Source organism: Hibiscus syriacus, unplaced genomic scaffold (genome assembly GCF_006381635.1).
Source record: "Hibiscus syriacus cultivar Baekdansim isolate YM2019G1 unplaced genomic scaffold, ASM638163v2 tig00112347_pilon, whole genome shotgun sequence".
In the NCBI taxonomy this organism is placed as follows: Eukaryota; Viridiplantae; Streptophyta; class Magnoliopsida; order Malvales; family Malvaceae; genus Hibiscus; species Hibiscus syriacus.
The window spans coordinates 333,970-406,058 of NW_024063308.1; the positions used below are offsets into that span (position 1 = coordinate 333,970).

General features: G+C 34.7%; 4 protein-coding genes, 1 long non-coding RNA gene and 2 pseudogenes across 5 annotated transcripts; 2 read left to right on the forward strand and 5 right to left on the reverse strand.

The window, feature by feature from the left end:
- Positions 1-5,234: 5,234 nt before the first annotated feature.
- LOC120178371 (rRNA-processing protein EFG1-like) lies at positions 5,235-12,652 on the reverse strand. The gene is made up of 10 exons (XM_039184227.1): positions 12,630-12,652; positions 11,526-11,532; positions 7,471-7,695; positions 7,229-7,358; positions 6,997-7,124; positions 6,678-6,816; positions 6,357-6,471; positions 5,971-6,034; positions 5,601-5,873; positions 5,235-5,365 (listed from the first exon to the last, which is right to left on the reverse strand). The coding sequence occupies exons 3-10, from the start codon at positions 7,618-7,620 to the stop codon at positions 5,360-5,362; spliced, it is 1,005 nt and encodes a 334-aa protein (XP_039040158.1). The 5' UTR covers positions 7,621-7,695; positions 11,526-11,532; positions 12,630-12,652; the 3' UTR covers positions 5,235-5,359.
- Positions 12,653-19,360: 6,708 nt separating this feature from the next.
- Positions 19,361-20,236, forward strand: LOC120178372 (hydroxyethylthiazole kinase-like). Its single transcript, XM_039184228.1, is given in 2 exon segments — positions 19,361-19,439; positions 19,442-20,236. Coding segments are annotated over 2 exon segments (828 nt in total). The 5' UTR covers positions 19,361-19,375; the 3' UTR covers positions 20,206-20,236.
- A 184-nt stretch (positions 20,237-20,420) lies between these two features.
- LOC120178373 (dirigent protein 18-like) lies at positions 20,421-21,156 on the reverse strand. Its single transcript, XM_039184229.1, has one exon. It carries the CDS (start codon positions 21,129-21,131, stop codon positions 20,421-20,423), a length of 711 nt encoding a protein of 236 aa, XP_039040160.1. The 5' UTR covers positions 21,132-21,156.
- Positions 21,157-21,890: 734 nt separating this feature from the next.
- Positions 21,891-24,050, reverse strand: LOC120178374 (GATA transcription factor 1-like). The gene is made up of 2 exons (XM_039184230.1): positions 23,794-24,050; positions 21,891-22,534 (listed from the first exon to the last, which is right to left on the reverse strand). Exons 1-2 carry the CDS (start codon positions 23,917-23,919, stop codon positions 22,019-22,021), a joined length of 642 nt encoding a protein of 213 aa, XP_039040161.1. The 5' UTR covers positions 23,920-24,050; the 3' UTR covers positions 21,891-22,018.
- Positions 24,051-42,442: 18,392 nt separating this feature from the next.
- Positions 42,443-58,206, reverse strand: LOC120178369. Its single transcript, XR_005521507.1, has 3 exons — positions 58,086-58,206; positions 54,460-54,469; positions 42,443-42,453 (listed from the first exon to the last, which is right to left on the reverse strand). It is a non-coding gene; the product is annotated as an uncharacterized LOC120178369 (long non-coding RNA).
- Positions 45,243-49,941, forward strand: LOC120178368 (annotated as a pseudogene).
- LOC120178367 lies at positions 54,476-54,878 on the reverse strand (annotated as a pseudogene).
- Positions 58,207-72,089: the final 13,883 nt, after the last annotated feature.

Consider the following 72,089-nt stretch of genomic DNA (forward strand, 5'->3'; position numbering starts at 1 on the left):
CTTCTTGTTGAGATGAGCCTCCAAGAATGCCCAAATATTCATATTGTTGTGAGCCTTCAAATGCCCCAATATTCTATTTCTGGTTGAAATGGGTCCTCAAGATGTCCCATATGAAACATTTCTGTCTGAAATGGGCTTTCGAGATGCCCCAATATTCTGCTTCTGATTGACTCTCAATGTCTGTTTGACTTGAATATCATGATCCCCACGAGGTCTAATTTTGACAATACACTGTTGTACTTGTGGCTTTATTCATGCCCCAAATCTGTTTATCTTGAATACTCTCATTCTGGTGTTACTGAATAGCAATGTTGTCAAGTAACTGGAGAAATTCTCTTTATGTTGTCATAAACTTAAGAAGTACTCAATCATTCTAACAGAAACGTCTGAGATATGTGTCTTCTGAATGAGGTGACCATTTTTTGTATCTGGAGGGATTTAGTCGGACAGAGCAGTAAAAATAGCTTGGTAATCCGTTCCAAGCTGACACAGTGGCTTATCATCTTTCAGTGAAAGTCATATATGAAATATACTTTTATGTAGGAGAGAAACCAATTTATGCAAACAGTAATCTGATGCAATGACAAGACTACATATACAATGGTACAAGCTCATCAAAAAATCCGCACCCATGCAACATGTTGATTCTGATAACAACTCGTCTGCTTATGAAGCAATCTTTCAGGATGATTTCACAGATATTGATAGTTCTTCTGATATCGAGGAAATCATGAATTCTGATTCTGATGAGGAGAGTAAACTATTATACTTGACAAAAATGGGATTCTCAGAGGCTGAGGCTTCAATAACCATGGAGAGACGTGGTTCAGATTCATCAATTGCAGAATTGACAGATTTTATATGTGCTGATCAAATGGCTAAGGTTACTGATGCACTTCTTATGGTAGAAGATAGGAAACCATTATGCAATGATCCCAATTACAAGCAAAGGCGAAACTTGGGCTATGATTTTTGAAAAGGGAGAAGCAGAGGAAGCTTCTTAATGAAGACGATCATATAGTTCATTTTTCAATTCCAATGATTGGTTCTGGGGTTCCTACCAAACCAGATCAGATAACTCAAAGAACACTTCCAGAAGATGCTATTGGGTCTCCTTATTTCTACCATGAGCAAATTCATCTTTTAAATCCAATGATTGATTTTGGAGTTCATACCAAATCAGATCAGATAACTCAAAGAACACTTCCAGAAGATGCTATGAGCACATAGCACTTGCTCCAGTTAATGTTTGGACTAGAATATCATAGTACTTATTCGATGTAGAGCCAGAATTTGTAGATTCGAAGCATTTTCATGCTACTACACTGAAAAGGGCTATATTCATAATTCTGCTAATTGAGAACAGATTTTCTTTTATTATGCTTCCTCCATATGCTGATGCTTTTCCATTGACAAAGAAATGATGGCTTTCCTGGGATCCAAGAACAAAGTTGAACTGTTTATAAACATGTACAGGAAGTGCCAAATTGACAGAAAGGATCTGTAAGGCTCTTAAAGCTTATGACAATGACTTTCGAGTGTCCAGAAGTATGTTCTTGATGAGTGCTAAAACTGGAATCTGGTATGGGTTGGAAGGAATAAAATTGTTCCACTTGAACCTGATGAGGTGGAAATGCTTCTAGGTTTCCCTAAAAACCATACACAAGGAGAAAAATCTGCTAGAGACATGTTTCCCGGTGGTATCAATGTCCTGTCTCTTTTCTCTGGAATCAGTGATGCAGAGTCCGTCTTTTACTATCTTGGCATATCTTTGAAAATAGATGTGCAAGAACTGAATCATGATTGATTGGAGCAATTGATGAGTAGATTTGGTGGATTCAACCTTGTTGTCGATGGCATCCCATGTAACAACATTACTGAAAGAAATAAACATCATCAGGATGAACTAGAAGATTTTTGTTGGTGCATTTCCTTGCAATGACTGCCACATTGACTGTCTCTTCTGCTGCTCCAAAATACACACTGTCATATCCCACTCTTCCCTAACCATGGAAAGATTTAATTGATGGTAAAACTGGTTATCTAAACTTTTGGAATCCTGTACGGCATACAAATGTAGAATTTGTTCCAACGTCTTATTCTGTGCCATAAGTCCTTAAATTCAAATTCAGCAATCTTCTGAAGAACAATGAATATCATCTTGACAAGAAAGTGATCGGCATAGAAGAAGCAATAATGATGTATCAAGACTTGAGCCAACATCACGGTATAACCAGAGTACAGGTAGTGACTTGTTCATGGTTCTATGATGTAATTTTCTAGAGAACATGAATTGATGGTTGGGGAAAATAATCTTTTTGGTGATTCTTATCGCCCTCAGCATGAGATAAACGATAATGTTTTTTTGATGAACTACTAATAATGTCTTAGGAGAGTATCACAAGTTCAATTCTCCAGACTTTCTGGCTTCTTGGACCACTTGCCTTCAAAAAATGTGAAGTGCTTCATTATTCTGGCCTCGTTCATTCTTTTTCTACAACAGAGGTAGAATAAGCAACAGTTGCTTCAAGGATCTTCCTCATTTGAGGCTGTCTTGTTTGAAAATGTTTTTTTTCATTTCTTTATTGAAGAATGAAAGACTTTTACAAAGTATTGCCCTTCTTAGGTTCACAATAGAATCAGATCATAAACAATGAGTTTAATAAATATCAAATAAATCAACTACATTTTTAAATCATTCAAAAATCATAGTCCTATGGCAAGTGTCAAAATTATTAACTGATTTGAGGTGTGGGTGGATTTTGGTAAAGTAGGTTCTTTCAAGTTGGTTCAGTATGTCGTTTTGGCTTACACTAACTTGAAGAAATGGTTGTTATGCTCATCTTGTAGAGATGCTTCTTGTTTCCCTACTCTCAGGAACGTCTTTGGGATGTGCGGTGCTTTATTAAGAGCTTAAGATTGTCTCTTATGTCGTTGTTGCACCATTCAATATTCGAGCCGCCTTTTCAGGTTTTCAACTCGAATCCTCCTTTGGTTCTAAGATGTTATTTAAAAATTTACATCTTGAACCCCCCTTTTTATCATTTTTCATATCATGCATTAAAGATTTTAAAAACCAATTTTTGCAAATAAAAATCAATCTTGAGAGGCGGAATGAATTCTGAAGATATTCTCTTTTACTTAGAAATCCATGTATGATTAAAATGGACTTTTCAGGTACGTAACGTAGGCCATGGCTTATGGTTACGAAAGAAAGGGACAAAAAGGCCCAAATAAGTGTTTAAGGGTAATCAAACCAAGGATCAATTCATTCTGATGCCATCAATCTTGCCTTGCTTAACTTGGATCTACTTTGTTGGAGATTTTTCAATCATCTGGATCCCTCTAGACTGCCAAATTTTGGATTCATTTCCATTTTCTCATATCTTCAGCATTTCTTGCTCTTCTTGTTTGTACTTGATCAACCTTGTAACTTGAGGCTCAATAATTCACCCATCTTGATTCAATTTTTTGTTTTTTGTTTTTTTTTATTTATTTCCCTTTTTTTTCTTTTTCCCTTTTTTTTCTTTTTTCCTTTCTTTGCTGGATTTTTCTTTTTTCTTTCTTTGCTGGATGAGTATAATACTTCAATTGTTTTGAGCACCTCCTTTTCCTTTTACATTTTGGAGGTTTTCCATTATTCTTGATTGGATTGATCTTCAAGCACTCTGTATTTGACATACTTTGTAGTTCAAAACTTTCATGACTTCATGGAAACTTGTCTTTGTAATAAAAATGTATTGACAATCTTTATTCTTGTGAGCAAATATCCTTCTCCTTGCCCCCTAAACTTGTTTGTACTCTGGAACTGAAGCGTCGGCAAGGTGGCTGGAGGCAGTGGTGGCGCCGCGTGGATGTTCTTGAAGCTTGGAGGTGGCGGCCGGGATATAAACCTAGGGTTGTGAAACCCTAGGACTTCTGGGATCTGGGCCACCGGGTTTGGTTACTGTTGGGCCAGAGTTGTAATCAGGCCCCGATCTTGGGCCTTTGTATATATATATATATATATATTTATTTATTTAATAATAATAATATATAATAATAATAATATATAATAATAATAATAATAATAATAATAAAAATAGTATGAAAAAAAATTAGTGTTTACACGTACTTTTATCCTTTGAAGTCTTGGATATAGAACGCACACCTAAAAAAGATTCGCATCGCATGTTGTTAATTTACACGCATGTTTTGAAGTATCTTCCCACATCATTCATGCACCTGCTATACTAATTTTTTATCTAATCCATCTGCTTTTTGAAAAATAATAAATTGGTCCATTTAATCCCATATTTTATGAAGATTTAGATGTTGGTGGTAGGGGTGTTTAAATTAAACTGTAACCGTTAATCAGTATAATCATTACATTTTACAAGTTAATTAATTGAACCGTTAAAATTAAACGGTTTCAATTAATCGAATCACTTAAAGTATCAATTAACGATTACAATTATGATTACGGATTTTAATAAATTATTGACTATTAGTTAACCGTTAATAAATTATAATAAATTATATTTTTAGAGAATATAATTATAAATAAAATCATAACAATTCCTATTTTTTAGTTATCATGTCTATATTATATTGGAACACATTAAATCAAACATAAATAAATTAAATACATGACTTTAAATTGCAAAATATAAATATGTACATAAGTTTTTAAACTATAAAAAATGAATATACCTCCTAATATATATATTTCTATAAAAATAAAATGCACCTACAAATAAATAAGATTTCTTCATATATATATCATAGTAAATTTTATTAAACTTTGAAATTTTCATGTTGTGTTTGAAAGGTGGTTAACCTACAACCAAACCGTTAATAACGATTAATCGTTAGGGGTTTACCATTTCTTAATAATTAGGTTATAGTTAACAAAATTTAGTGACTGTTATAACAGTTAACAGACCGTTTAGACTAAACAGTACGGTTAACCGGTCATTAGCACTCCTAAGAAGAACAATTATTTGTGAACAATAAGTTTTTCTGTCTCATTCTACCCAACCTCTGCAACTGCTTTGTTTAAGAAAAACAACAGAAATAACAGAAACTCAAGTGAAGAATCTCACTCGGACTTTAAACCTTTCCCTTCATTCTTTTATACCATTATTACTAATGTAAGCCACCCTTTAGCATAATTTAGTTTTCATTTTTAATATGGATTATGGAATCAAAGTATTTAAAGCATTGACAACTTACAATTAAATCCATAAAAAAAGACAATAATTAAAACTATTTTTCAAGCAGTGCCAATAACATAATACTTACAAAAATTACTGGGATCTCATGATAGATCTGTGTCTAATACCAATTGGTTATCATGGATACCATAGCCGAGTTTACTTCATCCCTGAAAATACAAAAGAGGAGAGAATTTGTTACAAATAAACTACACCATCAGTCATCAATCTATTCTCTTTCCTATTTTAGTAATCGAACTATTTTTTTTATAAAAATATCACTAACGTTATCATTTTATTTTGACCACCTACCATTAAAATATTTATTTAACGGCGATGCTAACACACTTTTATTTTAAATAATGGATGAAATGTGAAATTAGAGCTTAGTCGCAGTCAACAAACCTGCTGCTTTCTCTTTTTTGGTCTCCTCTTTCTTCGTGGTTTACGAGCATCAGAATTGGAACTTAAATTACTATTGTTTCCTGTCTTTGAATTTGAGGATTCCCCAGCCTTAAAGGAAGAACCACTTCGGCTATTTGATGTGTTGCTAGATGCGGACATTTCAGCTCTTTGCATGGGTGAAAATCCAAACCTTGATTTTGCAGCTACTGAATTTGAAAAAGAATTCGATGATGGCCTTGGAGGTGGCATTAAAGCTCTGGCAGAAACCTGTCTCTGTTACAAGTTGAAGCAACAACAGAATGGTGGAAATGTCAAAACAGTTAAAATTAACTATATTCTAAAAAGGGAACTGTATAATTCTATACTGAACCTGGTTCCTTTCATCGCTAGACATGCCAGATGCTGCTTTTCCGGAAGCACTAGAAGCCTGTTCCCTGCATATAAAATGCCTAGATGTATGACTGCACTTTCATCATAGCTGAAGGAGTGTGATAAAGATTTGTGGCCATAAAAGGAAAAAGTTAAATACAAATAGTGCATCTGCTAACAAAAGAATCAATAGAGATAATGACTCCTTATTCGTGTGAAAAGTTCTTAATGGCAGCTTCAGTCCATTTGCATCTCTAACTCGTCCTGGTTCTAAATGTCGACTGCCGAAATCAAAGATGGGGAAGAACATGCCATCAACTATATATAGATAACAATTCCAATCAATACAAGATCAATTGAGCAGTTTAACTCGGATATAATTTGCACCTGGTACTTTTATCCGTCCACTCATCATCTGCGTCAACTTCATCACTTGAAGATCCATTTAAGAAGAAATCATCATCACTCAAATCCATCAGCCCATCATCCTCACTCCCTGTCTCTGTTAATCAAAGTCCAACCAGAAGATATCATTGTTTTGAACATAAAAATATATTGTTAATAAGAATTAGCAGGTAAAGTAACAAGTAGTAAGAAAACATGTTACATCAATAACATGCAAGTTCCAGTGAAATTCACAATGAAATCAAGCTATATAAGTTGCTTCATATAGATTATATTGCTAGATTCAGTGAATAAAAAATGCACCTTCCATATCTTTCCCACTGGCAGCAGCAGCAATTGAGTTGGCTTTTATCTGCGTTCGCAATCTATTTCTCCTTTCAACTATGTCAGAATCATCGCATCCCATAAATAAAGATATGTATTTCTCGGTCTTGGGGAAAAACTGGATTTGCAAATAAAAAAAATAGAACTTCAGATTTGCACAGTTTAGGAAAAACATGCTGAATTCAAGTCCAAATAGTCAGTTAAATAGCATTGCCAAATCATAATCACGAACAAAACATCAAATTTTCATTCAAAAAACTGCAAACTTACAAAGAACCAAAGCTGTTACGAAGCTTACCCTAACATATTCAAGATCCTCTTTCAGTTTAGATAGCAGGTCAGCAATCACCGTGTCTTGTGCCTGACCGGAAGAAGATCGTTGCAGCTTCTCCAATCGTCGAATCCTCCTTTCTATCTTTCTTCTCTCTTCAATGGCAATTAAGATGTTTTCATATAAAAGATTCATTCCCTAAAAGTACTAATTACTATAATAATGTAAGAAAAAATAATAGTAATTCTTTTGTTTTTACCAAAAAACTTAATCTTTCTGTCCCTCAAGAATATATTCCGTTCCACAGCGAGTCGGGTATGGATTTCTTGTTGTTTCTTAAACCCTTCTAACTTATTTTCTTGAGCTTCTCTAACCTCAGGAGGAAGATCCTTAAATTACATATAGAAAAAGAAGGAACAAAATGGCGATTCAGAGAATTTATAACACAAATTAAAACCGTAAAATGATTTTTTTAATTAAAAGGCGAGAATGAAGCAATACCTTTCGCAGCATACGTTCAATGGAGCGTATCTGGTTCTTGAGAGAAACGGCTTTTGGCTTCGGTTTCTTGTCTACGCTAGGTCCCTTTGATCGCCGACCGACGCGATTCCCTTCCGCCACGCGCCGTTTACCATAGCCACCGTGGGCCATGTCGTTTCTATCTTTTTTGGCGCTGCTCTTGCTCCTTCAGAGATATTCTTTAGCCTTTGTTGTGGAGGTTTATCAGTAAAAAAAATTGAAGGGTTTTCTTAGGTTTCTGAATGCCTCATGGATCAAATTGACTCAACCTTTCTTTTTAGGCTTAATATTAAAAAAAAAACTCCAAATTATACATATTTTATTATTTAGGGTAAACTATGCCAATGGTCATTGATGTTTGGATACATTTTTGTTTTCACCACTCATGTTTTAAAAGTTATAAATAGGTCACTAATGTTATCGTTTGTGACAAAATGGTCACTGGCCGTTAACAGTCGTTAAGAGGCGTGACGAAAAATACAACTGGACCGTTATCTGCTGAGTTGGATCATTGACTGCCATTTTGACTAGCTCTTCTTCTTCTTCAACCCATTCCCCATCTTCTTTTACTTCACTTTTCTTCTTCTTTCTTGCTTCATTATCATCATCACCATTTCTCTACTTATTGGAGCTCTTTTCATCTCTTTAATCAAGTACAAAGAAGTACCAAATTATAAGGCCAGTCTTTTCCCAGATGTATTACTATAGACCTAAAATTTTTACATAATTTTCCATCTTGTCTTCTTCCCTGTAAATAAGCTTAAAACCCAAGACTTTTTTAAATATTATATTGGGAGTTAATTTTTTTCCCTTTTTTAAAACTATATTTCTTCTCCATTTTTCTATCTCCATTTCCCCTACAACTAGTTTCTTTTATATTCCCGTTGAATTTGTTCATTTAGTTAAACCTCTAAACCATCAAGTTTTCCCTCAAAATATTCATAACTTAATCTTCCAAATCTTTTTCTTTTTAACTGTCAATGATACTCTCCTCAACGATTACAAGTCTAAAAATGGAGAAGCGATTACAAGTATAAAAATGTGAATGAATGCAGAAGCCAGACAAGAGCCAAACGTGATGGAAAACCAGTGCTCCTGTTTTCCGATCTAGTGGTCCCTTTCACTCTCCGCAAACAACCGTTGATTCTGGACATGCACAGGTCCTAAAGTATTCCCACTCAAAATACTAAAATAATCAATATCGCTCTTCTAAACCGACAACTATACCGCAAATTATTATGCACCAGAAAAACCTAAACTTGGTTTTCACTTTATCTTGCTTTGCAACCCCACCAATGATCATGACTTTTCCAATAATAGTTGCCACTCGAAAACCAGACCATTGTTAATCAAAACCCACTTTCTATTTACAAAGCCTTTATTAAGACCTCCAAAACCTTAAAACCCACCAATTAATTCATTTTCAATAGTTTCTGATCATCTATCTCATTTTTGTATAGTTCCCAACTCTAAAATTTTACTGCATGGAATCCGATAATAAAATCGGTTCGACAGCTCATCCCGGTTCCTTACACCCCCTGTCAGCGGAGATGCCTCGAAACCCAAGGTGACAAAGAATTATGCTGCATGCTTGTCATGTTGTTAGGCTGCATTGTTGGCACAGACCTTGTAAATTTATCGACTGTAACTGAGGGTTCATTTGATTATCAAGAGACTGTGTCTGATTAATTTGTGTTTGTGCTTGTTACATGGAATGCATATGAGGTGGAGGAAACTGTCCTTGCAGTAGCATAGAGGCAGGCTTCCTTGGCCTATTGGAATTCACAAAATTTATTATCTGTTTCTCATATGAACTCAACTTCTCCTTGAAAGGGAGTGTTATATTCTCTTTGGGAATAAATAAGAAAGCTAAAATGCGCTCCAACATGGTCTTGAATAGTTTCAACTTGTCAAGCTGCTCAGACTTTGGCTGCTGTGGATTAGAATCATGTTGGAAAATAGAACACAGAATTGTCTTAAGCAACCCAAGTAAAATTGCAAACCACTATTCCACCAGATAAGCATAAGTGAGACCACTAAACACCGTCTAAAAGAATAGGATTCAAGAAGCAACACAAAAGTGGGGTGGGATCAAAAGCTTTAACATAAATTAGTGTCTTGCTCTCTAAATTTTGTTAATAAATACAACAGCAGAGTATGATACAGAAGGGTTTTGTAACACCCCCAACCCGTACCCGACCCGGATACGAGTCCGAGGTATCACATTGACTTTTCAAACTTTGACTCTTTACAAAATTCAAAGAAAATTTAAAACTTTAATTAAAGTAAAAGTAATTTATTTACATAACTTGATCACAATAACTAAAATTAATCAGAGCATATTAACTCAATCCTTTAGTACATGCCAATTATATTGAAAATAACCAAAATCATTTAAATCATCTATTTTCTGATCTGAAATTTGTAAGGGAGATGCTAACATGTCTTGATCTCTTAGCTTTTCTTCTAGCTTTCCGGAACCTACGTGTGAAACACTCACACGCTAAGTCGATGACTTAGTGAGGCAAATAAAACTTATAATGCACTTAATAACATTTAACAATGCATGCTTGTTTCATTCTATCATGCTATACTAAATCACCTTATTTCATCATAGCATACAAAATCATATCAGATTACTTAACAAAATATACCTACATACACATAAAGCATCATTAACAGTTTATCTTTTAATCACATACTTTTATACTTAAACCCCTTAATTAAACAATATACACACACACAACATCATATCATTTCTACAACATTTATCATATCACAAACATATATTTGTTATTATCTCATGATTAGCCCATGGACATATGTGAGAACTATAGAGGTTGTGCACTAATGCTGTCACCACAGCTCGTATAATTGCACCGAAGTGCCGCGTTGAATTTGCACCGTAGTGCCATATAAGATTGTCCATAAGGACCACATATAAATTCCTTAAGAACCATATACATATACCAAGGATCAAGTAAGTGTCTCAAAATACCTCATACATGCTCCAAAGAATACATATATGTCCCGAAAGACCACGTAGAAAATTCCTTAAGAATCATATACATATACTAAGGACCAAATACGTGTCTCAAAGACCTCATAGATGTTCATATGATACCTATATGTCCCGAAGGACTGCGTAGACCTTCGACTCTTGGCATGCCAACTATACCCCAAAGTTCTCAAGACACATAACATGGGCACTATCTTTTATATCCTTGCACATATTCATGTAAACATATCACATATTCATATAAGCTCGTAGCTTCATTCACACATACATGTAATCACGTAGTTCATGTCAATTCTCATATGATTTCATATTCATATACTCACGTAATTCACTTACACATAACACATTTTCATGTAATTCACAGATATCCCTCAGCTTATATCTCTTGATCATTTAATCACAAATTCTTATCACATATCTCATAGTCATGTTTTCATATATTCATTTCATCACACAGGCTCATAGTTTCTGGTCATATCATTCACATTCTCTGACTTATCTCTTATGATCTGATAATAACTACACTTATTTCATATAACTTATTACCGCATAATTCACATATAAACACCTAGATCACTTTCACATAGCTTATATAAGTTTTCTGAATCCTTTCATATTACCTGATAACATATATCATATATGTATATAATAACTTATCTCATTTCGTCTACTTTATGCTTTATTTCTTTGTATTCCCTTAGATTATATAACTTATATCGTATTTCTAAACATATATATTACACTTAATAGCATTTTATTTATATACTACTTTAATCCATTTAATTAATTCAATTTTATATATTCCTTATAACCTTTTCATATAACTCCATAGGTCTTTAGCATATAATTTATCCTATATATATACATATCATTTCTTTATATTCAAGTTCCCTAATTGATATATTATTCACATTCCATTTTATAGTTCAATCTTATTTAGTTTCCTCAATTCTCATTAAATCAAATAACTCTATTTTACTAATTCTCATAACCATGTATTTGCATAATCTTATATTTCATTATCATATCACTTATATTTATTCTCCTATGATTCTTCATAAACCTCTATTTCCATTTCCCTACATCTCTTGACTTATCTTTTATATTCATATAATTTCATAACTTATTTTATATTCTCTCATTAACACTTAATAGTGTTTGTACATAAACCACATTGCACATACAAAACATATCAATTCATATAATCAAGCATACATACACTCATATTCAACTCATGCCTTTAATCATGAATTCATATGTAACGCTTCAGGAAATAGACTCATCGCAAGTCTTCTTCCCATCACACATCATATACTATTGAATATGCACTCACCTGGCCTCACTAGTCAATTCCAATCTCTTATCTTTCCCTATGATCGATCTTACTTGACAATGATTCTGGAACTCTTTTAGGCTCTGAATCTACATAATTATACATTTTAAGGCAATTATTAGATACCTACACCTTGTAATTTGATACTAGAAACTTAACCGAACTCATTAAACCAATAATCACTTTTTCTTTTAAGGAGAATCGGTTCCCTACTGTGGGGGAATCGATTCCCCAAAGACATTCTAGAATTTCTGGTTCGGTTGAGGGGGTATCGATTCCTCTTTGAATGGTACCGATTCCCCCTTGAATGGGTACCGATTCCCCTAACCCAGAAATCATGTTTTGAGCTCGAAAATCACTTCATTTTCAGCTCCACACTTCCTATTTCACTTCCTTTAATATTCTTAACTCAAATGTACCTACTTAAACAAATTTATACCCATTAATTTCATCTTAAACCTCAAAATTCTATTCTCCATATAGAAATCAATAATCATACCAAATTTTCCATGTTACTCAAACTTAATTATAACACTTCTAGCTTCTTATTCTCATAGATGACAAGTCAAATTCATCCTCTAAATTCATATAAACCTTCTTATTCAAAATTTCACTTAAAAACTCCAATTCTTCAATCTCCTCTAACTCATTTATCTTTTGATTTTAAGATAACTTAAGCTTTCCTTAAGCTTAGTTATCATCTAATGATCAAAACTAACTCATAAAATCAACAATTAATTGATTAACCAGAGAACTCACCTTTGCCTTGGAGCCTTCACGGGAGGAGAGGAAGAAGAAGAAAGAAGAAAGAGTTCCCAGATAACTCTTTCCCCCACCCCCACGTGATTCATATTTATTAAGGGGAAAAATATTTTTCTTGTCAAATAACCATTTTGCCCTAAATTCCTTTAATAATTACTAACAACTTTAAGGAAATATCTACACATAAATCATTAAACTATTCAACTATCCTACTTTTATCCCCAAATTCTGAAATTTTACAATTTAATCACCAACCCGGTATTGAGGATGTTAGGTTTTATCACTCTTGAGATGTTAAAGAATGCAGAAGGGTTTTATCACTCTTGGTAGCAACGTGTGTGATAAGAGGAAAAGAAGAAAAGTGGAGAAAAAGAAGATGAGGAATGGGTTGAAGAAGAAGAAGAGTCGGCCAAAATGGCGGTCAACGATCCAACTTAGCAGATAACGGTCCAACTGTATTTTTCGTCACGCCTCTTAACGGTTGTTAACGGTTAGTGACCATTTTGTCACAAACGATAACGTTAGTGACCTATTTGTAACTTTTGAAAAATTAGTGGTGAAAACAAAAACTTACCCAAACATCAATGACCATTGGCGTAGTTTACCCTAATATTTAAGTGTCTAAAATTTTTCTTCACTCAATTTAAATGTCTAACATTATAAATATTACCATTTAAAGTGTCTTGATTGTAACGGGCATTAAAAATTTAATTAAGTGACATGTATCACATTCATATAATTTTAAGAATTTAATTTTAAAAAATAAAATTAATATTTTTATTAAAAAAATTCTTAAAAAATTTCAGGCTTAATAAACTTTTAAGTGCCTAAATTATAAATTATACCTCAAATTGACTTTTAGTGCCTAAAGAATTTGTTACTAAAAATAGGTGTATAACGTTTTCTCTGTTACACTTTTAAATGTCTATCATTATATTTTTATATTTTTAATTTTTAATAAAAGGAAAAAAATTAAAAATGGTGTCGACCTGGTAATTTTGGGGAAAAATAAAATCCCTAAAAATCCTAAATCACTAACCCTAACCTCCTTTACCGACCACGACCACCGTCGATGACGCCACGCTTGACATCTCCCTAGTCATAAGTCGCCTCCCTTGCTGTCGTGCGCGTTGTTGGATCACCTAGATGTCACGAATTTGGAGTGCGTGTCGTTGGATCGAGTATTTTTCTTTTCCTTCGTCGAACACACGACGTTTATGGTCAGGTTTGTCTTGTCGTTGAGTGTAGCTTCGACTTTCAATCGATTGGAGTGGTGGGATTTCGACCAACCGACGACAATAAGGTTTGATCGGTTGTTAGCATTAACGGTGGTCGATTCACGATGTTGGTGGTGGATGACAGGATTTAAAAAATAAAATCTTTAAAATTATCAAAATACGACACATGGATTTAACAAGTTTTTTTTAACGGTCGTTATGGTCATGTACTTAAAATGATATTGTTTGTAAAGTTATGCATCTAGATCGACCAAAAATAGTTTAGGCACCTCAATGAGAAACACAATATAGTTAACACTTATTTTGATATTAACTCCAAATATTTTATAAAATTATATGAAAAATTATAGATTAAACTACGTGAATAGTCACTTAAGTAAGAATAAATTTCTTTTTCTATTATTGAAGTTTTAAAGTAATGAAACAATTACTAATACTATCGACTTGTAGCAAATTAGTCATTCGATTGTAAATGACTCTTATTTCAATAGATAATGAAAGATTGATGTGATATATTAAAATTTTAAAGAATAAAATAATTTTTTATTATTAAAATCGTTTGATTTGTACTAATACAAGATTGTTTTTTTTTATAAAAGTTGGAGGTCTCATTAAAAACTCCCTTCGTATTCTTCCACATACTTAGAAGTATGTTGAAGAACATTGGAAGGAAGAAAAGAGTGCCTCGTAATTTATTAATTAGAACATCAAGTACATGTAAAAACATCGAATACCCTCATATGGGAATATACACCATTACAAAAAAACTATATCACCTAAAAATATCCGATCGTCAAGCAAAAAGCCCCAAAGATAATAACATGATTTCTAAAATACACCTCAAGTTGCAAAAGAACATAACAAAATAAAAACCAACACTTGCAACCAAAAAAACTAAAAGAAACGCCTCTGAATACAACTGTCGAACAGTTACGATCCAATTTAAGGAACAAGTTCTAATGAAATATCGCAATCTTCAGGGACCCACGAATTTGGTTTGAATGAATGATCAACTTCATGCACCACGATTTTGAATAAAATAGCACCGACCTTCCACTCCATCAACTCATCAATTCTAACTTGAGCATTTGTGAGTATTTGAATTTTAGCCCGATCAAAGGACGATGGAAACTCACAGCTGTTGTCAATAGCTAATAATTTGCCCCACTTAGCTGCAATGTTTTTGAAAGTATCCCAATTCCAAGCGTGAAAAGGAACACCTTCGCAAACTAACCACACACAACGACACTCCACCACCAGACTCTTTGACCAAGTTTCAACTCTGGAAAACCATTTTGCAAGAGTCTTTAATTTATCATTCTCTACGCTTCTCAATGAATCAGAGTCTTCAAAAACCATTATAACTACATTTCCAGCAGCTATCATTAGCGTGAAACCAGCTAGTCCTTTGGATTGCATTTGGTTTGCAAGATCAGCGATTTTGATAAAGTTATTGCACCACCCCACAAGACAGTTACTCAACACGTGAAGTTTATCTTCGTCCACAACACCCTCAACTTCACAATGTTTATTCCTCGAAACATCTTTTATCCCAGACTTACGTTGAACAACTGTCAAGGACTTTTCCAATAAGACTGTCGAGATTTATATTTAGCCAAAGAGACTCTAATTTTGCTGCCGTAAATATGAGCACCATTCATTTTTTATATCACTTTCCTTGCTTCTTCAATTGTTGCAAAGCGAATGAACCCAAAACGAACCTCTTTCGAATTTCTTTTTTTAGGAATGAAGGCATCAATAACATGATCGTGAGTGCAAAATAAGGATCAAAGTCTCTTCCAATGGATCTTCTCTGGTAGGTTTTCAATGAATAACGTGAAGCATCCACTTCTTTAACATTTTTACGACATTCCTTCTACCAATTATTAAATTTGAATCTTTCAGTTCTTGCTCCTTTACCAGTGTTGTTACCACTACACCCCTTTGTGCTGAACTCCTTGATTCCAGCGTGTAAAACATCTTGGGAGGTTGAGCTACTGATGTCTCTACTAAAGTTGGCTTCCCAATCCCATAATTCATTCGTTGTGAAGGATGCAAACCTTCAGGCCTAAATTTATTATCCGTCTTTCTGCTGGCCAAAAAAGTCTCCTTATTCGCCGACGAAACGTCCAATCGGGATCTGGTATACTTATCCTCACTCGACCTCGAATTCAGCATAACACCTCTCATTATACCACATTGATAATTTATTGATCTAAAAGTACTTGTCGATTGCTTCTGATTACCACTAGAACCATTATTGACAGATTCCTTCAACACTGATGATTCTTCCATACAAGACCCTCAGGGAGAGCTTGCATACAATCACGGTAAATACTCAAAGTAGTATTGTTATACTTGGTAGTGATATCAGTTTCTTTGGGAATACCATATTGTGCCAAAAAAGCGTTGAGTTTGTCGTTGGTACCTGGTTCCATTTTCTTGATCTAGATGTCTGTCCACGAGTCCATGTTAACAGATTGAACGAACGAGATATGAATACCTAAGCCTTGGTGTTTGTAGGAATATTCTGAGCACATGAAAACACCGTAGGTTACCGAAGTCCACTATGAAATTTTATTTTTACAGTCAACATAAATTTTGTTACTCTGCCGAGATTGTAGAAACTGTAATCGGCATGTAGCTACCGACCTTAAAGCAAAGTTCTCGGACTGAGCCTTTAACCTTAGTCTTGCCTCTCGTTTGGTTAAACCCAAAGGTGAGTGGGCATAGAAACTCCCCGGGAACAACATACCTCGAATCCGAGATGATCCGTGAGGGATATAGATTTCGTAATTCCATAATTCTGCAAAAGAAGCTGTGGTAATGGCAAAATATCGTTAGTGATCTCAGTCTCCATATATTTCTCCAGTGAACCAGACCCGAAGAAAATCTCAAGCTTGGATTTAAAGCCAAATCCGATAAAACTCAAGCACACACGTTGAAGATTGAACCAATTTCTCAACTCGGAAGGCAATTAAATTCATATTATAACAGAATCTGAAGCAAAGCAGAATTTGAAAACTGATCGAAATCCTTCTTTTTTCAAAGATACGGAGAAAGCTCATAGAACCAACGACAGCGGGAGAATTGAAGAATCAGTCGGCTTATGTTCACTGTGAAAGTATATCCTTGATGATGACTTCGAAGCGAGCAAAACTGGAAGTCCCTGTGTTAAACATGAAATAATTTCCGATGATACGGATGATATAGTTACCAGATTAATCTCGTCACTGACGGCGGAAGAACTGGAGGAGAACGAGTCGGAGAAATCCTGGGGACAGTCGAGCCAGTGGTCTTGGTCTTCGATTTTAGAGTCGTAGTTGGAAAAGAAAGGACGGGCTTCTATACCCAATTCGGAAGCAAGCACCACCACTGAGAAATCATCATTTGACGAACTCCACGAACCTTTTTAATTTCATGTCTGACGGGGAGAATTTTGTCTGAACGCAATTTTTCTTCTTCTAGATCTACTCCAATCTATTTCGATTTTGAAAAAAACAACGTCCGATCTATGCTTGGGGTGAAGAGAGGATTCAAATGGTGTATTTTTTTCCTTTTCTAGTGTCGGCGAGCGACGGTCGGAGACTATTGACGGTGTCTGTCGCGACAGCAAAGTGGTGGCTGACCACTGGGTTTGAAAGGAAAGATGTCGGGGAGTGTGGATGAGGTTTACAAAGAATGGAAATTTAAAATTTGAAAACGCTTGGATTAGAGAGAAGCTCTCTCACTAACAAAAGTCAGTTACTAATACAAGATTGTTGGTTGGAAAAGAGTGTCATGTCCAGACTTTTTATGTTTTGTATGAATATTCGTACTAAAACACTAGTTTCTTTCGTACGGTAAGTATCACGTGTGACATTTTAATATATATGACTAAATAAATGTATTATCAGAAATATTATTATATTAAATATTTTGGTAAAAAATTATTTAAAATATTATTATTTCTATCAGAAATGTTATTATCAGATACTTTATCGGCTTTGTTAACATATTCAGTAAGGCGCTACCTAAAATATTATTTTTTCTACCGAAAACATTAATATTGGACACTTTACCAGAAATATTAAAAAATATTAATGTTTTAGGTAAAAAAATATTTTAATTAATTTTTTTACTAGAAATATTAAAAAAAAATTCAATAGCATCTTTCCTTAACCATATATTAAGTCTTCGTACGAATTTCCCTCTTTCGTATCATCTACAACTGATGCTTCAGTTGCCTTCAAAAGGTTAGTCTATTTTCATACCAGTAATTCATCATCCACCTAAAATCTTCTTCTGTTGGCAGCCTTGATTAGGAGTGTAAACAAGCCGAGTCAAGTTCGAATATTGTTGAGTTCGACTCGGCTCGAAAACTCTGAAATGGAGCTCGACTCGACTCGAAAATCGCGAGCTTAAAATTTTCAAGCTCGAATCGAACTCGAAATCCTGAACTGAAGCTCGTGAGCAGATCGAAATGAAAAAAAATTCTTAAACTTAACTCGATTGAAGCCTCAAACTCAAACTCGAACATGAACCTTAAATACATGAAATCTTACTGTATTTTTAAAAAATATCAATACATAAATATTAATATTATTATTAATTTATTTTTTAAATAAAATCTTAATATATTATATTTTCGAGCTGCTCACGAGCTTTTCGAATCGAATATCGAGTAGCTCGTTTCAGTTCGTTAAGAACTCGAGTCGAGTTCATTCGATCCGAATATTTATCGAGCCTTAATCGAGTCGATCTCAAATAACTCACGATCTGTCTCGTCTCATTTACAGCCCTAACCTTGATATGTTGTTCTATGAACCATATGAGACAACGAGATACACTAAATCTTCTAAGAAAAATAAAATAAAAATATTAAATTTAATTTAATGTATTAAGAAAAAATAAAAATTTTACATACCCATTATCTTTAAAATCAAAATATAAAAATTTTAGATCCTTATAAATTTATGGATCCCTCGCTGATCGAATAACTGCAAAATCTGCAATAGTGATTTGGAGTGATATGTTAATCTAAGATAAAAATCCAGTAGTCAACTTGGGATCAGACAGTTTTTATCTCGAGTTGTCAAACAATATTTAGTTAGTTTACATGTTATATCAAAAATTTGTTATACAATTGATTATTTAGTATATTTTAAATTCGTCATTTTTTGTTAAAAATTGACAATAGTCTAAGTTGACTGTTAACATGTTTATCGAGATATGATATTTTTTTAAATTTTATGATAAAATTTTATTATATCTAAATTATTGGGTTAACATCTAACTTAGATCGCAATCAATTTTTTAACGAAAAATAATAAATTTAAAACATATTTAATAATTAAGTGATTATTTTATAAATTTTCATCGTTAGAAACCAATTGCATACCCAAAAAGTTTATACTTTAATGATCATTCATGTAATTTCCCCATCAATATTTTTGGGTTATGAAACAGTGGAGAAAGTGAAAGCCGGTCTTTTTTTCCGCGAGTTATTGGTTCAGCACGCTGCACTGCGCTAAGCCGCTGAAACAGAAGATAGAGATGGAAGACGAAGAACAGAGCGGGTGGGGTTCAAAGGCGTGGACCTACCTCAGCTCAGTCCGCTCTGTTCACCGTTAATCCAGTGCATAACCAACTTTGTTTCCATGGATCTGGCGGCCAATACTCTCTTATCCGCCGGTGCATCACCCGCCATGCTTCACTCCTCTATTGAATCTCCAGATTTCACCCCTCATGTCCACGCTCTTTATATCAACGTAGGAACTCTGTCCGACAACTGGCTACCGGCTATGAAAGTCGCCGCCGAGTTGGCTTCCAGGTTCAATAAACCCTGGATCCTCGACCCCGTCGCTGCCGGTGCCTCCGGTTTCCGGCTAAAGGCGTGTTTGGAACTGATCTCCCTTAAGCCTTCCGTCATCAGAGGCAACGCTTCCGAAATCATTGCCTTGGCTAACGCGTCCTTTGGGTCCTCCTCCACCAAAGGCGTGGATAGTTCTCACGATTCAACGGACGCCGTTGAAGCCGCCAAATCATTGGCTAATTCCAGTGGTGCTGTAGTAGCGGTTTCAGGTGCGGTCGATTTCGTCACCGATGGGAATCGAGTCGTCGGAGTCCGAAACGGCGTGCCGATGATGCAAAAGATTACAGCCACCGGATGCGCTGTCACCGCCTTGATCGCTGCTTTTGCCGCAGTTGATCCGTCTCACGCTCTGGAAGCTACGGCTTCGGCTTTGGCCGTTTTTGGCGTTGCCGGTGAGATCGGGATGGAGAAGGCTGCAGGTCCGGCTTCGTTGCGGATGCACTTGATTGATTCCCTCCACGGACTAGATCTAACGACTGTAATTTCGCGTGTCAAAATCGATACCTTATAGACCAACAACAACCTTTTCCTACATTTTTACTACTAGTTACGCATTTATCGTATATTTTGTGTGATTATAAATTGCAGTTTGGGGATTTTTCATTTTGCAAATCAATGAAGTCTTTTGAATTTCAACATTGTTACAATGAATATTCATGCCCATGTTCATTTTTCACACAGACAGGTACACATAATTTGCAGAAAAACATGCAACCTTTTCGAGTTTTAATATTTGAGATGGACTGTGATCCTCAGCAATGTCTCAGCTCCATCCGTGACATGTTGACCCGGTGGGATAAGCGGTCGAACTTCGGCGACTCCACAAGCATTCTTAAACTTGCCGGTTCCACCCATCACCGATACATGTGACACGGTGCTTCCGATCTTGTAAACTCCGTAGAAGTTGAGGTTGTCGTTGTATTCTCCGCCTTCCTCCATAGCCGTGAATGCCATCATTTGGGTTGTTCCATCTGCTGAACTGGATACATAAACCCCTTGAGCTTTCCCTATTGTCTGTGATCCCAATTCAGGGCTAGCGGTGAGTATGTCATCGATGACGGTGATCGTTCCAAAGCCTAGTCCCAAGCCGTCTGGTCCTAGAGGGATACCATTCGGGTTTGGATTACCGGCGAAAGCTGTACCAGCTAAGCCTGTTCCTAGAGGAAGACCATTGATGCCGTTGACAGTAGGAATAGCACCATTGGCATTGGGGATTGCAACACCACCTTGTGGGGGGATGAATCCTACAGGTTTAGCAAAAGGTACTTGACCACTGTAAATGTTTCCAAGTAAGCCAGTTATCGGTCGACCCGTGGGGCTACTGCCTCCGAGGATATCATGCATGTAGAACTCAAGCAAGGGTTCTTGTGCTGCAAAACATGTTACCATGTAGAGAGCAGCAATCAAGATTGTAATGAAATTTTGGGTTGGTTGCATGGACGTTTTGTGATTCTGTATTTGTGCCTTTGGATTAGCAATGAATATTTGACATTATGAAGCTTCTTCCCCTTTAAATAGAGGATAGCATCAGCTGTGGAGTTGTTTGAGGCGGTGAAGTTGGTGTTTTACATCAGCTTTTCCTTATAGTGTGGAGTGGTTTTTTTTTTGTTGACTTATGTAGTACATGTCACATCAGTAATATGATTTGTTCGTTAATAAATTAACGTTTTTCATTTAATTTTTTATTTAATAAGATCTGTTTTGATCAAAAATTAAAATGCTGAAGATAAAATGCTTCAAAAATAGTATATGTTTTTTGTTGACTTGTATTATTATAAACATTAACAAAATATATATTAAGTTAATCATGTATATAAGAGTAAAAAATAAAACTAATAAAGAGAAAATATATAAAATCAATAAAATATAAATTTAATAATTAATTAATTAATTAAATTTTAATTCGAATTTTAGTGTTTTTGATATAATGAAAGCAATCTATGTTACAATGGCAAATCCCCTATAAGTTAGCTCAAAACAATCAAATATGAACACATCTCCACCCCAATACACATTCTTGCAATCCAAATTTCCATGAGTTAGATAATAAAATCCAATTTAAAATTTCTCTTTTCCACTATTTTTCTTTTTAAAAAATAATGCTAATGACCAATCAAAATACACCAAAGTCAAAATTCCCCTAATGGATTTTCAACTTCATAATAAATAAACTTTAAATAACAATGTTGTCTGAAATCGTGATATCCGTAATGATCACAATAACATATGTTATATTCGCAATTATGATTAATGTAATGTAGCTGAAAATGGGATCGCAATCACAATTTAAATCTATGATCAAGAGTGCTCATGTAACAAGAACACTACCTTTTATCCATAGGCTTGATTACAGAAACTCCCAACTGCTTCTGCCTCCTAATTTCCAAAACCTTCCTGTGGGAATTGGAGTGCAACTCATAGGAGAAAGTAGGGCTGCTTGCCGGACGGTACTCCGGCACCAAACGCCCCGACTTATACCTCACTCCACAAGCATTGCAGAGTGTTTTAGGCCCAAGCGGCCCTGCTCTCCATTGAGGTGTCTTTTCCGCCCCACAATGCAGGCATTTCCGACCCCCTTTCACCCTCTTCACCTTCTCCTTAACACACCACCACCTGTTCTTCTGGTTCCTCATGTCCCGGCATTTATGCATACGCTTCGACCTCGCCTTCACCGGGAACATCACAACGTTCCCGGTGGTGCTACCTGAAATGCTGCTGTTACTGTTTTCGAGTACTGACACCGGGCTCTGGTGCTTCCCTAATATATCCACGAATGATGTCTCCACTGCTGGAAATGCATCCTTGTTTGATAACCATTCTAGTTCTTCCTCTGCAAATTCCTGCCAATAGTGGAAAACAAAGATAAGCTTTTCAACTCAGCTGGCTAACTCTGTCGGACTCTAACGATTTATATCCTAACGGAGAAACGGACAAAGATGGGTCTTGTAGGATTCGCATGCAACGGCTAAAATAGAATGTTTGAAAGCTGGATATAATTGATTTTTTCACAGTGAAAGGAATTTAATAAGAAGGGTAAACTACAAGTTTAGTACCCAATTATTATTTTTATTACGTTTTGGTCACCCAACTATTCGCGAATTTATCTTACGGTGATACATCAATATCACCATTAATTTTTAAACAACGGATGACCAAATGATACCAAAACTAAACATTAGATATAATTTTGAAAAAATAATAATAATTAGGTGACTAAAAAGAAACAAAAGTCATAGTTGGTTACTAAATTTGTTTACCCTAAAAAGAAAAATCATAATGAAGTACTCATATTAATTTTTAGGGTAAACTATTTATTTAAGTCACTAGCCTATTACTTTATTTTTAATTTGGTCACTTAATTATTTTTTTATCAAAATTATGACTAACTTTATATTTTGATTTTGTTTTGATTATTCATTGTTAAAATTAATTGTGATGCTAAAATTTATGACTACATTAATATTAAATAAAAAATATCAATAACGAATGATCAAAATTAACAACAAATGATCAAAATAGAATCAAAATATAACGGTAGATACATTTTTTCTGAAAAAGTTTAATAACTAAATGACTAAAATAAAATTTAAATAATAAGTAAGTGATCAAATAAGTAATTTATTCTATTAATTTTTATATACAATACTCATTTATTAGTACAGCCATAAGCATGGTGTTTGACAGCTCATCTCAATGACAAAATTCACTCTCCCACCCCCCGAATACTACAAAACCAAAACTACCCTCAACCTCATGTGGTTGTCCTCCAATAATGTAAATGAACAAGATGGGAAAATTTGTCCTCCAGAAAAATATCGCAAATAATAAACGCAAGCATCAGTTTTCAGTGCCGTCCACTTTGACCCGGACCGGGTCATTTTCATCCCAGACTGGGGAACAACAGCCCGAGTTTGACTCACAATCAAACAACCTATTTTCCCCACCTAACAACAGAGTCGAACCGAGTTAGCAAAGACTCGAGAAAAAAACCTACCAAACAGCAAAGACTCGGCCGAGTTAGCACCAAACTTGGCCCCTTTAAACCCTCGCCGAGAAAATTTCCAGTACCATAAGCCGGTAAAAGAGAAAAAGAACTTACCGGACAAGAAGGGTTAGGGTTAAGCTTCGAGAAGCTGTGTTCATCTTCTTCATCTTTCTCTCCCACATCGGAGCCAAAGTCCAATAACTTGTCGTCGAAACAAACTGCCATATCAAAAGCTTCCATTTCTAAATTTAATGGGAAAACGATTGAGTTTATCTCTTCTTTTATCAAGAAGAAGGTTGGGTTTTTTTAATGGGAGAACGAGGAGATATCTGGATTTTAGGGTTCTTTCAGTATTAATTTTGTAAATTTGGGGTTTGTTTGTAACGTGTAAATGAGTAAAAATGGTGTCCACGTCCCTTTTATTGAGATCAGCACCATTGATGATGAATTTTTCAAAAAGATTGATTATTTTTGAAATTGGACCCATTTAACGGTAATCAAGGAGTGCTTGGAGGAAGATTCAAATATAATCAATGTTTTTAAATCGGACCGGATATTAAATCGGTGAAGGTACTGATTCATTAGTTCACTGATTCAATCGGATTTAATCACGGTTAAACTGAATTTTATATAAAATAATTTATTTTTTTAATTTTACATAATATTCAAAACAATATTAATATATACGTAACATTTTTTTTAAGTTTACAATATTAAAAGGTATAAAAATATCACAAGTCATAACATGTATAAATGAAAAATCATAAAATCAAGTGAAACAAAATGATTCAAATCAACTACAACATAATATTTAAGGTAAAACATATTAAATAATAAATATCATTATATAACTATAATAAAAAAATAAAATTGAGGTTTAAAAATCATAACAAATGATGTCATTTGGTTTAATTTTTTTAAAAAAAGTAATCTCACATGGCTAACAAACATATAAGAGTATCCCAAAAGTTTAAAGAGTAAAAATATGAGAACAAAACAATCTCACATGGCTAAGAAACATAGAAGAGCATCCCAACTTACTTCTATAAATAATAGAGGTAATTTGACATTCAAAATCATGGAGTCTTTTGGTGAGCACAAAGCGAACTATTCTTTCGCTTTAGTTGAACTCAAATTTTAGGCTTCAATTGAGTTTAAATTTTAGGCTTCAATCGAACTTCTAATTTTTTTTTTGAGTTCGAGCCTTTTCGATTTCAAATTTTAATATTATATTTCGAGTTGATAATTTTTAGCTCGTGAGTTTTTGAGTCGAGTTGAGCTTACTTTTTAAGTTTTCGAGTTCGAGTCGAGCTCAGCAATACTCGAATTTGACTCGGCTCGTTGAACAAATGACGTCGTTTGGTTTAATTTTTTTTAAAGAAAAAAAGTGAACCGACGGTTTAAACCGGTTTTGCCGGTTTTCAGCCGGTTCACCTTGATTTTTTCGGTTTTCAGCTGGTTCTTTTGGTTCTTTACCGATTTTGTGCTAATCCGATTTTGAGAGTTAATCGGACCGGACAGACCACCGGTTCACGATTTAATCGATCGAACCGATCGGTCCAGTCCGATTTTAATAGCATTGAATATAATTACGTGAACGTGATTCCAACAATTTTTTGGTTAATTATTTCACGTGAATTTTCCATTGTTGATTTATGAGGGGTGGCAATGTAAATTACATACATTATATCAAAAAAACAAATCAAATATAGCTTTTAAGTAACAATGCATCATGTAAATGTTATATATGTAATATTTTAAAGAATTAATTAAAAATTTACTAAAACTAAATAAGTCAAACGATTTCAATGGTAAATGAATTGTTGTTATTCTTTGAAGTCTCAAGTTCGAGCACTAGGAATGCCAAGGGTGTGAGCGTTCAATATCAAATAGTTAAGAGTATCTTTAAACAAATATTAGCTTGTACTTACCCCAACTTAATAAAAAAATTACTTAAACTTTTCATCTTAATCACTTTAGGTATTTATTTTTTTTTGTTAAGATAAATGTCTAATATTTTCGATGTTATTATTTTAAATGTTTATTTCATTATGGTCGTTAAAAAAATTGTCAACCACCTAAAACATGACATGTGTCGCGTTTATATTTTCTTTTAAATTTCTTTTAAAAGTTTTAAAAAATATTGTTATTTTTCAAAAAAAATCCTAAAATTTATCTAAAATCTCAACAATAAAAATCTTAAACTCATAAATTTCTAATTTCAAACCCCCAATTACTATCGTTGTTGCATAACAGACATCCACTCATTGTCCCCCACCTAATGACTGACCATTGTTCTTGTCGTCACCCAATCGTCTAAATCCATAAACTTAAATCCCTAGATCTCTAAATATTCATAATATCCAAATCTCTAATCTTTTTCTTCTAGATCTCATTTCTCGCTCATTGTCGCCGAAACAAATTTCAGACAGAGAATGTCACACCCCAATTCTCAATTTTAAAATTTATAGAATTAATAAATTTATTTTAAGGACTGAACTGTAAGTTTCTTAAAATTTTTGGGCTAAGTTTGAATATATAAGAAGTTAAGAGACTAGCCTTGTAATTTTTCCTATACTTTCCTGACACCAAAAAAAAAGAGTTAGATGGCTGGGATGGTTTAAACCCATGCCTTAGCCACTACGCTAGGATATTGTTTGAGTTTAATAATAATAAATATATATTTTAAAATTTGTTTTGGGTTATAACCCAAAACCAAAGGAGAAACCCCCATGTCGAAGAATCAACCTCAAATCCCTAAAATCAACCCACTCAAGCTATCCCCGTCACTCCTCTAACCAGTCACCTATGATCGGTGATGAAGTGCACCGTCACGACCATCGGCCTCAACAACAACCCACGACCAATCCCTGATTGGATAATCGCCCAAATCGGTCGCCAAACGTCGTAAAAAAGGCAAAGAAGCTTCGCCAGAACCCCCTACCCAACCGCTTGGTTTTTCTTCGATTTCGATCGTTCCAGCCATCATTTTGCCTCACTGCCACCACTGTGTTCACCGCCTCACTCCGTTCAAGACCCAACCAGTGGGTCAAGTTGTCGCCGTCGATTTCCTCCATCGTCGGCGTGGGTAAGCTTCGAATGTTTTGTTCGGTTGATTTAAATCGTTTTAGGTTGATTTAATGGTTGTTGTGGATTATTTTTGGCGAGTCGAAGCTATAGCAGTAATTGAAAGTTGCCACCGCCATGCATCGCCATGCGTTTTTAGGCTTGTTCATGGTCTAGTGATCCTTCTAGAAATGGTCCAAGTGGCCCAAACAGGTTGGAACCAACCTGAGTCAACCCGAACCGGTCTGACCCATTGACCTTGACCCGAACCATTGACTTTGATCTGCCTGTTAACAGTTGACCTACCGTTGACTTTGACTTTTGACCAGTTTGACTGTTGGCTTTGATCAAAAAGTCAAATTTTCTGAAAAGTCATATTTTATGTTTTTCGACATCCTGAGTCCAAATTCGAAGTATGTTTTGCCAAATTCAAACTCGGTCAGCTTTATTCGGCATTTTATCTCTGGTTCAATACGAATTTTCACGTTTAAGTTCAGTTTCTAATGTAATTGGTTTTTTCATGTATTCGAGACATTATAGGACATGGAATTAAAGTTCGAGGGCAATCAAAGGGAGTTTAATTGGTTAACTGATGTAGCTCGAAAATCGAGATAATATTTTACTACCTCTGTAAAGTTTCAGAATTGTAAAGTTTCAGAATTTAGTAACTAGAGTAGAACCATGGATTAGTTCAATGATTTATTTGGAAATAAATCATAAAGTTGTTAGTAATTATAAGATGAATTGAAGGGCAAAAGGGTCATTTGACAAGGAAGTTTTTTGTTTTCCTTATAAGATAAGGAAATCACGTGGGAAGAGAGAAAAGGTTCCAGAGTTCTATTCTCTTCTTCATTCTTCATACGTGAAGGCTTGACTCAAATGTGAGTTTCTTTGTTTGTTGATTAATTATTTATTTTAAGGTTGGGTTATGATCTTTAGATGATAATTAAGCTTAAGGAAAGCTTAATTTGTTCTAAAACAACAAGATGAAAGATATAGAAGAGATTAAAGAAAATGAGTTTTTAGATGAATTTCTGGAAAAGAGTTAATAAGAGAAATTTGAGAAGGAATTTGACTTGTCTTCACTAAGAATAAGAGATATATGAAGTTAGAAAGGATTAATAACAAAGTTGAAAGTTTAGTAAGATTCTTAAATTTTAAGAATCATGATGAGATATGGAAGATAAAAATGGTTTACATGGATATAAGTTGGTTTAAGTAATGGTAGTTGAATTTAATGACATAATAGGGGCTTAAAATAGAAGAATTGAATGAAGAATTGATGATTTTCAGGCTTAAAATGCAAATTCTGGGCAAGGTGTATCGATGCACATTCAATGTGCATCGATGCACTCTTTAAAGAAGAAACATCGAATGCAATTGATGCATCGATGCATAAGGAGTGCATCGATGCATCCCCTTAAAATGAAAACATCGAAGGTAATTTGTGTATCGATGCATGGGTAGTGCATCGATGCACATGTTAAAGAATGCATCGATGCACTGTGGAATGCATCGATGCACTTCAAGGGGATATTAAAATAGACATTTCTTTTGGTCTAAGAAATGATAGATTAGAATATATCAATTGGATACTGATATGTATCAATGTACGATCATATAGATATCGAGCACGAACAAGTTCCGGAACGATTATCAAGTTAAGATTCGATCAAAAGCAAAGTTCGGATAGGTCGTCAGAGTAAGATGCGCAAGAAAGAGCTTGGTAGTGTTATTGGTGATCAGGTGAGTACATGATAGTAAATATATGTTATGTTAGGGAATTTAGACTTGTGATGAGTCTAATTCCGATATTAGATTACATGAGTACAATGATACAAGCATGTTGCATAGGATGTTTATGAGTAGATGGATATATATATACATTTAGAAGTTAACTGCATCTGTATATATGATTTATATGAATGTATATTGTGTGATAAATTTGATAGCCATGATTTATGTGATAATAAGATGTAGGATTCTGTGATGATAATAGATATGAATATAAGTTTATATGAAATAAGATCATGTGATATAAAGGTGGTATATGAATATAAATGATTAATTAACATGAGATACATGACCATGTGAAAACAAGAATATGTATATGTGAACATGTGTTATGAGATAAGAATCATAACTATGAGCTATGTGAAAAAGAATTCAAGTAAAAGTGAAAAGTTATGTGATAAGTGAATGTGAATTACATGGAAATATGTTATGTGAAAGTGAACTATGTGCCTACGTGAATATATAAAAAGATGAATAATCATGTTATATAATAAGAGAGCTATAGGTATAGTTGTCATGCCAAGAGTCGAGGGTCTACGTGGTACTTCGGGACATAGTGGTCCTTCGGGACATAATGGTCCTTCGGGACATAGTGGTCCTTCGGGACATAGTGGTCATACGAGACAAATTCTACGCGCCCCTAGTGGGATTTATACGAGTTGTAGTGACAACATTGTGCACAACCTCTATGTACTCACATACCTTAAGTTCTCAGTAGTGTGCATGGGCTAACCAAAAAGGATAACAATAAAATGTGAGTTGTAATGAGAAATGTGTTGAAAACATTTTGATGTTTTGATATAACAAATTAAATTAAAAGAATTTTAATTTTGAAAATTTTTTTTCTAAGCATATTCGATATATTAAATCGAATATCAAAATATTACTCAAAGTATTTCAAAGTTCATTTTAAATCCTTACTCAAGTGTAAAATTAAGTTTTAATCTTAAAATAATTTCAAAACGATTTTACAAAATATTTTGAACAATTTCAAAGCCAAAAATTCCAGATTGCTCAGAGGGAACCGATTCCCCCCAAGAGGGTACTGATTCCCCTCTGAATGGCTTGGCTCTGAGAATTCCAGTATGCTCAGAGGGAACCGATTCCCCCAGGGGGTACCGATTCCCCCACTGTTCAACGGTTGAAATATTTGAATTTTATACTTAGGGAATCGATTTCCCATTAGGGGTACCGATTCCCCCCACGCTCCAAGCAGAAATATTAATTGTTTTCACACTTAAACGGCTCCAAAAACTTCATTAATGATCCCCATCGTTCAGAAGTGATTCAAGGTGTATTTAAGCATAGCTTAGAAGCCATTGATCAACAACAAGAAACATCAAGCAACTAGAATCAAGAGAGAATCAAAGAGAAAGCATCAAACCTCAAGTTTGAGCATTTCAAGCCTATTTTTCATTCAATATTCATTTTGCTTTCAAGAACACTTATTGTGCTCAATTGTATTCATTTTTAGTGTTTTTTTCTTTGTTCTAGAATTGTGCAAACAATCTACCTTGTGAGGATTTCCTTGTAAGTTTGCAAATTTGTATTGTTCTATTTGGGAGAGAGTGTTCTCAAGAATTTGGGGTATAATTCTTGAGGGTTTGTAAGGTTACTCTTTGTCCTCAAAAGAAAAACAAATTAGTGAATTTGTGGAAAATCCTTAGTGTGGATAGCTAAGGTAGTGGACGTAGACTTTGGTTGAGAAAGTCGAACCACTCTAAATAGCTGTGCAAATTTCTTTCAATTTTCTGCAAAAGCTTCCACCAAAATTTTAATTGCCAATTCACCCCCTCTTGGCCATATTCGTCAATCGATTAACTCAACAATTGGTATCAGAACCTCACTCATTTGAAGGTTTAATCACCTCTTGAGTCGATTCGGGAAGAGTTAAATCGAGAAAGATGGCGTCTACTTCCGGTTCATTCTCCATGGAAGAATCCAGACCTATTGACGTGCCTCCACACTTCAATGGAACAAATTATCGTCATTGGAAGAGGTGTATGATGATATTCATCAAAGCATTTGATATGGAAGCTTGGATGATAATCAAGAAATGATATTCCTCTCCTACTAAGAAGGCAAAGAAGTGGAGTGTTCAAGAACGGAAAGAAGCTCAACAAAACTCAAAGGCTATGCACATGTTGTGTTGTGCAATTGATCCTAATATATATAAAGGAGTTTCTTCTTGTTCAAGTTCCAAGGAAATGTGGGATAAGCTTGAGGAGATCTATAGAGACAAGGAAGATGAAGAACCAATAAAATGACGTCTCTATTAGCTCTCACAGAGCCAAAGGTATCTTCTAACTCAAATATATCAAATTCAAAATCTTTTAATGAGTTACAAGATGCTTATGATAAATTATTTTCGAAGTTTGAGACCATGAACTCCAAATACAATAAATTGATTTCTAAATTTATTGCTAAAAATGATCTTCTTTTGAAAGCTAAAACAGACTTGGAAAATTAAAATGAAATGTTGAGAAATGAGTTAGAGCTTTCAAAAATAAAATCTGCAAAACTTTAAAAAGAAATTTTCAAATTAAACAAACTTCTTCTAGAAATGAAAATGGATTTTGAAAATCAAAATGAAATCTTGAAGAAGGATTTAGAACTCTCAAAAATGAAATTTGAAAGTATTGAAAAAGAAAATTTCAATTTGAAAGATAAGCTTGAATGTTTAACAAGAGAAAAAGAGATCATTCTAAATAATTCATCTAGTTCAATAATGACAATATGTTCAGATTGTCATTATCATGGTCATAAGGAACATACTTGTCCTTTAAAGAAAGGAAAACGATTTAAAATTAGACAAATATGGGTTCCAAAAGGAACAAGAGGCATTGAAACTAATGTTCAAGGATCCAAAACAATTTGGATACCAAAATCTACTTAAATGTCTCTTGTAGGTGTGTGAGAGCAATGGTGATAAAGATGATGATATTCAAGATGCTCTAGCCACACAATAAAAAGGGAATGGGTAACCTCTAAACTTAATGTTTTTATTATTTGGTTGCTAATTTAGTTTATGCATTCATGAGTTTTTAAAATGTTGAATTATGTTTTATCTCATGTATGTTAAAAAAATATTGTATGATGAACATGGTAATTTTTTTGGTAATGTTTTATAAACTTTAGTTCATCATATTATTTTTTGGTCAAAATTGTTTTTAAATGTAATTGATATCTCTTTAACAATTGATATCGATTTTTCAAAAACTTTGGTTTTGCAAAATTTTGACCTGAAATTTTTCTTAATGTTTATGCATAGATTTTTGTTTAAATATTATAAAGTTTTAATGCATAACATTTTCAAAAACTTTATGCATGTGCTCTTAATCTCTATAATCAACATTGCATAATGTTTTATATGTGAATGGGTTAAAAGCACAATCTTTTGAAAAATAAATTTGATAAAAGATATAATATTTTATTTTAAATGATTGCAAAATTGATTGACATTGCATCTATTTCTGATTATGCTTGTTGGTCATAAAATAGGGATATATACATGATGCATTTAGATTTTATTGATATGACTATTTTGTGCCTAATTGCTAGGGATGAGCATGATAATTTATTATGGCATAGGAGACTAGGACATGCTAGTATGAGTGTTTTGCAACGGTTAGTTCAAGGAGAATTGGTTCGAGGGCTTCCTAAACTAAAATTTGATAATGATAAAATCTGTGATGCTTGTGCTAAAGGAAAACAAAAGCGAGTTTCTTTTAAATCCATTAATGACGTATCAACTATTAGAGTATTACAATTGATCTATGTAGATCTTTTTGGGCCAACTAGGACTACTAGCTTGGGTGGAAAACAATATGCATTTGTCTTAGTATGACTATTCTAGATATACTTGGGTTCTATTTTTAAGTACTAAAGATGAAGCATTAGAACATTTCATCACATTTTCAAAAATAATCCAAAATGAAAAAGGTTACTCTATAACTAGTGTTAGGAGTGATCATGTCGCTGAATTTGAAAATCTTGGATTTATCGAGTTTTGTAATTCTAATGGTGTTAGCCATAATTTTTCAGCACCTAGAACCCCTCAACAAAATGGAGTTGTTGAGAGGAAAATCGAACTTTAGAAGAAATGGCTAGAACCATGCTTTGTGAAAATAATTTGCCAAAATATTTTTGGTGAAAGCCACAAATACCGCTTTTTATGTTGTAAATCGAGTAATGATTAAGCCAATTTTAAAGAAAACTCCATATGAAATTTTCAAAAATAAAAAGCCTAACATTAGCTATTTTCATCCTTTTGGATGTAAATGTTTTGTTTTGAACAACGGTAAAGAAAACCTTGGCAAATTTGATGCTAAAAGTGATGAAGAAATTTTTCTGGGCTATTCCTTAAATTCTAAAGTTTATCGAGTATTTAATAAAAGAACTTTAGTTGTAGAAAATTCTATACATGTTGTTTTCGATGATAATCCCCTTCCGAGGAAGGATTCTTGTGTGAATGATGATGTAGGTATTATAAATACAAATGAAGTTAGACATGACGTTGAAGAACCATCATCAAAGGAAGAAAAAAAAAGATGAGGTAACTCATGATCCTCTTGAGAATCCAACAATTGAAGAAAGGGAAGTATCTTATCCAAGAGATCACAACTATGTCAAGGATGGTGAGATTATATGTGATCCATCCAAAGGGGTAACAACTCGATCTTCTCTTAGAAATATTTGTAATTATGTTGCATTTATTTCATGTATAGAGCCTAAGAATATTAAAGAAGCATTAAAAGATGAACATTGGATTATGGCTATGCAAGAAGAATTAAATCAATTTGAGCGAAGTAAAGTATGTATATTAGTTGAAAGGCCTAGTAATAAATCTATTGTAGGTACTAGATGGGTATTTAGGAATAAGCTTGATGAGAATGGTAATATAGTGAGAAACAAGACTAGACTTGTTGCTCAAGGGTATACTCAAGAAGAGGGCATAGACTATGATGAAACATACGCTCCCGTAGCTAGGATGGAAGCAATTAGAATGTTATTAGCATTTGCATTTTTTCATGAATTTAAATTATATCAAATGGATGTTAAAAGTGCATTTTTAAATGATTTTATAAAGGAAGAAGTGTATGTGGAACAACCTCCAGGTTTTGAAGATTCAAAATTTCCGGATCATGTTCTTAAATTGACAAAATTGTTTTATGTTTTAAAACAAGCTCCTAGAGCTTGGTATGAAAGATTGCCAAACTTTTTAATTGAAAAAGGTTTTTCAAAAGGGAAGGTTGACACTACATTGTTTTTAAAGCATAAAGGTAAAGATTTATTAGTAGTTCAAATTTATATTGATGATATAATATTTGGTTCTACTAATGATGTTCTTTGCCAAGAATTTTCTAAGCTAATGCAAAGTGAGTTTGAGATGAGCATGATGGGGGAGCTCTCATTTTTCTTGGGACTCCAAATCAAGCAAACAAAAGATGACATCTTCATCAATCAAGCTAAGTACGTCAAAGATATGCTCAAAAAGTTTGGACTGGAAAATGGCAAACCTCACGACACTCCAATGAGCTCTTCAACAAAGCTTGACTTAGATGAAGGAGGTAAATGTGTAGATGTTAAATTATATAGGTCAATGATTGGCTCTTTGCTTTATCTAACTGCAAGTAGACCAGACATTATGTTTAGTGTTTGCTTATGTACTAGATTTCAATCATGTCCTAAGGAAACACATTTACTAATTGTTAAGAGAATCTTTAGATACCTTAAGGACACTCCTAGTTTAGGACTTTGGTATCCTAGAGACTCTAGTTTTAGCTTGCATGCCTTTTCTGATGCGGATTATGGAGGATGTAAATTAGATAGGAAAAGTACCTCCGGTACTTGCCAATTCCTTGGAAATATGCTGATTTCTTGGTTTTCAAAGAAACAAAATAATGTTGCATTATCTACCACTGAAGCCGAATACATTTTAGCTGGTAGTTGTTGTGCACAAGTTTTATGGATGAAACAACAACTTTTTTATTATGTAATTGAAGTTGGTACCTTTCCTATCAAGTGTAACAATACTAGTGCTATTTGTCTCACTAAAAATCCCATCCAACACTCTAGAACTAAGCACATTGAAATAAGACATCACTTCATTAGAGACCATGTCACTAAGGAAGATGTACTTCTAGAATTTGTTGATACTTTGCACCAATTAGCGGATATCTTTACAAAACCTTTAGACAAGGAAATATTTTGGACACTTAGAGAGAATTAGGTTTGACCAACCTATCTTCACTTAGTGTTTAAAATAATTTTAGCACTTTTAAGACTAAATAAAAAAAATGCTTAGAATAGTAATTTTTGATTTCATTCATTACTATTAGTTAGGGGGAGTTTATGATTCTTGATGAAAATTAACTTTATGTTCAAATATAGTTTAAAGATTAATTTGATTGTTTGAACATGATTAATTTTCAATATATGAGTTGCCAATACCACTAGAGAAAGTTAATTTAGCATTTTGTGTGTTTAAAATCGGATTTTAGCATTTTGGTGCAGAGGGAATCGATACCCTCATGAGGGAACCGATTCCCCTTTTGAAGGGGAACCGATTCCCTAGGGGAATTGATACCCCCCCTGGGGTTTTGGATTTTAACACAGACATAACTCCTAAAAATCTCAAACCCTCTTCTTCTCTCATTACCGCCATTCTCCTCTTCTACTCTCTTCATATCTCCACTTTACCTCAAAACAACGTTTTTAATCGGAATTCTCTTCAAATATCATCTTCTAAACTTGCTAGCATCATTAAAATCGTGCAAACAACATCAAAATCCACTCGATCTCATCTTTCAAGGTAAATTTTTCTAAACTCTCTATTTTATTGATTTTGAACATATGACTAGTTTTAATTAGTTCTAGATAGAAATAGTGATCGGGCATTGATTGTTTAGTGATTAGAAACTAGATATTACAACTAATTTCATCAAAAACACAAGAATTTTCCAAAAAATTTGAAATTTTCAAAATAAAAAAATTGTTTTTCAAATTATTGTGTTTTAATTGAATTATTTTGTTGTTATGAAAACTATACATATATTGTTTTTCAAAACCTTATTTTTCAATAGTTTTCAAAAACTTTGCCCATTAGGATTGGTTTAGAGAACCTTGAAATATTGAGGACTCAATTGAGTTTTGGGATTGATTGAATTGCATACATGTGTTTTCTAAATTGTAGGTTATCCGTTCTATTTCGATTTCCTAAACTATGTCCAATCCTAAACGTGCTAGGTCATCATCTAGTCGCTCAAACCGTCAATCCAACCCACCTCCAAATCCTCCTCCTATTCCTGAAATTCCAATTCCTAATCCTAATCGCATTGATCCTAATATGACTATCCAAAACTCGTGCTTCAATCATCCTGGTTCTAGAAATCATCGTTTTTGGTATTATCAATACTTTGACTCTTACAAAATTAGAGAAGAACGTATCCCTTCTCGTCAAGCTATGATAGATATCGATTTTAAATATCTTCCTATTTTACAAGAGTGGAAATTTGATAAACTTTGTGACCTTGAACCTATAGTTTACCATCAACTTGTTCGCATCTTTTATTCTAATGCCGTTTGTGTCAAAAACTGAGCTCAAACTGAGACCATAGGAGTTCGTTCCTACCTCCTAGGACAATTCTTACATATTAACTCGCTTACATAGCCAAAGCATTAGGATTAGATAATGATGGTATATCAAATGAAAAACATGTTTTAGTTTCTCATTATAAAAGAAGGGATAGTGCGAGTGTCTTAGACCTTCATGATCGTTTTCTTCATCTAATGATTTCTTGGTGGTTTTGACCATCCGGAGGTCGTTACTCTGCTCTTCGTGCTTTAGATCTTTGGTGGTTACATTGTTTCCAAAACAGTATTAAAATAAATCTTCCTGAGATTATTTTTGCTGAAATCGTTGAAATCGTAAACTTAGTGCCAAATAAGAAACTTTGTTCCTCTCTAGTTTATGGTTACATTCTAAGTAATCTATTTTCTAAATTCGGGCTTAGAGTAGGTCTAGATGACGTCTTTCCTTTAAAGAAACAAATTAATCTTCTTTCCTTAACGAGAGCGGGATGGATAAAGGATAAGGAAACTGGTGAATGGGTTCGATCTTCTGAAAATACTCTGGGAGCTAGTTCTTCACGAGTTCTACCAGAAGGCAACGACGATCCCGAGCTTGAACAATTAATGCGAGACATCGATGAAGCCGAAGATGAGCCTGAGCAGCCCGAGGAGCAAGCACAACAAACGAATCAAATGCATCCATATTTTCAATCGTTTATGGAGACATTCGATTTCCGATATGCTACTATAGATTCGCGTTTTACTTCTATAGAGTCCCATTTATCCACAATGGGAGCTCAACAATTGGAAATTCTTTGGGAGATGCGAGCAAACAATGAAGCAACCAACGCTTGTATTAATGAACTCACTCATGAAATGACAGCTATGCAAGCTCGTTTTCCTCTTCCCGATCCTCCTACGGATGCTTGATTATGTGTTTTGCTTTAGTACTTTGAACTTAAAGCTTATTGTTTAAACATTTTGAATATTTTTGGATTGTTTTCCTTTTGTTGTTGGATATTTGAACTTATTTGATGGATTATGGATGTTTGAACTTATATATTTGGTGTGGTTAAATTTCTTCATTCTTGCATCATTTATATCATGTTAGATATATGACCAATTTTGCCATGTCACATTGTTTATGAATATTGATTATGAAACTAATGGCTAACGTTTCTCTTGATTGTGATCTTAGCAGCTTAAACTATATATATATATAATCAATTGGCTAAATGATTTCAAAACCTTGTTTAAAATCTCTTACGGGTCTTTTTGATTTAACAAAAAGGGGGAGAAATGTTATTAAAAGCTTTTTGAAGAATTTTTGAAGAGGAGTAGTGTTAAAGTAAGGGGGAATAGTATTTTTCAAAATCAAAATTCATTTTGAAATTAGAAAATCTTAAAATGTTTTGTTATATCAAAAAGGGAGATTTGCTGAAAACATTTTGATGTTTTGATATAAAAAATTAAATTAAAAGAATTTTAATTTTGAAAATGATTTTTCTAAGCATATTCGATATATTAAGTCGAATATCAAAATATTACTCTAAGTATTTCAAAGTTCATTTTAAATCCTTACTCAAGTGTAAAATTAAGTTTTAATCTTAAAATATTTTCAAAACGATTTTACAAAATATTTTGAACCATTTCAAAGCCAAAAATTCCAGATTGCTCAGAGGGAACCGATTCCCCCTGAATGGTTTGGCTCCGAGAATTCCAGTATGCTCGGAGGGAACCGATTCCCCCCACTGTTCAATGGTCGAAATATTTGAATTTTACACTTAGGGAACCGATTCCCCATTAGGGGTACCGATTCCCCCCACGCTCCAAGCAGAAATATTAATTGTTTTCACACTAAACGGCTCCAAAAACTTCATTAATGATCCCCAACGTTCAGAAGTGATTCAATGTGTATTTAAGCAAGCTTAGAAGCCATTGATCAACAACAAGAAACATCAAGCAACTAGAATCAAGAGAGAATCAAAGAGAAAGCATAAAACCTCAAGTTTGAGCATTTCAAGCCTATTTTTCATTCAATATTCATTTTGCTTTCAATAACACTTATTGTGCTCAATTGTATTCATTCTTGAGTGTTATTTTCTTTGTTCTAGAATTGTGCAAACAATCTACCTTGGGAGGATTTCCTTGTAAGTTTGCAAATTTGTATTGTTCTCTTTGGGAGAGAGTGTTCTCAAGAATTTGGGGTATAATTCTTGAGGGTTTGTAAGGTTACTCATTGTCCTCAAAAGAAAGACAAATTAGTGAATTTGTGAAAAATCCTTAGTGTGGATAGCTAAGGTAGTGGACGTAGACTTTGGTTGAGAAAGTCGAACCACTCTAAATCGATGTGCAAATTTCTTTCAATTTTCTGCAAAAGCTTCCACCAAAATTTTAATTGCCAATTCACCCCCCTCTTGGCCATATTCGTCAATCGATTAACTCAACAAAATGTGTGGTATTTTGTAAAAGAAAATGTTTTGAGATGTCAATGTGACACTTCAGACTCGTATCCGGGTCGGGTACGGGTTGGGGGTGTTACAACCTCTTTACATGATTTATGAAACATGTTGATACTGGATAATTGTATGAGTGTTTATGATTGGTCTATTATATATGTTTGGTTTTGAATAGACTCGAACTCAATACGGTTTAAATGATAAATTGGTTAAGACACGATTGAATTGCACAAAGGAATTGGTATATTAATAAGAAATAAATTTAAGGTTAGTGATTAACAGACAAATGAATTAATCTTAGAATCCTTAAACTTTGAATATTATCATTAAATATTTTGATGTCAAAAATGTTTGGAAAGGAAATTATGAAAATACCCTTATGAAGTAAAAAAAGAGATCAGAATTGACCTGAATAGTGAAATTAACCTGATAATTCATTCTTGACTTGATAGAACTACTGATCCACCGGCTGAACTCCTGACTTGTTTGGAAGACCTGTGAATTGGTTAAAATACCTCAAAATCGGTTCTTAATCCTCAAGATCAGTAATAACTAAAATAACCCCAAAAATTCATCCTTTATCTGATAGACTACTTATTCGCTTGATAAATACTCTGTTTGTTCAAAAACATCATGTTTATCGATTTTAAATTCCTGAGGCGATAAAATATTTAGAATTTCAAATTTTTGGAATAATCACCCGATGATTAAATTACTAGAAATGATATATATATATATATATATATATGACATATGACTAAATCAAAGAAAATGATTGGAATACCTTGAACTCTAAGATGACCGAAGCAATTTCGAGTACAAAAATGACTCGACTACCCTTATGTCCTAGAAATAAGTGAATGTTATTTGATAATTCTGGAAACACAGAGAAAACCTAAGTATTATATTGTCCCTAAAGGTTATGGAGTACGAATCAAGTATGTCCCTCATGTTGGAGACTGTTGCAACATATAAATAAAACAAATACCATCGAAATACGTACAGTTCCTCAAGATCCGTTCAACGATGGTTCTGAAGATGATCAGTTCGACTACTATTTTCAGTATTAAAGTGTGAATATTCTTGAAGTGCATCAATTTGAGTGGTTGACAGGTATAACAGTATTGGGATTTGTCGGTTCGAGTTGACCTGATCTCTTGATAAATCGATATGAATCTTGAATATCGTAAATCATCGTTTCACCTTTATTGGATTAAGTTGCTAAGAATCCATTAGAAATAAAAGTGTCTGAAATACCCATGATGGCCTAAATAATGGAATTGCTCTGGTTATATTTGAAATCTTAATTTGTTTTTATGTAAAGGTTTCTAAATATCTTTCTAATACACCTAAAATCCTAAATGGTCTTGAAGCATCAATCTCTAAATGTTTGTTTAGATTCGTTAGCAATTAAACCCCTTTTTAGTAGGGATCTCATTTCTGAAATCCATTCAACTTATAAAAGCTCGTGTTCCCCTTCCTGATAATTACTACGTGCCTTCGAAAAATAACTGAATTTTCTAGTGTGTTTCCTATATACTATATGATTGATTTATCTGTCCTGAATGTAATTTACCGAAGTTACTAATTTACTGAGTCTTTTAACTGTTCAAAATTATGAATTACTGATTTATTGATTTACGGTTTGTGAACTATGACTACATGATATATAATTTTTGGTTACCTGTCCCCATTGGAAAATATAAATATGTCTGATTTATGGATCATGAAATTTTCTATTTACGATATGAACCGATTATTGAGATACTATCTGGGTACGATTATGGAGTATGGAGGTTCAACTTTGATCAAACTGGTAATTCCTTACGAACCTAAGGTGACCTTGGGTAGTCTCTCAGGCCCCAAGGCATTCCCTTAGGTTGGCTCCTAGGTCCATTGGGCCTAGGGTAAGTCTTTATGGATGCAGTTCTTGGGAATTACATATGGTGTCCGATTGGAAGACATTTATGTGATTTAAATAACTACATTGTCATTTTTACAATATTCTATTGGATAATGATTTTGATATTATAATTTACTGTTCAATATGATTTCTATTGGATATTGTATGGGTATAAGTCTAGAGTACGGAGGTTCATCTCTGATCAAGCTGGTAATTCCTTACGGACTTAAGGTGACCCTTGGGTAGGCCCATAGGCCCTAAGGTACTCCTTTAAGGTGGCTCCTTTGTTGTGTGCTTAGGGTAAGCCATTATGGATGCAGTGCTGGGAGACTGCATACGAAATGTTCGGGTGAAGGGTATTACAATGATTTTAAAAATTTGTTTTACTGAAATAAGATACTACTATTTTTAATCTATGATTTTATTTGTCCTGGATTTTTGGGAACACACTAGACATCCTATTCCGATCTCCTCAACTTGGTCCTCTGAACTTTTCCTCTGAATTGTAAGCTTTCTATCTTTTACTTGAAGAAATATCAGTGAAACCTTAGCTCATCACGAAAACATGTAGATGTTTGAAACAATAAGAAAATTTGTATGCTTGTTATTTATCTGCATGTCCTTCAGCATCACCTGGTAGTTATGTATTACTAAGCTTCCTAAAGCTCACTCTTTACTCACCATTTCAGGTTAAAAGAATTGATCCAGTGTAGCTATCAACTTCAGTTTTGGGAGTTCCTTCAGCTTTGCTTGCAGAGTATGGTACAATGTGTAATTAGGGGGCATGTAGGTCACATTTGATTTTTTATATATATACTAAGTCTGAAACTTGTAGGATTTTAATTCTGTTAGTAATATATGAATGGTTTTCTAAACTTGTATTTTATTTATAAATTGTTTTATTTTTTTACACGTTTTAACAAAAAATTTAATTTTTCCTGGATTTTTATTGTGGGTCGCTCATGTGGCCCTAATATGACACCTCGGATCAGGATCGGATCACCCGCATCAGTCTGAGGGTGTTATAGAGAATGTGTTTGTATGTTGTAAAAATTTAAGGTTGTTACACAAACATGTTTTAAAAATAATCTTGGATCAGGGGAGAACGACGTTGTTCCCGTGACGTATGTACTAACTGTTGCATTGGCTTATCTATAAATGAATTTAATAGTAAAGGCTAGAGAGAGTCTGAGCCGACTTTAGTTAACTTACCCTTATCATCGTCGATGATGAATTTTTGACAGAGGGGGAAGGGATGGTTAAAGAGTATGGGAATATAGATAAGGAATTTGAGTATTGAAATTTTAGGGATTTAAAGGATTGATGCGACAATGAGTGCGATGATTGGTCATTGGATGGGCAATGACGGCTGGGTAGCTATTTGACAATAATGGTGACGACCGACGATGGCTAGTGATGGTAATTGGGGGTTTGAAATTAAAAGTTTTAAGGGTTTGAAGATATTTTGAGATTTTAGGATTTAAAAGATTGATGTGACGGGGAGTGCGATGATTGATCATTAGATGGGCAATAACGGGTGGGTGGTTATTTGACAATAATAGTTACAACCGACGGTGGCTAGTGATGGTAATTGAGGGTTAGAAATTAAGGTTTTTAGGGGCTTGAAGATATTTTGAGATTTTAGGGAAATTTTGAGTTTTTTAAATAATAATTATAATTTTTAAGTTTTTTCAGGGTAAATTACTAGAATGGTCTCTTACCTTTTATATTTGTACAGTTTTGCTTAATAAATTCAAAAACTTAAGTTTTCATCGCTTACTTTATCACTTTATTATGTTTTGGTCATTGAGACGTTGAATGTTGTTATTTTAATGACGTGACACGTTAGTAAAAGGGTATAATTTTTATTTTAATCCCTAAACTTTAAATAAAATACTAATTATGAGTCTTTTTATAAACCCAACATAATTTAGGGACAAAAGTTTAATTTACTCATTTTTAATATATTTTTCTTCCTAGCTTCTCCACTTGTGTCGCACACTCCCATGCTCAATATTTGCATTCATTTGACTGGTTCTAAGTCGGGAACACATGAAAGGGTTGCAGATGTTGGAATTCGGATCATGAATTTGCTGAACCAACAACGTGTAACCCGAGTTCAAAATAATACATATTGTAATAATCTGAAAATATTTTGGATCATTTGATTGACATTAGAAGTATAGGATCCAAAAACTTTACCATGGGAGAGGACCATGACCATTGTAATACCTTACCAATTACGACGGACAGCCCGAATATTCTGAACATTAAATTAGATTTTGAAGTGACTCGGACACATATCGATTCATGAACATGCATTCTAAACGATAAGCAATAAAATAAACAAGCAAACTTGCTTAACAAGCAGCAGAGCATATTATACATCATACTTAATTAGTTGTAACCTAAAGATTCATTTGAAATAACATAATTAACAAAGTAGGCATACAAGAGTAAAATAGTCATTTCATAACATATCTATGTAATCAACACGAAACTTCATAATTAACCTTTGTTATTTTGGTCATTGAGGCGTTGAATGTTGTTATTTTAATTATGTCATAATTATTCTTTTAAAAGGAAAAGAAAAACATGTAATTTTGTTCACAATTATTCTCAAACTTATTTGATACTAGCTATGCATATAATAAAATTGTTTGAAATTTTAATAGAGGAAGAGAAATTATAACCTTTCAATATGGTGACTGAATCTAACTGCTCCCCGAAACAAGCTCACCAGGTGCCATAGCCCAAAACATACTAAACTAATTGGTATAATGAATTAAATTAACCTCATCTTTACAAATGACTATTTTGGTCCTTATTTTTTTAAAATATTTATTTTTAATATTTCATTTTTTCATATTAATCTTTGTTGGATGAAAACCATTAGTTAATTAATATTTAACGCATATCATTGACTTATCATTTTTATATATGTTTAATTTTTAACGTGATATGTGTAACGTTATCTAAATTACTGAAGTAATATGCGTCATGTCACTTTAATTGATGATGTAACATATGTTATATCATTTAAATGATGACATAATATATATCACATCAATAATATACGTTGACCGTTAGTTAAGTAATGAATTGTATTTAATATAAACTTTTTTAACCAAAATTTAAAATATTATATGATCAAATACTCCAAAATATAAAGACTAAAGAGATAATTTGGATAAATAGTGAGGCATTAGTGCGACCAGGTCGATTAGATATGCATATTCATATGTGCGTATTGCAACGCATGTCGTACTACGATGGTGTTTTCGATGAAGAATGCATGTTGTTGACTTATTATTTTTATATGTGTTTAATTTTTAATATAATATGTGTGACGTCATTTAAACTGTAAACGTAATATGTGTCATGTCATCTTAATTGATGATTTAACATATATCATATTATTTAAAATGATGATATGATATATATCAAATCAATAATATTAATTGATTGTTAATAAATTAACAATTTTTATAAAATATAAATTATTTTAACCAAAATTTAAAAATATTATAAGATATTAATGATATCTTAATTAATAATTTTTTTATAATATGATATTTTAAGTAATATTTCGAGTTTGAGTTTTTATATATGTAAAAAATCTTAGGGAGATTAATTCATCAAAATCGGATATGCAACTCATATTGATTCGGATTAATCAAGGCAAAACTAGAGATGGGCATGGGTCGGGTTAGGTCAGGTTTTTGGTCCACCTGACCCTACCCGAGAACAAGGAGTCCTCCACCCGAGACCGACCCGACCAAAATAAGTTTTCACCCTACCCATATATAAATTAAAATCCGACCATAAATAATAAAAAATATTTTTATTCAATAAAAACAATGACTTAATTGATAATAATATATGCAAGGGTATTATTGTAATTATTCCTAAATATATAAGGTAAAATTATATATTTTTTTGGGTCGGGTCGGATATTTTTCACCCTAAACCTGAACCCGAATCGACCCGAATAGGGGTGTAAACGAGCCGAGTCGAGCTCGAGTATTGCTGAGCTCGACTCGACTCAAAAACTTTGAAATGAAGCTTGACTCGACTCGAAAACTCACAAGCTTAAAATTTTTAAAGTCGAATCGAACTCGAAATCCTGAACTGAAGCTTGTGAGTAGCTCGAAAAGGCTCGAAATGAAAAAAAAATCTTAAACTTAACTAGATTGAAGCCTCAAACTTGAACTAGATTGAAGCCTCAAACTTGAACATAAACCTTAAATACATAAAAACCTTATTGTATTTTAAAAAAATTAACACATAAATGTTATTATTATTAATAATTTATTTTTTAAAAAATAAAATCTTAATATATTATATTTTCGAGCTGCTCACGAGCTTTTCGAGTCGAGTATCAAGTAGCTCATTTTGGCTCGTTAAGAATTCGAGTCGAGTCCATTCGATCCGAGTATTTATCGAGCATTGATCGAGTCGATCTCGAGTAGCTCGCGATCTGTCTAGTCTCATTTACAGCCCTAGACCCTAACATCACATTAAAAAATACCCGACACGACCTGAACTCAAATTTTTTAAAAAAAAATCTGACCCGATCAGACGGATCAATCTGAACCTGTTAAATTCGGGAACCATGCCCATCCCTAGACAAAACTTTAAAATCGAGAAGATAAAAAAAACTAAAAAAATATAGAGACCCAAATGATCAATATTAAGGTTAATTTTATTATTATGTCGAAATAATTTAACAACCTCCTCCTATATAACGCCGCCGCCAGATTCTTCACTTTCCGAACACTCTCCCTCCCTCTCTAATCTAGAACTAAAGAAGGAAAATGATGGAGGCTGTGATAAGAAAGAAGCCAGGAATGGCGAGTGTGAAGGACATGCCAATCCTCCAAGATGGGCCTCCTCTGGGTGGGTTCGCCCCCGTCTGATACGCCGGTCGGATACCCAACAAGGCCCCAGTGCTATGGCTATCTTTCTAGCTGCTTTAGGTGCATTCTCTTATGGGACGTACCAGGTCGGCCAACGGAACAAGATCCGCTGGTACTTGTTTTTCTTCTATCCGGAAAAACCATTAGGTTTCTCTTCCCCCCCCCCCCCGCCATGATTTTCTTATCTGGGTGTATTTCTTTTTCTCAATCTTCACTCATAGAATTTTTGTACGTTTAATCTGTTCTTTTTATTTCTTTGCTTGGAATCATTGCTATGATTTTGTATGGTAATATTTTTTGCTTTTACCTCTTTTATTAGAAAGCTTTTGATGGAATTGAAAACATTTTTAGCTTATGATGGGGCTTGGAGTTAGATATTGCTCTTCTGTTTAGCTTTTATCTGGGTCTTTATCTGTGGTTGTTTGTTGGATAGATTCTTTTTTAATATTTATTTAAATTAGCCTGGGAAATGTGGTGCGTTCTACTGATTATTAGTATCAAATTTCGTTCAAATTTGCTAGTTCTTTCAAAAGGTTTTAGTATATCCTTTGAAGAAGTTGATAGGAGTGGAAAAGTAAAGACAATGTTGAGATACTATGACTTGCTGGCAATGCTATTTCATATTGAAAACAGTGGCGGATCCATTATTTTACTGATTGTACCATCACTGATATTTTGTTTGTTCCCACCCAAAAAAATATTTCTGGATCCGTCACTATTTGAAAATGCATGCATGATGACCTCATGAGCCTGCCTAGATCTGAGTTTAGGAATTGCAGCAGTCTGCTTATGATTTTAGTAATTCGTTAGTTTATTCACTACTCAAAACAGTTCAGGACTGCCTGTTCTTTCAAATGGATTTTGTTATGTAACCTATGAAGAAGCTGGTAGAAGGGGAAAAGGTCCTATCATTTGGTCCTGTGACTTATGGACACTGTATGAAAATTTGAAAAGTCTATGTACTTAGTTTATGAATTTGTTAGCCATTTCATAGGGCAAAAAACTAGTTAGCTAATCAAGTAGGTATCATTTTATATGATATATCCATGCTTTTGTTCCATTTAGGCTTGAAATATTAACAAGGATTTAAAGATTTGTCTAAACTAGCATGTGCATTTAATATAGATGATATTATGTTTGAACATTTATGGGTTGATGAATTATTGATCTTCTAATTGTTGGTCTCATGGCAATGAGTTTGACTGCACAGTTGGTTATTCAAATGGTTGCTTGTTGATTTTAAAGCAGTGTTGTCAAGAGCTCAAGGCACGCTCTAGGACCTAGAATCCTTATATTGCCTCAGGTGCAAGGCACAGTTGTGCTCCCCAAATGAAGTAAAATGTCTTACGCATGTGTGCATTTGTTTGCTTATACACACACATGTAAAATAAGCTTTAAAGTGTGGTCAAGTCTATCTAGGAAACATGCAATTTTTTGTTTGCCGAAATGCATGATTTCCTTATGGTCCATGTCTATAGTGAATGCTCAAATATTAAAAAGTAGAGTTTGATACTAGTCAGTGGTGAGCCGTTGTCCAGGAGGCAAATTCTGTATGCTTGATCCAACTTTTGTCTGATAGCAGGACAGACTTCTCTGATGTTCTCCTAAATATATTGATTACTTTCCTCTTCAATTAAAGTACTGTTTTCTGAAATGCATTTTTCAAATCTAAATAAATAGATCGATAGTTGTGTTTATTGTTTTTTTTTATAAAAGTTGAAGGTCTCATTAAAAACTCCCTTCGTATTCGTCGACATACTAAGAAGTATGTTAACGAACATTGGAAGGAAGAAAAGAGTGCCTCATATTTCATTGAATAAAACACCCATTACATATGAAAACACGAAATATCCTCAAATAGGGATATACACTATTACAAAAAACCATAACCACCTAAAACTCTTGCCTCCTCGACCACAAAAATCTAGAGGTAATCACCCTATACCTAAGATAAACCTCCAGCAAAAGAAAAACAACCCAACAATTAATGACATAACATACATGAAAACAACACCTGCAACCATTAAAACGAAAACATCCGCCTCTGAAGGGAACTCCACAAATTACCAACATGATTCAAAATATCCAAAAAAATTCAGCTCGTAAAGTTATCTTCAATGAAACAAAACCACACTTCCTTTTAATCAATGTGTCATTGCCACTTAATTCAAAACTATTTTCTTTGGCTTGCATTTCTTCACCACACGATTTGTTCTTAATTTTCCAGGAAAGGGGGTGCTATTGTGGTATCTTCCTTTAATTGTACTGCATCACCGGATAAACCATGAGAAGTAATGAGACCCATCAACATCTTCCAAGGCCCTGAGGCTAACTCCATCAGAATGGTCAACTGATTTATTAACTAGATGCTCCACGATATTTAATTTTGATTGATCCACAACCTCCATTAGGTGAAACCCTGAATCTGAACAAGGGGAAGGAAACATTCTTAACCTGACATCAGCAGACCTGCTTTTAGTAAGATCATCCTCACCAAATTTGTTACTTGGATTCTCATCACTTTTGGTACTCTTCATTAGTGAAAAATTTTCTATGTTGGCCACTTCAGTTGCAACATCTTCGACGGGGCAATTTAAACCTGAGGAGAACACCGACGATCCTGACAGAGAATTCTCCGACGTTGCCCCGAGAGAACAAATCAGATCTAATGAATCATCGACTTCCTCCAAGACTTTGGTTTGAAAGAAGGCTCAACTTCATGCACCATGATTTTAAAAAAAATAGCACCGACCTTCAAACCTAACGACTCATCAATTCTCACTTTAGTCTTTGTGAGGATTTGAATTTTTGCCCGATCAAAAGATGAAAGAAACTGAGAGCTTTCGTCAATTGCTAATAATTTGTCCCACCTAGCTGCAATGTTCTTGAAAGTACCCCAATTCCACGCGTGAAAAGGAATCCCTTCGCAAACTACCCACACTCAGATGGCACTCCACCACTAGACTCTCTAACCAAGCTTCAACTCTGGAAAACCACTATGCAAGAGTCTCTGATTGTTCATTCTTCACCCTTCTCAACGTAGCAGAGTCCTCAAATATCATTAGAACTACATTCCTAGCAGCACTTATTAACGAGAAACCAATGAGTCCTTTGTCTTGCATTTGGCTAGTAAAATTGCCGATTTTGATATAGTTCTTGCACCACCCTATTAGGCAGTTATCCAACACTTAAAGTTTAGCTTCGTCAACAACACCGTCTACTGTATAGAGATTATTTTTTGTAACAACTTCCATCTCAGGCTTTTAGTGAACAACTGGCGAAGACTTTCTCCAAAAAGAATTTCTTGGGTTGTATTTAGCCAAAGAGACCCCAATTTTACTACCATCAATGCAAGACCCATTTATCTTTAAGATCGCTTTCCTGGCTTCTTCAATTGTTGCAAAGCGAATGAACCCGAAACAAACCCCCTTTGAATTTCTTTTGGTTGGAATGAAGGCATCAATAACCTGGCCGTGGGTGCAAAATAAAGATCCAAACCTCTTCCAATGGATCTTCTCCGGTAAGTTTTCAATGTATAACGTAAAGCAGCCAGTACTATACCCATTACTGATTTTTGGATAGTCTTTCTTCCACCAGTAATTAAAACCATGGCGATCCGGTGGTAGGTTTTCCGCCTCAGAAATCTGCGCAATGGCCTCTTCCACGCTCCTTGCTTCAACCAACGAATCATCCCTATTATTTTTTGTCACCAACACAATCCTCTCATACTCTTCCTCCGCCGCAGTCCTACTTTGTTTCTTCTTTGCCTCCTCCGCTTTCTTCAACGTTGCCTCCTGCAGCTCCTCTCTCTGCTTTTGTATCTCCGCTTCCGTCACCTTCGGCACCAGAATCTCCACACGATTCGCCTTCTTATCCGGTTTTTTCAAAGCTTTTTCAATCTCCTTTTCCTCTATCTCGAACTGACGGCGAGTCTTATCCATGATTTAGTTTTTACCATGGAAACTAACTTGAATACATATGCTAGATGCAAATTGATCTTTTTCATTCTAGAACAGAGGCCTGAAACATTTATATTTGTAGGGCATTGAAGGAAGAAAAGTATGCAGCGCGTAGAGCAATATTACCTGTACTTCAAGCTGAAGGTGAAAGGTATTTAACTATCCAGACTAGTTCAATTCACATAGCTAAAATGCATTGAGCATTCCCATGTTTCTTTGCTTGCTTGCATTATTTAGATTTTGTCAAAGAGTGGAAGTATCTCGAGTATGAGGCTGAAGTGATAAAGGTAGGTGAAAACGTATACAATTCTGGGAGATGGATGCCCCCTGCAACCTGTGAGCTCCGTCCTGAAGTTTGGTGATACCATTTTTATCAACTCATTGTCTACAGTTGGGGTGTTTTCTGTTGATGGAAGGTTAATCTTCTTCACATCAAGCGAAATAATTTTATCTTTTGGGAAATTCAGATACCTATTTCTGTCCGGAGAGTATTATCGATACCCTGAATATTGTCATTTATTTCTTTACCTTCTACATCTTCCTCTTATTCTGAAAGTGTTAGTAAAATAATTTTAATGGAAGCTAGCACTGTTCGTTTAGGGCCAAGGTTCTCTTGATGTTTGTTTACCTTACAAAAGAATCAACTACTTTTGGTGGAATGCTGTTTTTTAAAATATATTTTCGGTCTCTACATTGCTTTGAATCTGTTTTGTAAAATTTGATTAATCAAAATATAGAAAAGTTGTTAAAGTTTTTTTTTTTTCATATTTGAAAAAGTCGTTTGATATTTGTTGTTATAAAAATTGCTGAAAATATTTCAACTTTACAATAATTAAAGCAAATTTTTCATAGCTTTGTTGACATTTTAATAGTCTAGCCAGCTACCACCATGAGTTGTTAATTTTATTTCCCGAAACCTCTCATCATTTAAAGCATCCAGATAGACTCTTGAAAAAAAAATCTTTTAGCCACGTAACCAAGGGTGTGTTAGATCGAGTCGAGTCAAAAATTTTTAGTTATTTAAGTTGACGTGTTCTATTTTATAACTTTAAGTTGGCTCGGAATTTTTTCGAATCGAGTCGAGTTTATAAAAAAATATCTTATAAATTCGAGGTATTCGACTTAAACTTGAAAATCAATCTACTAATTACTAAAAATTTTGAGTTATTCGAATTGTTTCGAGTTGAGTTTATGAAATTACAACTCAAAGTCGATTCAAGTAAAAAATTGATTTTTCAAGTCGATTTGAGTTTTGTTCATCCTACACATACTTTTTTATATATCGGGATGGACGTATAATTTTATGAAAGGGAGAGAACTTTTAAAACTCCAAGGTTGAAAATAAATTTTCAAAAAGAATACATAGAAAAAATTTAAAATATATAATTTTAATTTTAGGTGATCTTCAAGCGCATTGCTTTTGTATTAATATGAGGTGATTATATAAAATTTTCTTTATTAATAATGCACATATAATTTACAGTCATAACTTCTTTAATTTATAATTTTTTTTGGTAACAAATGGAAATTAAGCTAAAAAAACCTAAGCTATAAAGCTAAACAGCTTCTGTGCATCCTCATGCTCACAGAAGCCCCAAGTATAAACCCCAAAGTTCAGATTCTAAAACCGAGTATATGTAGAGAAATTCAACGAACCCTACTTGCCAGGTACCTACGCTGAGTCGAACCACACCCCCGCGTCCTGAATTTTTATGCTGTGCTCCATCAGAATTCACTTTAATCCACCCCCAGGTGGAAACTGCCATCTAATGTTGCTCACTGCCCCATTTTCCGTTGCAATGGTTCGACTTGCTCCCCTAGCAATTGCCCTGTACAATATTTCCAACCATTGTTTGCTTTATTTCAATACCAGTTCTTCATCCTCCAATGGACTATCGCATTCTTTTGGAGCCAAATGTTCCACACGATCGCTCCAAAGAGAATATTTCAGGTTTTAGCTTGCCCGATAAAATCTCTTGGTGTTGAGATCCTTCACGTTCATGCGCAAGAAGTCTTGCAAACGACTTTGTTTTACCACTGCGCTCCATATAAACATCACCGACAGGCAGAGTCGCAACATATGGTTGGTATCTTCCACCGGTTCTGCTCATGGGGGACAATTGCTATCAGTAGTGATGTCTTTTTCGACATTCAACGTTGACGATCCTTTAACGGAATAATATTTTTTATTTTTATTAAAAAACAATCGCTTTATGAATTTAAAAAATAACATATAACATTTAGGAAGAATAAGCGCTTTATGGATTAAAAAAAAGAGTCACAACTAACTAAAGAAGTCGGTGGTCTTAATTATAAGAAACTTTCGCCTTTTAGGTTTAGCAGCCTTCCTTTGTTGAAAGAAAGAGGCCGCCCCTTTTGAAGATGCATTTAGGAATACATTCCACGTCCCTTTGCAAAATATAATCATAATATAGTTAAAGTTTGGGGTTAAAGTAATAGTATTAAAAATATTTAATTGATAATTTTATATTAATTTAGAGTTAACTTCATCATATATCTCCAAACTATAACCTTTATTCTAAATTAGTCCTTAAACTTTTGAATATTCTAATTTCATCCCCAAATCATATAAATATGTAATTAGTTTCATCACAGTTTAAACTAATTTTTTAAAACATATAATAATATAACTTGACCTAACAATTTTATTAACGAGGTTGTAATTAGTATATATGAATAGTTTGGGATAAATTTAGAATGTTCAAAAAGTTTAAGGACCAATTTAGAATGAAGGTCGTGTTTGAGAATGACATTGAATTGTTTAGAGTTTTAAGGACTAAATGATAATCATAGTTTAGGGATGAAATTAAAATATTTAAAAGTTTAGGATCAATTTAAAATGAGGGAAATACTTTGAGGACATTATAATTAACTCTTTAATTTACTAAAATACATGCTAGCTAAATAGTATCTAATTATTTCATTATTATATAAAAAATTTCAAACTAAAATTGTTTATTTAATTAATAAAAATATTATCAAAATAAAAAATGTATTGATTAATTTTTAAATATTAATAAAATCATTTTATAGAAATTATATTTATTAATAAAATAAATCAATAAAAATTCAAATGATAATATATCATTTTAAGAGTAATATGATCTAAAATATTAAATTATTTTATTAAAAAATAGTTGAAAATGTATTTTATAGTTTTAATAAATAGTATATAATTATTAATAATATAATATTATTAATTAAGAAAGTATTTATAAATTAAAGGTAGTGTTCAAACTAAATTTATTTTTCTGTTTAAGTGTACAAACTTTTCATTGGTCAATGTTAGTGCGTAACATTTTCGATGTCATTTTAAGTGTATGGTTTGTCACGATCATTAAGAAAATTAATTAAAAATTAGTTAATCAATCAGTGTTTAATACTTGACCTAATTTTTTATTTTTTTAAATTAAAATAAATAAATTTTATATATGAAAAAACTCAAATTTTCCTTTTTTTAATACCTTAAATTCATAAAACTAAAAAAATCCATGAAATTATGTCGTCAGCCACCATTACCGTTAGGGTGCATTTGGTTCACGGAATGTAAGATTACCAGTGGGAATAAAAGATTACCAGGGAATAGGATTACTGAGAATGTTAAATTATTGTGTTTGGTTGGTTTGACAGGAATGTAAGATTACAGTGTTTGGTTGAAGGAATAAAATATTACTGAAATGTATATTTTACCAAATTGTCCTTGTTCTATATTTGTTTTTTTAACAAGCGAAATTTTAAATATTTAAATAAAAATATTTATATAAAAATTCTATTTGTTGATAATATATTATTTGAGAATTTAAATATATCATGCATTATTTTAATTTTAATTAATATTAAATTTTATATAATTTATGTAAAAATATATTAAAATTTTACATCAACATTTAACTAAATGAAATGTTTACATTGTGGAAATTCTTCATAGATATTTATAATAATAAAAAGATGTAAATTATTTTGTTATCTACGATATAATATTTATTATATCTTTTATATACAATAATTTATTTATTTTTCTTTTATATTTATACTTAATTCTGCATTCTTTATCATTATTATTTATCTCATTAATTTATATTACAAAAACATAATTCAAATAAGTAAGAAAATATAACACTAAAAATCATATTATTTATAATTTTATATTTCACCGTCATTCATCATTATATTTGCTAATATTTTAATAAAATTATTAATACTCAGTCCTAATCTGATTTGTACTCAACTCTTGATTACGAAAAGCAAGCAACCCAATAATTCATGTTTCCAACCTATAATTTCTCTCCGAACATACAAAAACCGACAGAGGCAAAACTTTGAACATATTATACCGTTAATTTCTTTCATCAATATATGCTGATCTACATCCACATTTAAGCTATAATCAATCACATAAATAAAGGTTCATCAAGAAATATAATCTCAATATTGTAAACATAAAACTAATGCAAATCACTTGCCGAGAAATCAGACTCTCGCAATAGTGTTCCACTGCTTCAACATTGAACCAGTTCTTTATCATCAGCAATGTAAAATGGGCAATTAATACTTATAATCCACATTTGAAAAAATATGCTTCATAAATGAAACGAGATTGAGGTCTGATGAAGACTTCCTCTTCGAGCAGACAAAGCCACGAAATGATATCGGTCAAAATATATATTGAATCCTTGGACATCATAATGAGTTCCATGATTAATCTGGTATGAGAATGCTTTTGCAGTTTGATTTCGTTGTGCATGTTTTAAATATACTTAGTTGTTATGAAGACAAGTTCTTTAAAAAAAATGCATTCTCTAATGCAGGAGTAGTATAACAAGACCATGTTGATAGATGGGAAATGTGGATTTGATGCATTCCCCCTAGGCCATGTATATGACAGTTATTGTGATCGAAGAACTCATCGTGTTTGTATGGATGTTGAAAACATTTATAAACATAATTTCAGTACATATAACACTTGATTACATGTGAAATATAAATATATATATACACACACAGTAGTATAGTATGACAGTTAAAACAGTTGAAAATGAAGAAGGGAGGGAGAGATTCTGGGGGCTTTTGCCCCAACAAGATTTAACCAAGCGTTGCCTGTTTGCAAGAATCTTTCTAGCCTAGGATAATTGAATGGACCACACGCAGTGTTTATTCCCCTCCCCAACCCATTTGACGAGCTCGTTGCTCCCACAATGTCGTAACTTTTCCTCTCCCTGATTAGCGAGGCCTCGACTCGCTCTCTTTCTTCCTCACAGGTTTCGGTGGATGTGATGCATTTCTCCACCTCCTTTTGGTACTGGGAAGCCACCCTTTTCGCTTCACCAAAGGTGATATTCATAAGGTGGGAATGCTCTTCGGCAACAGCCTCCTGCAACTTTAACTCCTCCGTCAGAAGGTCCACAAATTGTTTCTCCATCTCTTGTTTGATATCAGTGTCACTGCTTCTGCAATCTGTGTTGTCATAGCTCGATTCAGGCATACATGATTTTCAATTAAAAAGTTAAATACAAAGAAATAAGTTAACCAATTTGAGAGAATAATCTCCAACCTGAGACAGAGAGATATCTCAATCCTGTAAAAGAAGAACAAAATCACAAAAGATATACATAGTGATAACCTATGTTTCGAGTAGCAAGCACATGAACACTTGAAAAACTTTTTACAGTTGCCACTGAGACAAGAGGAAACACGAAACAAGGAAAACCAATAACATAAATGCATAAGTAGCAAACACATGAACACTAGACACTTTTTACAATTGCCGCTGAGACAAGCGGAAACACGAAACAAGGAAAAGTAACAGCATAAATGCATAAGAAGCTTCAGATTTGACATGATAATATAGTCCAAACACGAGAAGTTGTAACATTAGATGTGAAAGAAATGAAGTTAGTTTACAAATATAACAATCCAACCAGCTTATTTAACAAGTTGTGCTATGATGTACATCAAGTCATTTCAGAGAAACGTAAAGACCTTTTCACCGTCCTTGACGTAAAACCTGGAGAAGGATCAAAATCACTAGACAAAGGGAACTGATATTCTTTCCTATGATATGTTATTGCATGGTTAGTAAGCCCAAGAATCCAGAAAGGTCATTACCTAACTCAACATACTTCCTGGCATACAAATCGGATATTCATATAAAAATGGCAATCTTCATTCAAGTATCAACAGAGTTATAGTGCACATAGAAATGGACATAGTGCTTGGGTGCAGAGGCTCGTATCCGACATGCGAGGTATCATCTGATTCGAGCCGAAATTATTTACAATTTTGTCACACAAGAGCTACCTCTTGTGAGATTGGGTGTTCCATAATACAACATCAACTCAACTCAATATGTGATTAAGCAAGTACAAATCTGAATTCAAATTTGGGTTTACTTGCATATCAACAACCAAGCAGAGACATCAACAGCAACAATAGATCAAAACCCCAAATTATAGAAACAAGAACTTCACAAAGAATAACAAGCAAATATAAACCCAAATCAAGAACCAGTGTAACATAACATTCCCAAAGCTCAGAAATGAAAAATTAGCAAACAAAAAGCAGATCAAGACTTTAAATTTCCCAAAATGGGTAATCCTTAACTACAAACCAAAATTCGACAACAACCCAGAATCAGAAAAATGAAGTAAACATAAAACTAACGTAAATCACTTGCCGAGGAATCATGCATCTCGCAAAAGTATTTTTCTTCATTTTTATATGCAAAAGATTTGATTTTGAGTCTACGTCTAGAAGGTGAATATTATAAGAGATTAGAAAAAAGAAGAAGAAGGCGGTGATGAATCAGAACGCGTTTGTTGAAGCCATAGAATCATATAACACGAACGAAAACAGAAAACAGAACAAACCCAGATTTCATATAAAACGATGAATTTCATTGCTGAGAAAATAAAACAAAGGGAGTGAGAAGAAATCTTACCAGGAGAATGGGAAAATAAAATTTTTCGCAGAGGCAAGCTCGAAGAAGAATATATGCAGAGACAAACGGGGAAACGAAGGGTATTTTAGCCCTTAACACGGGAATGAAAAAATACCTAAGATACATGTGGGAATAACATTCCATGAATAAATACCCCAACATATACTGTTGGTATTAAAAGATTACCCTCACTTAGGAATCTTACCCAACCAAACATGGACATCATTAATCAGGAAAAAAAATGATGGCCGGGAATGATAGAATCCTTGATCCAAACACACTCTTAGAGATCACCCACTGACCTATCGACCATCATCTGCAGCCCCACACAAATGAATTTGAGTCTTAGAATTTAATGATTTAGGGACTGAGGCTACGATAATGGGATGATCCATTGACGATAAGTGGGTAGGAGCTTATTGGGGTGACAGTGATGGGAGACGACCGATGAGTGAGGTTGTTGCTTTAAAATTAAAAATTTTTGGACTTGTTTGAGATTCTAGAAAAATTAATTTTTAAGTAATAATAAGTTTAAGTTTCTTAAAAAAATTTTAAAATTTTATAAACGAGCCACATATAGGGATGGGCATGGGTCGGGTTTTGGTCAACTCGATCCGACCCGAAAAATTTTACATCCTTCACCCGACCCGACGCGAAAAATATATACTCTCCACCGACCCGAATCCTATTTTTTGAGATAAAATCTAAATCCGATTCGACCCAACCCAAAATAATAAAAAAATATGATTTTTCAATAAAAATAATGATTTAATTGAAAAAAATAATATATATGGGGTATTATTATAATTATTCCTAAACATATAAGGTAAAATTATATTTTTTACAGGGTCGGATCGGATTTTTTTACCCTAAACATGAATCCAATGCGACTTGAACATTACCTTTAAAAAATTGACCCGACCCAACCCGAACCCGAAATTAAAAAAAAAACTGAGCCGATCAGGTCAAAATGGGTCGGAACTCATTGGGTTCGGGTTCATGTCTATCCCTAATCACATCATATTTTGAGTGGTTGATTGATTTTTAATGAACTTTTTTTTAAAAATCATGATAGAAAAAAATTAAAATGATAATGAAAAAATATTTAACATCAATATTAATTAAAAAAACTTAGACACCTAAATGAAAAAAGAATATAATTTGAGAATTTTTTTAACCTAATCCTAAAATAAACACGTAAATATTTAAAAAATACTAATGTCTCAAATAATAAACAATTCCTCTAACAAGCGCGCTTTAGATTTAAACTTTCCTAAAAGAAAGAGCCAACCTTCTTTTAAAAAAAACGCAACTAGGAATAAATTTTCACTTACTTTTCAAATTGCAATCCAAATATAGTTTAATGTTGGATTAAAGTAATATTAAAATGTTTATGTAGATGCTCGATTTGTCCGGGGTCTTATTCGAAGTTAATTCGAATTTATTATTATTAATATTGTTATAAGAAATTATTAATATATATATATATATATGCATTAAGTAATTAAATAAATAAACAATTAAAATACACTAAATAAACGTTTTTGTTTACAGGCCCAAATTAATACAAATTACAATAGGCCCGAGCCAATTAAGTTCAGCTGCCCAACACCAGGCCCGAATGCCGTGAGTCTAGATCTGTAGCCCATTTGGAGAAACGCTAGGCCTATTAGGGTTTCCAGCTTCTGTCCAGGTTCCCGCCGCCGTTCATCCTGGACCGTTGGATCTACTTCTAATCTAACGGTCCAGATCAAAGGACCATTAGGGTTTCATAACCCTTCAGCACGAGAACCATCGGATCTGGACCAATCCAACGGTCCAGATCGAGCCTCTATCGACCGCTCATCTCCACCAGTCAGCTTCCATCGACTGCGCAAACTCACAGAGCACTCCCAGATCTGTCAACCACCCCCGTGACCAGCTCGCGCCCGTGACCTGCAAACGCACCAAACAAGAAACAGAACACGATGAAGCAAAAAAGTCTATCAACTAGAAATAAGGAGGGAACACAAAAACAAAAGGGGGAACCCATCAACAACAGAGAAGAAAGAAAGGAAACACCAATCTCTCAGTCATCAAAAAAACAACAGAGAATACAACCCCAAAAGAACACAAAACGAAATACCCAGAAACCAGCAACCATAGAACACAAACCCAACGCAAGACACTTACCCTTTCGATCCAGTAACTTTCGTCACTAGGAATCCACACCCCGTCTGCGATAAGGTAAAACCTTTCGCTTCCCGATCATTTTGAGTCGTGCATGTCAGTTTTAGGTCTCGAGCTTTAGGGATTTGAAGGGTTCGGTGTAGATTTGGTCATATGTTGGCCGGGTAGTGGGATGGTGGCTCTCATCGGAGTCTTTTGGGGAAGGAAAAAGGTCGCGGTGGTCGTGGTTTTTTGTAGGTCTACTGGAGAGTGAAACAGAGTGGGTTTCGAGGGTTTGGTTTGAGTCTCGGGTTAGGGTCGTGTTTATTTTAGGAAGAGTTCGGTTGGGGTTGTCGTTGGGGCTTACGAGCTCCTCATCGGAGCGTAGAACGGCGGAGCCATGGAGGCTCTGGGTTTCGTCGAGGGTTAAGAATGAGAGGGGAGAGAAAACCAGAGAGAAGTGGCGAGTGTCTGGCAAGGGTTGAGAGGATAAATGATTTAGGTAAAAAAATATTATCCTAAGTATCATATATATTCAATAACCAAAACGGCGTCGTTTAAAATAGGGCCAAAACGGCATCGTCTTAAGCTTGGGGGAGATAAACCGCGTTTAGGGTAAATGTGTTAATTTAGTTGTTGGTTTTTGTGTTTTGAATTGTTTCATTTGGGTCACCAGATCGAAATCTCTATGTTTTTAATTTGGTCTGTATTTTGTAAGCGTATTTTGTTTTAGTCCCCAGTTTATGCTATTTTTCTTTCTTTCTTTGTTCTCACATTTAGCCTGTAATTTCTGTTATTTGACAATTTAATCCTAGTGGATTCGTTTGAATTAGTGATCAGTCTGTATTTTGGTTGCCTAATTTTGGTTTTTTTCATTTTAGTCATGTATGGTAGTGTTAAATTTAAAATTGAGTTTTTAGCAGCATATTTAATTGTGTTTTAAGTAATGACATTTATTTAAATATGTTGCTTGTGGTATGTGCATTTTGTTATGCATGTATATATTATATAATTATATTTTAATTTCAGCCTTAAGTGAATGAGATTAATGTTATATTTGAAGTTATTAATTGGTAGCAAAAGAGATATTAGTTGCATGCTAGTTGTACCATATTAAGTTTGATTTTTTATTATATAGTTATGATTGCATTTTAGACTCTATGTTCATTTAAATCCTAGTCTCTTTTACACTCGGTTATATTAATTAATTAATTTTGTAATAAGATAGGTTTAAAACATTAAGAATAAAAAATTCCTTTGTAAAGTGGATAACCATAAATGCATGTAAATATTTTATTTAGATGTTTATTAGAATGTGTGGCGTTATATAATTAGTTTTTGCATGACATCCTTTTGCATAATTTGCATGTTAGCCTCATGTGCATAACTCAACCATATGACATAATTGGATTAAGGGTAATACTCTCTTAATTTAAATTCATTTTAAATGGGCTGTCTTGACTATTAGAGGTCCGCTTCTAACGATTTTAAATTAAAAGTGTATCCCATTAGTGACGCCTAAAATTGATTTATCACTTTAAAATTTGGGAACGGAAGAAAAAGAAATATTCGGTTATTTAAATTTATCGAGAAAAGATAGTTAGAACTTATTTAAGATCTGGTCTCGATGCTTTTAAATAATCGAATATTCTTTATCTTTCTAAAGGTCGGGTAATTTTAATTTAATCTGCTTGGGTGTTTATGAATGTTGTAAACACGTATGTTATTTTTCTGTTAGGGATCATAAATCAAATTAAATTCGAATTTGTAAAGTTCATTGCAAAGACGCTAATTAATCGATTAGGTACCGATTTAGGGCGTTGTGGGGGTGTTAATCATTCCCCACACGTAACCGACTCCCAAACTCATTTTTTTGGTAACGCAGACCTCAATTTGTTGTTTTAATTAAAATTAATTTTTATTTAAAATGACAAAGCATTTTTGGGTGCCCAATCACACCCTAATCAAATATTGGTGGCGACTCTTCGAACCTGCGTTTTTATCGTGAAGAAATTTCCAAATTTTTAAAATAAGAGGTTTTCTAAAATCGCATTGTTTTTAATTAAAAAATTCAATCGTAAAGAAAATAATTAAAAATGAAGTGATTTTTCAAAATCTCGCTCCCCCTAGAAAAAAATCGTTTCGACAGCTTGGCGACTCCGCTGGGGACTTTTTTTAGAGAGTCAGGCCGATAGTCGATTAATTAATCGTCTTTGCAAGAGAAAGTTATAAATTCGTTCTAATTTGGTTTGTGATCCCTTGTTTGGTTTTTAAATTTTTAATTTGATTAACCTATAAATAGTTGTACTGATCTGTTTGCTATTGGTTTCAGATTAATTATTGTGGAAAGAGGTGATTGATTTTTTGAGTGTTTTGTGATATTATGTTATTTTATTTTTTTTTGCTTTTCCTCACACACTGCACAGTTGCATTTGCATAACATGAGCTAAAACCCCGCTCCATCCTATTTAAGTAGGAGTGAGAGACTACTCCCTCGTGTGGTTTTCACCTCCGCATGGGATAGTGGATCACTCCTGGAGCTCACGCCTTATGGTCCTCGTGATGGTATTCACCTCCGCACGGACATAAGGAGGTGTGTTCCCTCGAAATTGAACTCAGTCCTAAAAGCCTGTGATGGGCCATGATTGAGGGTTCGGCATCCCAAGGGGGCACCGACAAGGACAATTCGAGAACCTAATACTTTAGAACTGAACCCAACATATAGTGAATATAGAGCCTGAGCTTAGGTCGAGCCTAACCCAAACCTTAAAGAATCCCTTGAGGAGTGTACACAAGGAAAAGCTTTTTGGGTCATTTATTTTCGTTTTGTGAATAAATGCATGCGATATCATATCGGGTAGGATCTATTAAGCATGATTGGGTAGTCAACACGTGAGGGTAGGTTTTATTTAATGATTATGATGTTTATTATTTTGTTGTTTATATTATGTGTACTAACCTATTTTGGTTTTATGTCTATTTTATTTAAGATTTATTGCATTTGCATCTTCATGTCATCCAAAGGTATTAATTCACAAGTGATTGACTAATAAGAAGGCTGGTCGTAATGAGACAAGAAATTCTTAACCATGTAATCAAAATCGGGAGATCCAGAGGCATTCAGATGATTCATGAAGAAGGACATCCGATGAATGAAGAAATTTGAAACTGATTGAAGACCGATCCACGAAGAAAGACATCCTGAAGATGTTCCCTCAGGAGATAGATGCAGTAATGCCAAGGACGAGAAGACCCTTCACAAAGACGTGAAGACCACTTTGCATTGAAAGTGAAGATAGAGATCCCAAGATTCAATTTAAGGACATCCGACGTCATCAGAGGTGATAAAATACGTCGATAATTTTGGAGGGGCAATGTCATATTCCATTAAGAGTACAAGTCAAGGAAATGAAGAGATGGAGAATCACAATTTTATTTTGATTACATGGTGTAATTAAATCTTGTTGTCTAAATGAAGGTTGTTCTATGGTGGTCACTTTTTGAATTAATACCTTTTACATTTGCATTTGGCATCCACATTTGCATTCGCATTGCTTTTTTTTATGCATTTTTACATGCATCAATCATGAAAACATGAGAGTAACTCGTGAAGGAACTGTGGCAGAGAAATACTGGGAAAGTCCAAGCATCACTATAATACAAGGGAGAGAGCCATGGAAGAAAGGATTGCTCAAATTGAAAAAATTCAACTGCAGTTGCAAGATGATCTAAGGAAAATGCAAGAGGACATGCTTAAGGCTCAAGAAGATATGTTGTCTAAGTTGGCAAGTTTGTTGGAAGGGAGAAACCCAGAACATAGAAAGGCCCCTGAGCAAATGACTGGAGAACCACTTTATCCTCCAGGGTTTACCCCAGCACAGTCTCAAAATGTCCAAGGAACGTCTGTCCCTACCAAAGTGAACATAAATCCTGTCGGCGTTGCTGTGAATCTTCAACCAGGACCTAGTTCGCACCCCGAAGAAAGTCCCTGTTGCCAAGTCCCAAACCTTGATGAAAAGGCCAAAAAGAATGAACACAAACAATTTTGGGAACAATACGAACAGTTAGCAAGTGAAGTCCAGGTTATGAAGGAAGGCACCAGTATGTATCGACTGGACGCTAAAGAGTTTAGTCTAGTTCCTGATTTAGTCCTGCCTCCAAAATTCAAAACTCCCGACTTCGAGAAATTCGACGGTACTAGATGCCCTTCCACCCATATTACAATGTTATACAGGAAAATGACTGGGTACATAGGGGACGATCAGCTGTTGATCCATTGTTTCCAAGAAAGCTTGACAGGCTCAACATTGCGATGGTATAACCAACTAAAAAAACTGATATTAGGTCATGGAAAGACCTTGCTAAATCATTCCTCGACCAGTATGAACATGTGAAAGATGTCAGGCCTAACAGATTGGTGTTGCAAGGAATGGAGAAGAAGCACGTGAAAGTTTCAGACAATATGCTCAGAGATGGAGGGAGGTAGCAGTGCAAGTGCACCCACCATTGGAAGAAGGGGAAACAAATATGCTTTTCATTAGTACTTTGAAGGCTCCTTTTCTCTCACACCTTATCGGTAATCCTTCCCAAAGTTTCTTTGATATAGTTACGATAGGAGAAATGATCGAAATGGCGATTAAAAGCGGGAAGCTCGAGGGAGGAGAGTCCAACAACAAACCGCCGATAAAGAAAAAAGAAAGCGAAGTCGCCCACGTGAGTCAGTACGATTCCAGTAACATCACAATGTCTCGATCTCAGGGAACGATAACACCACCCCAAATGACAATAGACAAGGGGCAAGGGACCGAGGAGAGGAGGCCTCAATTTGATCCAATTCCTATGACTTATAAGGAGTTATTTCGCTATTTATACGATCGACATCTGGTCTCTCCTTATCATGTGGTACCCATACAACCTCCTTATCCCAAATGGTACGATACCAATGTTAAGTGTGATTACCATGGTGGGAATCCCGTACATTCTATTGAAAATTGCACTGCATTCAAAAAGATCGTCCAAGATTTGAGAATGAGGAATGTTATCAATTTTGGTAACAGTGAACAACCAAATGTAGCCCAAAATCCATCGTCAAACCATACAAGAGAATGGATCAACGCAGTCATGGAAGAGAAAGGGAGGAGAATTATTATGAATGTTAGTGAGGTGGAATCACCCATGCTTTGGGTATGGTGCCAAATGGTTAAAGTGGGATTGTTGAAGCCCAGTCTGTCATGTGACCAGTGTAGCAGTGAAGAGGTGTGCCACTACCATAATTGCGCAGGACACAATATACAATAGTGTCCTGATTTCTTAGAATTGGTACAAGGGATGATGGACAAGAAAGAAATCAAATTCTTCAAAGAAGTGTCTGAAAAAGAAAAAGCATATTTACGCTTCTGAAGGATCATCCAAAGGGATATACAGTGTTGGTTGTCCCCTCATCATTACTCCCAAGAATCAAGTGAATGAAAGGGTAGCTCCTCCAGCTCTGTTCCCATACAAAGATAATAAACGAGTGCCCTGGAGGTATAACTATCAAATGAGAAAGGAGGTAAAGCAACAAGAAAAAACAAATGAAGTAGGACACTTGACCAGAAATGGTAGGTTCTTTTTCAAAGAGCCTGAAAAGAAGATTGTTGTTGAAAAAGGAAAGGGTATTGATGTGCAGATGAAAGAAGATGGACTCTTTATCAGTGAACCGATGACGGAGGATGAAACAGTAGAATTTTTAAAATTTTTGAAACAAAGTGAATACAACATTGTCGAACAACCGCACAAGTTGCCTGCCTGTATTTATGTCATATCACTTTTTCTGAGTTCAGAGGCTCATCGCAATGCCTTGCTAAAAGTTTTGAACCAGACCTTTGTCCCGAAGGAATTACCCACAGAAAAGCTGGAGCGACTAGTTGCCAATATACAGGCTGATAACTTTTTATCTTTTTCTAAGGATGAGATCCCTTCGGGGATGATTGACAATCATAAGGCTCTACACATTACTGTTAGTGCAAAGGGTATGTTTTATCCAGAGTACTTGTAAACAATGGTTCAGCGTTCAATGTAATACCTTTGGTGACCCTGAAAAAGCTGCTAATGGACAGTACCCTGATGAGGAATTGTCAAAGTATGGTTCGATCTTTTGATGGAACAAAAAGAGAAGTGTTAGGCAAGATTGATATTCCTTTGACTATTGGTCCAGCGATGTATGAAGTAGAGTTTCTTGTGATGGACATCATGCCTACATACAACTGCTTATTGGGAAGGCACTGGATTCATCAGGCTGGGGCAGTTCCTTCAACTTTGCACCAGAGGCTAAAGTTCGTATTTGATGGAAGGTTGGTATGCATTCATGCGGAAGAAGACATTATTGCTTTGGTTTCTGCAACCCTATATGTTAAAGTGGAAGAACAAGCTGTTGAATGTCCTTTCAGATCATTAGACAATGCCACGTTTGATGCCGAAGGTGAGAAAATCTCAGAGCCTAGATCGTCATACTACACCAAAACGGGGCACAATCTGACCCTTAGAAGAGGGACCAAAGTCGGCCAAGGGCTAGGACGTCAGTTGCAAGGACCAGTCGGGCCAAATTACCCTATTGCTAAAAAAGACAGGTTTGGTTTAGGTTAGGGTATCAACCAACTTTGAAGGAAAAATAGAGGGGTATCAAGAGGAGTCGGGAATTGAGAGAGGCAAGGTTGACTGGTGAAGACCCAAGTTAGAAACCCATGACCTTCCCGCCATTGAGCACATCTTCACATCAGCAGGGTATGTGTTTCAAAGGATTTCGAGAAGTGGTAAAGTGATAGTTGAGAATGCCTTGGAGGATTTTGGCATTAATGTTGTAACCGATAAGGAGTTCAAAGAAATGAGAGCTACGAGTGTCTACCCTGCACCACCGGGTTTTGTGTTGAACAACTGGACCGTGGAGGAGTTGCCTGTAGTTTACAAATCTTTTGCATAGTAGCGCGCTAGAACTTTTCCCTATTGTTCATACCCTGGGGCAATAGGGGATCTGATATAAAGGGTTAAGCTGTGCGTTTTACTTGCTTTCAATAAAGGATGCATTCCATTGGTCCAAAATGGCAAACACTCTCCCATGCATTTCATTTTTGGTTGTATAATATATATATTATTTCTTTCTATTTATTTATATGGGAAAAGATTCTCCCATATATATATGTATGTATATCTTCGCTTCAGTTATTCTTTCAGGAACTCAGATATCAATGATACAAATGCTAGTGACTCTGATCCGGAGATTGATTTCGAGATGCCCATGTGTCAAGGGGAAATCGAAGGTTGTGACAACGATGAGGGATGTGAACTACCTTCGGAATTACTGAAGATGGTGGAACAGGAAGATAAACAGCTTCTGCCTCACGAAGAGCTTACGGAGATCTAGAATTTGGGTACGGATAAGGATAGAAAAAGTAAAGATTGGTACCACCTTGTCTGCTGGAAGGAAGGCAGAGCTTGATGGAGTTACTTCAAGAATTTAAGGATGTATTTGCTTGGTCGTACAAAGATATGCCAGGTCTGGATACAAAACTGGTTATCCATAAACTGCCGATAAAGCCTGATTGAAAGCCCGTACAACAGAAACCGAGAAGAATGAGACCTGAGATGTTGCTCAAAATTAAAGAAGTGAAGAAACAATTTGATGTCGGGTTTCTCACAGTGGCCAAATATCCTGAGTGGGTGGCGAATATTGTCCCGGTGGTGAATATTGTCCCAGTGCCAAAGAGGGATGAGAGTTCAAATGTGTGTTGACTACAGAGATCTCAACAGAGCAAGTCCAAAGGATAATTTTCCTCTGCCACATATAGATACATTGGTGGACAATACTGCTGAAAATTCCTTATTCTCATTTATGGATGGTTTCTCTGGCTACAATCAAATTAAAATGCACCCTGAAGATATGGAGAAAATGACATTTGTCACTATATGGGGAACGTTCTGTTATAAAGTCATGTCGTCCAGATTGAAGAATGCAGGGGTAACATATCAGAGGGTCATGATGACGCTATTTCATGACATGATGCGTAAAGAGTTCACCGAATGCGAGACCATATACTCACCAATTGAAAAATTGAGTTGCGTTTTAGTATAGGTACCAGAAGGCTTAGGCAATATATGTTGCATCATACTGCTTGGCGTATATCCAAGTTGGACCCTTTGAAGTATTTAAGGGGTGTTCCTGCATTTTCTGGGAGATTAGCTCGTTGGCCAATCCGGTTGTCCGAATTTGATATCCAGTATGTAAGCCAGAAGGCAGTTAAAGGGAGTGCCATAGAAGAATTCATTGCAAGTAGGGCTTTAGAAGAATATGAACCGTTGAACTTTGATTTTCTAGATAGGATTTAATGGCTATCTCGGAGGAAGAAACAGTTGTACTCACCGGTAAATACTGGAAGATGAACATTGATGGTGTTTTAAACGCCTTAGGGCATAGGATTGGGGCAATCTTGGTCTCACCAAATGAAGAGCATTATCATTTTACCAGTCGCTCAATTTTGATTGTACAAACAATATGACCGAGTATGAAGCTTGTGTCATGGGCCTTAGAGCTGTTATTGAACTCAAGGTGAAAAGGCCCAAGGTATATGGCGATTCAACTCTCGTAATCTACCAACTCAGAGGAGAATGGGAAACAAAAGATCCCAAAATGGTGGAATATCGTAAATTAGTCTTGGAACTTATTGAAGAATTTGAAGAAGTGACTTTCAATTACCTCCCCAGAGAAGAAAATCAAATGGAAGATGCGTTGGCTACTCTGATAGCAGCCTTTAAGATGAACAAGCATGCAAATATGATGCCTATTGAGGTGAAGGCTTATGAGTATCCAGCCCACTGCTTTAACGTTGAAGAAAAAGAAGATGGGAGACTCGGTACTATGATATCTTACAATATATAAGGCATCAAAGTTACCCCGAACAGACATCTGAGAATGACAAATGGACCATTAGAAGAATGACATCGGGGTATGTGCTCAATGAGGAGACACTATACAAGAAAAGCTTGAATCAAGTCCTATTAAAGTGTGTGGACATTGAAGAGGCCAAGACCATTCTTGAAGAAATTTATGAAGGAGTATGTGATACCCACGCTAATAAATTTATGGAGGTAGAATGTATACCCCTCCTCGTCAGTTACATGTAATGACAATTATGTGGTCGTTTGCTATGTGGGGCATGGATGTTATTGGAAAATTTCACCAAAAATGTCAAATGGTCATCGCTTCACCAAATGGGTAGAAGCAGCTTCCTATGAAAATGTTACCCTGTCAACTGTATGTAAGTTCTTGAAGATGGAAAACACGTGTAGATATGGCTTACCGGAAAGGAATATCTCTGACAATGCCTTGAACTTAAACAACAAAATGATGGACTCTGTCTGTGAGCAATTCAAGATAAAGCATCATAATTCCACTACCTATCGCTCAAAGATGAGTGGGGCAGTGGAGGCGGCTAATAAGAACATTAAGAGGCTTATAGAGACGATGACTAAAACTTATAAAGATTGGCACGAGAAGTTGCCATTTGCTCTGTTTGTCTATCAGACTTCTGTAGGGACGTCAACTGGGACAACTTCATTTTCTCTAGTTTATGGGATGGAAGCTGTCCTCCCTATTGAAGTGGAAATTCCCTCGCTCCAGGTTTTATCAAAGGTGAAGCTAAATGAGGCAGAATGGGTACAGGACAGACATGACCAATTGAATCTGATTGAAGAAAAGAGATTGAAAGCTATTTGTCACGGTCAGATGTACCAGAAGTGGATGATACGAGCACATGATAAGAAAGTGCGCCCTCGGGAAATTTATGAAGGAGATTTGGTGCTCAGGAGGATATTACCCATTCAAAAATATTTCCGAGGAAAATGGATGCCCAAGTGGGAAATACCCTATGTTGCCAAGAAAGCCTTTTAGGGGGGGATCTAGTCTTAACTGAGATGGATGAGTCTGAATTACCTTATCCAGTGAACTCCGACGCAGCTAAGAGGGGTTTTTATTGAAGATGAATTAAAAAAGAGCAAGAAAAAAATAAAAAATGAAGAAAAAAAATGAAAATAAAAAAAGAGAGAAAAAAGGAAAAAAAAGAAAAAAAATGAAAAAAAAGAAAAAAAAGGAAAAAAAAAGAAGAAAAAGAAGAAGAGAAAAATAAAAACAAAATAAAACAAAAAATGAGGGTTCAAGATGAAACTCGAAAAGAGCGTCTTGAAGCCAAAGAATATCTCAAGTTAAAAACCCGCAAAGGGCGACTTGAGTTCTGTTCAGAATTCGTGCACGGTGGAGATTCTGAATTGATTTTGGAAGTAGAAAGAGCTCTTGATATGGGTAACAACAATGATAGTTGGTGATCAGGAGTGAGACAGAAGATTAATGAGTCTCGACGGAAACAACTAAGGGAAAAGTTGAATGCACATGAGATTCAATACTGGTTTACGATATCCAGTAATGGGAGATTTTGGGGTTCAGAAAGAGCTTTGCACTCTTAGGTGTCATCGCAATTTTGGAGATCTTTTGATAGAAGCTACACTCAAGTCATTCTGACGGTGTGTCAGTTCAAAAGCATTTGTGTTATTGATATTTGCAGACTATCTTTTTTCTTTTTCCAATTAAAAGTTTGCCATGTAATTGCCTAAATATTATCTGCATGTATATAAATAAATAGACATTTTCCCTTTTCAATTTCCCTTTTACAAGCATCTAATTTTGAAAAAGTTAAAACGCATAGCTTAACTTGTGGTACATGAGATCATTTTGTATTATTATGCAAAAGGTTTTGGAAATGCAGGTATTCTGAAGCTAACAATGGTTTTAACCCATAAGCTTGCATGGTTGCGAAAAGCTAAAACCTTGGAATTCACGGAAAATCACAGCCAATAATAGATGACCCAAAGATGTTGTCATTTATCAAGAAGCTGGGTCAGGAGTACTGGCGGGTTTCAAGAATGAAAAAGTCAAAGTTACGTCAAGCCGAAAGATATGGCACTGAGATTGTTAACTGGGTGAACAGGTCAAATGTTCAGTGCCCAAGACGAAATCAAGGTCCATCAGAATCAAAGAAGATGATGTTCCTTCGAAGAAAAAATGTGTTGAATTGCATAATCGCATACATTTTAGGCATGAATAAGATCATGGCATTTCATGATGACTTAAATGTCTACAGGTTTCCCAGTGATAGTGGAAGATTGAATATATTGAAGCATCAATATGAGGATGACTACTTTTGAAGTCCTAGAAAGAATGATGACGACAATTGGGCCAAAGGAGATTCACGTATCTAATGGCTTCCAGACAAGTTTTCGCGATGGAGATGAATTTTCAGAAAATTTCTAGAACTCTAAATTTTTGAGTATGATATTTTCAAGCATACATTAATGATTGATAATGTTTGATTTTCAGTTCGACCTTTGAAGCAAACCAAACTAAAGCCTTCACAAAAAAGTAGTGAGGCAAAAGAAGATGGTTCGAGTCTTATACTCTCTGAAGAAATAGGGGGAAGACGTGATTGATGAAGATTGTGGGTCTTATACTCTCTGAAGAAATAGGGGACAGACGCGATCGTTGAAGATTGTTCGAGTTTTATACTCTCCGAAGAAATAGGGGGCAGACGCGATTGATGAAGATTGTGGGTCTTATACTCTCTGAAGAAATAGGGGGCAACGCGATTGTTGAAGATTGTTCGAGTCTTATACTCTCTGAAGAAATAGGGCGTAGACACGATTGTTAAAGATTGTTCGAGTCTTATACTCTCTGAAGGACTATGGAGCTGACGTGATTTTTGAAGATGTTCGAGTGCTATTCTCCTGGGGAAAGAGGGAGCGAACCCGTTTTCAGAAGATTTTTTCAACTCTCACTCACCCTAAAGAAAGAGTGGAGCGGATGAGTCTATCAAAGTTCTTATGGTCAGACAAACATGATCATCTATTTATCTTTGCTTATTCTCGTTACACGACAATGAGCAAAGAGGGGCAGCTGTAGTTGCTCGATTTGTCCGGGGTCTTATTCGAAGTTAATTCAATTTATTATTATTAATATTGTTATAAGAAATTATTAATATATATATATATATATATAAGTAATTAAATAAATAAACAATTAAAATACACTAAATAAACGTTTTTGTTTACAGGCCCATATTAATACAAATTACAATAGACCCGAGCCAATTAAGTTCAGCTGCCCAACACCAGGCCCGAATGCTGTGAGTCTAGATCTGTAGCCCACTTGGAGAAACCCTAGGCCTGTTAGGGTTTCCAGCTTCTGTCCAGGTTCCCGTCGCCGTTCATCCTGGACCGTTGGATCTGCTTCTAATCTAACGGTCCAGATCAAAGGACCATTAGGGTTTCATAACCCTTAAGGCGCCGCATTCCACGAGAACCATCTGATCTGGACCAATCCAACGGTCCAGATTGAGCCTCTATCGACCGCTCATCTCCACCAGTCAACTTCCATCGACTGCGCGAACTCACAGAGCACTTCCAGATCTGTCGGCCACCCCCGTGACCAGCTCGCGCCCGTGACCAGCTTGCGCCCGTGACCTACAAAGCACCAAACAAGAAACAGAACACGAGGAAGCAAAAAAGTCTATCAACTAGAAATAAGGAGGGAACACAAAAACAAAAGGGGGAACCCATCAGCAACAAAGAAGAAAGAAAGAAAACACCAATCTCTCAGTCATCAAAAAAAACAGAGAACAACCCCAAAAGAACACAAAACGAAATACCCAGAAACCAGCAACCATAGAACAGAAACCCAACGCAAGACACTTACCATTTCGATCCAGTAACTTTCGTCACTAGAATCCACACCCCGTCTGCGATAAGGTAAAACCTTTCGCTTCCCGATCATTTTGAGTCGTGCATGTCGGTTCTAGGTCTCGAGCTTTAGGGATTTGAAGGGTTCGGTGTAGATTTGTCATACTAGTGATGATCGGAGTGGGGAAGAAAAAAGGCCGCGGTGGCTGTGGTTCTTTGTAGGTCTACTAGAGAGTGAAATAGAGTGGGTTTTGAGGGTTTGGTTTGAGTCTCGGGTTAGGGTCGTGTTTATTTTAGGAAGAGTTCGGCTGGGGTTATCGTTGGGGCTTACGAGCTCCTCATCGGAGCGTAGAACGGCGGAGCCATGGAGGCTCTGGGTTTCGTCGAGGGTTAAGAATGAGAGGGGGAGAGAAAACCAGAGAGAAGCGGCGAGTGTCTGGCTAGGGTTGAGAGGATAAATGATTTAGGTAAAAAAATTATCCTAAGTATCATATATATTCAATAACCAAAACGGCGTCGTTTAAAATAGGGCCAAAACGGTATCGTCTTAAGCTTGGGGGAGATAAACCGCGTTTAGGGTAAATGGGTTAATTTCGTTGTTGGTTTTTGTGTTTTGAATTGTTTCATTTGGGTCACCAGATCGAAATCTCCGTGTTTTTTATTTGGTCTGTATTTTGTAAGCGTATTTTGTTTTAGTCCACAGTTTATGCTATTTTTCTTTCTTTGTTTCTCGCATTTAGCCTGTAATTTCTGTTATTTGACAATTTAATCCTAGTGGATTCGTTTGAATTAGTGATCAGTCTGTATTTTGGTTGTCTAATTTTGGTTTTTGTCATTTTAGTCCTATATGGTAGTGTTAAATTTAAAATTAAGTTT

Bases quoted from the DNA above. Each gene is read 5' to 3' on its own strand.
- LOC120178373 (XM_039184229.1), bottom strand. From the start codon at position 21,131: ATGCAACCAACCCAAAATTTCATTACAATCTTGATTGCTGCTCTCTAC.
- LOC120178371 (XM_039184227.1), bottom strand. From the start codon at position 7,620: ATGGCCCACGGTGGCTATGGTAAACGGCGCGTGGCGGAAGGGAATCGC. The intron at 7,359-7,470 runs GTATTGCTTCAT...ATGTAATTTAAG, and splicing joins TTGAACGTATGCTGCGAAAG to GATCTTCCTCCTGAGGTTAG. The intron at 6,472-6,677 runs GTGCATTTTTTA...TTTGATTAACAG, and splicing joins CAGTGGGAAAGATATGGAAG to AGACAGGGAGTGAGGATGAT.
- LOC120178374 (XM_039184230.1), bottom strand. From the start codon at position 23,919: ATGGAAGCTTTTGATATGGCAGTTTGTTTCGACGACAAGTTATTGGAC. The intron at 22,535-23,793 runs GTAAGTTCTTTT...CACTATTGGCAG, and splicing joins ACCCTAACCCTTCTTGTCCG to GAATTTGCAGAGGAAGAACT.